This window comes from Xyrauchen texanus, chromosome 38 (genome assembly GCF_025860055.1).
Source record: "Xyrauchen texanus isolate HMW12.3.18 chromosome 38, RBS_HiC_50CHRs, whole genome shotgun sequence".
Lineage (NCBI taxonomy): Eukaryota > Metazoa > Chordata > Actinopteri > Cypriniformes > Catostomidae > Xyrauchen > Xyrauchen texanus.
Genome location: NC_068313.1, coordinates 19,959,904 through 20,031,992, shown reverse-complemented (window position 1 = coordinate 20,031,992; position 72,089 = coordinate 19,959,904). Strand labels below are relative to the sequence as shown.

At 38.4% G+C, this 72,089-nt stretch overlaps 3 protein-coding genes across 8 annotated transcripts in view; all 3 read right to left on the bottom strand.

The window, feature by feature from the left end:
* The window catches only part of arhgef12a (Rho guanine nucleotide exchange factor (GEF) 12a), a 96,511-nt gene extending 81,214 nt beyond the window's left edge, over positions 1-15,297 (bottom strand). For 2 of the 4 annotated variants that reach the window (XM_052109863.1, XM_052109860.1), the window contains exons 1-2: positions 14,695-15,296; positions 14,062-14,206 (exon numbers count right to left, since the gene is read on the bottom strand). In XM_052109863.1, coding sequence (XP_051965823.1) covers positions 14,062-14,093 — 32 coding nt within the window. In that variant the 5' untranslated portion in view covers positions 14,094-14,206; positions 14,695-15,296. Of the gene's footprint in view, positions 1-14,061; positions 14,207-14,694 lie in introns of all 4 variants that reach the window. The other 2 variants (XM_052109861.1, XM_052109864.1) reach the window with 2 other exon arrangements.
* Positions 15,298-18,771: 3,474 nt separating this feature from the next.
* tlcd5a (TLC domain containing 5a) lies at positions 18,772-23,859 on the bottom strand. 3 transcript variants are annotated; one of them, XM_052110381.1, is made up of 3 exons: positions 23,607-23,859; positions 20,549-20,759; positions 18,772-19,966 (listed from the first exon to the last, which is right to left on the bottom strand). In XM_052110381.1, exons 2-3 carry the CDS (start codon positions 20,742-20,744, stop codon positions 19,434-19,436), a joined length of 729 nt encoding a protein of 242 aa, XP_051966341.1. In that variant the 5' UTR covers positions 20,745-20,759; positions 23,607-23,859; the 3' UTR covers positions 18,772-19,433. The 3 variants fall into 3 exon arrangements, with proteins under 3 accessions (XP_051966341.1, XP_051966343.1, XP_051966342.1); XM_052110383.1 differs by lacking the exon at positions 23,607-23,859 and adding an exon at positions 23,490-23,599; XM_052110382.1 differs by lacking the exon at positions 23,607-23,859 and adding an exon at positions 20,844-20,967.
* Positions 23,860-30,202: 6,343 nt separating this feature from the next.
* Positions 30,203-59,296, bottom strand: oafa (OAF homolog a (Drosophila)). The gene is made up of 4 exons (XM_052110453.1): positions 58,577-59,296; positions 36,765-36,899; positions 31,205-31,385; positions 30,203-30,788 (listed from the first exon to the last, which is right to left on the bottom strand). The coding sequence occupies exons 1-4, from the start codon at positions 58,805-58,807 to the stop codon at positions 30,520-30,522; spliced, it is 816 nt and encodes a 271-aa protein (XP_051966413.1). The 5' UTR covers positions 58,808-59,296; the 3' UTR covers positions 30,203-30,519.
* Positions 59,297-72,089: the final 12,793 nt, after the last annotated feature.

Here is a 72,089-nt window from a genome sequence, read left to right as displayed (position 1 = left end):
CATCTGGGCATTCAGATTAAAAGTTTAAAACTTGTGCATTAGTATCAGTTGTCATTACAGATAGGACGGAGGACTAATCTAAGCGGCTCTAATTGGCCATTGCCATTTCATTGCTCAACGGACATGTTAGTGATTGGTTAGAATAATCAACCGCTGCAAAAACATGTTGCAAATAGAAACCATTGATGCAACAGGAGCAGACTTCAATTGAACGTTTTCATGTTTACATAATCATGGGAGCCGTAATCGTGATTAGTTTTTCGATTGTGCAGCCCTAGTGTGTGGTCTCACAAACACTTGTGTCCATTTTTGTCATGTCTGTAACATGTTTATTAACGCTCTAAATAAGGAGGAAAAAAACATGTCTAGACTGAACATTTTCAGATGTCTCAATTATATCTACTGGGGGTCTGTGATTATACATATAAATGGTTCGATATACTGCAAAAGTCACATCCGTAATGCTGGAATTGCCCCGATTCCAGTATTCCAACATACTGTATGTTACTCACATAGTGACTGGTGTACTCGTTTGGTAACACAAGCACATTCATTGCTATATTTTGCATGAGCCTGTGATTTCAGAGTTACATCTATTCATAGACTTTCAGTTGATTTCAAAGCACGGTCGAGGCTTCATGACCGTCAACGGAGATTTTCTGTGCTGCCAGAGAAACCAGCATATCTGTACTACTTGCCCTACTCTGAACTATGATTTTAGTGTAATAAAAAATTGATTTGCAGAGGTTGCCCTTTGATAGTTCTGGAGACTTTGAGTTCTCATTTATATTTATCTAACAACTTTGCCTCAGAGGTTTCTAAAATGCCAAAATAGGCACAAATAACACTATTGTTGAGATGAAGAGTATAGTGCTAAAAACTTTATGTGAATAGCATAGCTTCAATAATTTAGTCCTGGAAGAATTGAATGATAAACGTTTGAGTTCATATTGAAATCTCAGATATTTGCAGACAATTCTTGACATTTGTTTGTCACTTTCACACACATTAGGAGGTTATAACTGCGCATGTCTATTTGGTGCTTTAGTTTCTTCACCAAACTGTATGATCCATATGCGTTATTAAATTAGAAATGAACCGCAAAGCAAATGCTTTCCAAACCGTGGTTGGCGAACCATACAGTTCGGTTTTTACAGAAAACCGTTACACCCCTAGTGCTGATGTAGGGCTTAGACTTTGCATAGTAAATTCTTAACTTGCATCTGTGGATGCAGCGTCGAGTGGTGTTGACTACCAAAGGTTTACTTAAGTAAACCCAAGCCTTATGACCATATATCCACTACAGATGAATGATGTGCTTTAAGACAGTGTTCTCTGAGGGATCAGAGATCATGCTCATTCAGAAGTGGTTTTTGTCTTGCCCGTTATGCACAGACATTTGACCATGTTCTTTGAATCTTTTAACTATATTGTGCACTGTAGAGGGTGAAATGCCCAAATCCTTCCAATTTCTCTTTGGGGAAATTGTTCTCAAAGTGCTGGATTATTTGTTGAAGCATCTGTTCTCTCTGGCAAATTGACAAGTCTCGATTGATACTTGCTCTTGAAGGTCTAGGCTGTTTTTGGAGGCTCCTTATATACTATGATTGCCCTACCTGTTTAACATCTCCTGTTTCACATCGCCTTGTTATTTCAACTCGTAAAATTGTTTTTAGTCTTAAATTGCCCTGTCTTAACTTTTTGGGAGTGTGTTGCAATCATCTGATTTGAAATTACAGTACATTAAACAAAAAACATTCACAAGGTAAAACATCATATAATGTTTGGTTTTCAATTCAGCAAAGGGTGAATATAATTTACAAATCACTACTTCTTGTTTTTTAGCATTTTTCATACTGTCCTAACTTTTTTGGAAATGGGGTTGTATCGGAATTTAAGAATTAGTTTAGCCAATAATAAAAAAAAAAACTAGGCTATTTCTTTTATTTCCTCTCAAGTTGCTCATTTTGAGCAAAAACCCCAGAGGACCATGGGTATAAGAGAGAGGTCAGTGCCTACAGTCTTTAAAGCAGCAGCCAAAATTACAATGAGCACTTTGACAAAACAAATGACTCACCGCGAAGCTTACATGCTCATGTTTACGTCTGTCAACTTCCAGTTACTAGGCGTGTTTCTGAGACTCTCAGCTGCTTCACTCAAGGTAAAGGGGAACATAGGTGTGGTCCTGCCTGTGGTGCAGTGAAAGGCACATTTGTCTTGAGGTGGAGGGGGCAGGGGAGGACAGGGGGGAAAGGGAGGCCGGGGAGTCAGACATTGTTGTGCCTCAGCAGGAGCTTGTGCTTCTTACTGAGACAGATTTGGTGTAGAAAGAGAACCAAAGAGGAGCAGGAGTGGCTGTTGTGTGCATGCCAAAGTGGCAGCAGGGTGTGAGGCCAGCCCACTGCAACTCTTCATTTACACTCCAGTGAGAGCGTCTGTCAGCCAGCATGAAAGCACACAATATCAGAGGCAAGTATGTTAAGAAGATAAATGCTTAAAAGTAAGTCTTAAAGGAACAGTTCAGACAAAAATTAACGTTCTGTCACCATTTTCTTGCCCTCATAAAACTTTCCCAAAATGACTCATTCCTGCTTAAAACATAAAAAGTTGTCAAATAGGGCTGAAGCAATTTGTCAACATTATTGACAATGTCAACAATAAAAAATTGGGTGTGTGAAGGAGAACAGAACCCTTTTGTTGACACCATGATCTAAACCTAGAGTGGACCAACCGGTTTTGTCCTCAATAATTGTTTGAAAATCTGAGATTTTGTTTAGATCGGCATAATCAGGGGCCTGGATAGCTCAGCAAGTATTGACGCTGACTTAGGGCTGGGGCGGTATGGATTTTTTCTAACTGCGGTTGAAAAGCAAGATATTCCCGCGGTATAGCGGTAAACCGCATTAAATACTTTACATTGGATCTGAGAAGTCCCCCCCAACCCCCCGACAGACTTTGGCGCACACATCAGAAGTCGCTTTTGATAGACAGACTTTAAATATTGTCACCTACATCCGAAGAAAAAAAACGAGCACAATTTTAAATAGTCAAATTTTCATCAAGCAGTAATTTGGCATGAACTAATCACTGTATAGATTTCCTTATTTAAGATTATTCTCAGATACATTCGCATTGAAGATGGGTCAGACATGATTTTGACCACTTTATTAAGTTTTGTTTTGTAGAAAGCCTTTCTTTAACTTAAAATTTCGTTTTGTATAAATTGTATCTTAATTTTAATCACTGTTTCATTAACTAATTGCTGGAATTAATAAATAAGAAGCAAATATAGCAGACATATAATCAGCAGCAGGACGTGGAAGCGCCGATGCGATCTCTTGCGTGTGAGCTCTCTCATAAATGAACCGAAACTCGGCGGCTAGGCCTACTGCCTCACAGACATGAGAAATAAATAGAAATCTTAAAATGCATTTTAAACAAAATTCAAAACAAAATGATAAAATTTTAGGCTACAGTAGCCTAGTAGTCAGGTTTGCCGATGTGCGTTACTATTTATTTATTTATTTTTATCCCTGTGCTCAATCGGAAACGGACTTCACTGCTGATATTCTGGGGATACAACATAGCCAATAGGCTATAGCCTACTAGGGACTTTAGCCTTTAAAATATCTTTGCTGCATTGGATCAGTCTCCTTTCTAGAACAGCCAAGAGCTTTCTAGCCTCGCGGCAGCAGCGCTTTGCATCGCTCAGACCTTAAAACAGTCAGCGCCATGGATGCGGTTTTGAAAATTTATCAAAAAGCGTTGGTGCGGAAAGATGAGTTTTGTGATGCGGTTGCGGATTAAATAATAATAGCCCATCCGCAGCATCTCTAATACAAATGGAATGTTATTATGTGTCATGGAACATTGCGCTCCCCAACTCGCGAAAGGTCGGATTTGCTCCATATTTTGATAAGTTTTGTTTAGAAAACCTTGAATCCATGTAGGCTAATATCATTAGACATAATCCATATCATTAGAATCAATGAATCCATGTTATTAGACACAACGAATCCATGTTATTAGACACAACGTGCACACATGTGCAGGCCAATGTTTTTTTTGTTTTTGTTTTTTTGCGGTGACGACGGTGACAAGCTCAGACCCGCGGCTGGAGTCACGTGACCGCGGTATTGCGGTAATGCGGTAACCATCCCAGCCCTACGCTGACTACCACCCCTGGAGTCACGAGTTAGAATCAAGTGTGTGCTAAGTGACTCCAGTCAGGTCTCCTAAGCAACCAAATTGGACCGGCTGCTAGGGAGGGTAGAGTCACATGGGGTAACCTCCTCATGGTCGCTGTACTGTATGGTTCTCGCTCTCGGTGGGGCGTGTGGTGGTTTGTGCGTGGATGACGCGGAGAACAGTGTGGAAGCAACTGAGATTCGTCCTCCGCCATCCGGAGTCACTATGCCACCATAAGGACTTAGAGCGTATTGGGAATTGGCCATTTCAAATTGGGGAGAAAAGGGAAAAAAAAAAAAAGATCTGCATAATCAGAGCATCATCTAAACACCTTCTACGCTAGCTTATTTAACTGCAACTATTAGATCCAAGGTGCATCCCAAACCACAAACTTCTGCACTATATTCATGTTGGTTAGCCAGAAGGGAACTGGCCCCCACTGTGAGCCTGGTTTCTCCCAAAGTTATAAGTAAATCTTAGGAGTTTTGTGTTCCTTGCCACAGTCGCTTTCGGCTTGCTCACAGGGTTTCTAAATACAACAATTATTTAATTTGTTTTAAATACACAATTTACAATCATATTTAATCAAGCATTTATAGATATTACAGTTACAGTTTTTGTTAAAGCATGATTTTCTGTAAAGCTGCTTTGAAACGATGTGTGTTGTAAAAAGCGCAATACAAATAAAAATGATGACTATTCTACATCATTTTGTAGTGCAAGTAGTACGTTTACAATGAAAAAGCAACAAAAAGAAGTGTACTTTAAGTACCCGAATGATGCACTTTTGCCAACCATCAAAATGGAGCGTGGAATGTTGGATACTTCGTGCAATCAGAGCTTGCGGTTTGTTGTAAATAGCGGAAGGGACGGAGTTACCAAGCTGCATTGCTGGTCTGACAAAACATTTGTAAATAATGAAGAAAGTAGCATCTAGTGAAACACCTTGAATATGTAAGTTGAATGCTTTACCAACACACCACGCTGTGTGAATATGTATGTCGTATGAGATACAAGTGTTGAACTGAGGTCTGCTAATGCGCTAAAGCTAGCGTAACACATCACGTGTGCTTGAAACGTCCTTTACGTCAAATTTTAAACAGCGAACGCTTTTGTGTAGTAACAAACCGTTAAGTGTTCCATTTGGGACAATACTACACTTTGAAATTTTATACAATACACAGATAAGTGCATAGTATATTTTGTGAGTTCATAGTGAATGGTGTGTCATTTGGGACACAGATTTAGACTGTAGTTGTATATTAACATATTAAGTAGACACATTTAAACACACCTCCCCCAAATCTCAGTATCCTACTGTGTTGTGAAGAAATCTCATTCTCATTACTGTAATGTGAAAAATATAATTTAATAATATATAATTACAATATTATAATATAATTTAAAAAGTAAAAACAACTACAAGTTTCCATCATGGTAGTATTTGTTCTCAATTATGCTTATTTAAAAATATAAAAATCATGGGTCCACACAAGATGATTTACATTACTGTATTACAGTAATACGATTATTTTTCTGTAATAAAGTGGAGCATTTACATGCACAGCAATAAGCTGATAAAAAATTTTTTTAAACAATGTAAAAAAATATAAAGATATTTGAAATCATCAGGATATGCTTTTGAAAACATAATCTATGTTTCAAAACATAAACAGGCATGTGCAGAGCACTTGCGGACATTGGATAAGCCAGTGAAGGTGTTACAGTACATGCAATGAAATTGTTGTGCCAATAGGCTTTTGCTTCCCATTTAAGCCCTCCTGTCTGCTGTTGATTGATTAAATAGATAGTCCCACCCCCAACCCACACCATTAATTTAGTTAATGTTGTTGTGTCAGGATGGAAAGACTGCTTAAAACAAACAGAAGTGTCTTTATAGCACCAGATAGACACATTAACGTTTGAGAAAATTAACCTATGAATGGCTTACATAGTTGTCTCTGCATATTAATAAGTGATAGGAGAAAGTAACTTAATACCAGTTAATAACAATTCAGCTTAATTGTCATGAAAATGTCACAATACAATTTAGTCTTTCTGCGTTAAAAATAAGCTTTAGTTTCTTAATGCAAAAAAAAAAAAAAAAAAATTATAATTATGTATGTGTATATATATATATATATATATATATATATATATATATACACACAATTTTTTTTTCATTGATTAAAGAGCATTTGAAATGGTGTCATAATCAGACGAGGTGAAAATAGGACAGAGGTTTTAATGAGTAAAACATAGCTTACTAAACTAAAACTTTAAACAAACACAACCAGTTTTATAACATAAAATGAGAGGTAGACACAAAACAGACATCATTATCCTTAACTGACACCTAAATCAACCCAAAAACAAAATGAAAAATTAAAAGAACATTTTCTACAGTGACCATGTCAATTTGTTAAGCTTCTATGACACTTTCGTCTCACATGTCAGCTTGTCTGGCTGGGATGAAAATGCAGTCTGCCAAATTGGAAATCCAACACTATCAGATGAGACACCGTGGAAGCGGATCACATTGAAATTAGTGTGTAAATGTAAGCAAGTTTGTAATACAAACGTGAAAATTTATTATTTTTCAAATGATGCAGGAAACTGCGAAAAAAAAACACAGAGTGCCGAACTAAGGCCTTGTCCACACTAATACGTTTTCGTTTGAAAACACATCGTTTTCTCTCCGTTTTGGCCTTCCGTCCACACTGACACAGCGTTTTGAAAGCAAACTCCAAAGTGGATAAATTTGAAAACACCGTTTTTGCATTGTAGTGTGGACTGTGAAAACGGATGCTTTGGAAAATTGACACATTTTTAGTCATGTGATCTATCCAACCAAAGAAATCAAGATGGCGGCCTGTGTTCTATAGCAGCACTGATTGTGCCTGATATTCACGTTGATAGCATTGTTAAAAAATAAATGTCACTTTGTACAACCTTCACATTGCATTCCTTCAAAGGCGAGGGGAAGTTTACTCGGAATTGGTGTCCGGCGATGGAACACGAGGACAATTGCGTTTCAGACCGCAATGCAGCAGGGATTTTCCGCATGCGCAGTGACACAAAATAAGCATTTTAAAACATTTCAGTGTGGAGGAGCAACTTTTGGAAAACACTTGAAAACATTAGTGTGGACGGAAAGCATTTTGAAATGAAAACACAGTTTTCAAATGTATCCGGATTAATGTAGACATAGAATAAAAGTCAGTTTGCAAAAATGTTGTTATAGTAACTAGGGGCATAACAGTTCTCGGTAAAAAAACAACCGTATGTTTCGCCACCCACGGTTCGGGAAGCATTGGCACCGCGGTCGGTTCACCTCACGTTTAATGACTCATCTGGAGCACAAGTTTTGGTCAAGAAAACATAGCATCAAACAGGCACATTTGCAACCTCCGCTACTGCACCTGAATGGATCTGTAAATGGATGCGCTCCACCTGTGTTTCACGTGGGTCAACTTGATGACATCACTGTTCTTCAAGCGTTGTGTGTAATAGAAAATAAAAAGTGGTGAAAACGAAACACCGATAGAGAAGCCCCTTTCGTTTCTCCTTTCTGGAAACATTTTCTTTTTGCAGTCAATTACAAAACAGGCACTGTTTGCAGACATCGCTAGACAGGAGTGCTGTATACTGGTAATATATGTCAATAATATGTGTGAGGGGGTGTTTATGTATTATTAAAATACTCAAGTAGCACTATCACAACATCCCTTCTCGTATGCATTCTAATAGCAAGGTTATACCTTCTATAGTTATGTACAGCTTACGAATACTGAATATGTTGAGATGAGTTTGAAGTGCACTTTATGTTGATACATGTAGCATGTCAGTGCAGGTATTAAAAGGTAAGTTCACCCAAAAATTAAAAGTATCCCATAATTTAAATTATGGGATAATTTTCATTTTTGGGTGAACTAACCCTTTTAGTTAAAATGTTGATTTAGTAATTAGAGAAACACATTTTTTTTTTTAGTTAAGGACCCTGACAAAAATTAACCATGGGTTTACTATAGTAATACTGTAGTAACCATGACGGCTGACACCATGGTTTTGATACAATTACCATGGTTTTATAACAGTAATACTGTAGTTTCTATATAGTAACTATGATTTTACTATATATTGTAACCATGACAGTAGCCATGTTTATATTGTGGTTTCTTTGATTTTACAACAAATGCCATTGTTAAACTATGTTACTGTTGTAAAACAATGAGTGTTATTTAAGGGTAAACCTGCTGAAGTGTTTACCAAATAAATTCTTCTTTGGATTTGGCAGTAATATATTATATATAATATTTTTTTTTTTAAAAAAGCACATACTGAAACATACCAAAACCCTGACCCTTCAACTGTACAAACCGAACCGTGGGAAATTTGAACCGTTACACCCCTAATAGTAACATTCATTCTATGAGACTAAGTTGCATTTGAATTGACGCAACCCTATAAAATACACATAGTGTCAAAATATAATAAATGAAACAATACTGTTTCAAGTGGTGAGGCTGGTTTCTGCTTATCACAGATGAACAGGAAACCGGTTTCACTGAGAAACACTTCAAGTGTAAAAGAGGAACACAAAGTTACTTGTTACACACAAATGTTGTGTTTTTAAAACATCATAATTCTTGTTAAGATTTCAATAAACAGAACTGTAAAACTGAGCTGTCATTAATACCTAACATTTACTTATAACAATTAAGTCCTATTTAAGCTCTTTTACAAAAATTTGATATTGATCATTTACAATATGTGTGTATCCGATATTAGGCAATGCATAACTACATCTTGTTTTTACCTATTATGATGTTAAAGTCGTTACGTAAAACCAATGAATGCCAAACAAGTGAACGATGAGCAAAAACATTTAAGGCACTACCTTCGATGTGTGGAAAAAACTGTGCATTGCTGTTTTGCACAATCTGACAACGTGTTGCTTCATTGTTCAACATATATATGAGAACAATTTCTCTGTGAAACCATAGGCTCAAACTGTTAACCAATCTGCTCACACTAGATATATTTCTAACCTGCAGCTATCCGGTTGTGTTTTAGATGTGATTTTTCAATTTAAGGGTTAGAATGAACAAGGTCTAGACACAAAGGGACAACATGACTTAAACTGTCATAACCTCAGGATTAAAACACCTCTGCCCCGAGAACAATGTACAACTTAAGGTAACAAAGGCTGCATTAGCCACATGCATTGTACAGTACATCACATCACCTGCAGTGATAACAGATGTGATGAAAACCATGCCAACAGCAATCATCTAAAACTAGGCCTGGGTGGCACAAACTAAGCATGGTTTAATCTTGATTTTGGTATCCTGCTGGATGGACATCAGTGAATGAATGGTAGAACAACAAAAAAGTGCAAGTGAACCTCTCCCTCTGAGTTACCTTTGAATCCTCTCATGTTTCAATACCTGCTATACCTGAAAGCACATCTGTCATCAGAGAGATGGCTAGACTCTTCAATAGACAGACAACCAGTCTGTTATTCCCCGCTGACGTCAGTGGCAAAGACCTGTGAGAGCTGCTTGAATGGCCCAGTCTAGCATTAGAGATCTCGTGAAAACACTCGGTTGAATTCTTTGACTGAAATGATTCTTTTAAAGACATCAAGAGTGAATAGTGTTGAACAAATTGTGGTTATTGCTATTTTTATTTAACTTTACCAAGGCCCATTGGTTTCCACTAATCACAAATTATGAAAAACTTTGAATACAATCAATTGCAAATGACAGTACGATGAAGTGAAACAAGACTTCTCACTCAATTTGTGCCCCGGTCTAAAATCGATAATCAAATAACACGTTACATTGCTCAGCAATGTCATGAGCCAGTCACGAGTAGGCCAGTAATACTGTTACTGATTTCCAGATTTGATTCAATTTTATTCTGATCTTGGTAGATTCCAATTCATCCTACTATTTACACTGATATGTAGACCAAGGGCAAAATGTGTACTTTCTCTTTAAGAATAGCAGCAGTTCAGCAAGCGTGGTGTTGTGGTTGAGCGCATATTAACGATTAACGAGAGTCACACAGCTTCTTTACCACATCCATGTAATGTGTGATAAGATTGAAATGTTTTCTTTTTTGTTGTTTTTGATCAACAACTGACATAAAGAACAGAAAGAGTGTTATTCAATGACAAATGACCTGTGTGGATCTCATCTTTGGACACACATTACAAGGAACATGTCAAACCAAATTTTTACTCTCAACACATAGTGAAAGGATCTCTGTGATAAACTTCTTCACCACCTTAATATTCAATCACTGGCAAGTGAAATCTGAACATTTACCAGCCGTAGCCTAATCACAGATATTTTTAGACACATAGCAAATATTTTGGTTGCATAGATTATGCAAGTGGTTTACTCACATTCTAGAGGGTTGCCGCACAGAGTAAAATATCATTATTGGGATTTTAAGGATCAATATCAGATCATTCAAATGAAGATCACAATTCAGTGGAAAAATCTACATTTTTACCCAGTCCTAGTCACGTGAAATACAAAGGAATTACTCTCTATTAATGTTACAATGATTATAAATTGCCCTTGTTGTGAATTGACAATGCAAATGTTTTAGTTTAGCTAAAGTTTAGTTTAGTTTTTGCCATTAGCATTTGGCTTCTAAAACCAAAGTAGAAACACCTTGGGTCACATTTGAGATAAGAATTGCATAATATGCTTTGAGCAACAGTGTCACCGTATTTCGCAAAGCAAAAGCAAATGTACTCAGCATGTGATTGTTTAGCATGTGAATCCAAGATGGCTGCACAGCTGAACAATATAAACAACATATGAACACTAGTGATTGTCCAGGGCTGCGTTTCCCAAAAGCATCGTAAGCCTAAGTACAGTAGATCATAGAAATCATTGGAGCCAGTGGTCTCTATGCTCAATTAAAGCTTGCAATACTTTTGGGAAATGCAGCCAAGGCTGATTAATAGGCCAATATTTGGCCATTTTGTGAATATCATTGTTCGCTTGGCCGATAAACACAAGTGTTAACTTTCCCTCATATCAGTTCCAAAATATACCAATAAATTTGTCAATGGACAGTAAATAATATCTACTTATGTGTTTTTTTTTTATTATTATTATTATTTGCACTCACCTAAAGGATTATTAGGAACACCTGTTCAATTTTTCATGAATGCAATTATCTAATCAACCAATCACATGGCAGTTGCTTCAATGCATTTAGGGGTGTGGTCCTGGTCAAGACAATCTCCTGAACTCCAAACTGAATGTCAGAATGGGAAAGAAAGGTGATTTAAGCAATTTTGAGCATGGCATGGTTGTTGGTGCCAGACGGGCCGGTCTGAGTATTTCACAATCTGCTCAGTTACTGGGATTTTCACGCACAACCATTTCTAGGGTTTACAAAGAATGGTGTGAAAAGGGAAAAACATCCAGTATGCGGCAGTCCTGTGGGCGAAAATGCCTTGTTGATGCTAGAGGTCAGAGGAGAATGGGCCGACTGATTCAAACTGATAGAAGAGCAACTTTGACTGAAATAACCACTCGTTACAACCGAGGTATGCAGCAAAGCATTTGTGAAGCCACAACACGCACAACCTTGAGGCGGATGGGCTACAACAGCAGAAGACCCCACCGGGTACCACTCATCTCCACTACAAATAGGAAAAAGAGGCTACAATTTGCAAGAGCTCACCAAAATTGGACAGTTGAAAACTGGAAAAATGTTGCCTGGTCTGATGAGTCTCGATTTCTGTTGAGACATTCAGATGGTAGAGTCAGAATTTGGCGTAAACAGAATGAGAACATGGATCCATCATGCCTTGTTACCACTGTGCAGGCTGGTGGTGGTGGTGTAATGGTGTGGGGGATGTTTTCTTGGCACACTTTAGACCCCTTAGTGCCAATTGGGCATCGTTTAAATGCCACGGCCTACCTGAGCATTGTTTCTGACCATGTCCATCCCTTTATGGCCACCATGTACCCATCCTCTGATGGCTACTTCCAGCAGGATAATGCACCATGTCACAAAGCTCAAATCATTTCAAATTGGTTTCTTGAACATGACAATGAGTTCACTGTACTAAAATGGCCCCCACAGTCACCAGATCTCAACCCAATAGAGCATCTTTGGGATGTGGTGGAACGGGAGCTTCCTGCCCTGGATGTGCATCCCACAAATCTCCATCAACTGCAAGATGCTATCCTATCAATCTGGGCCAACATTTCTAAAGAATGCTTTCAGCACCTTGTTGAATCAATGCCACGTAGAATTAAGGCAGTTCTGAAGGCGAAAGGGGGTCAAACACAGTATTAGTATGGTGTTCCTAACAATCCTTTAGGTGAGTTTAAGTGAATTTGAGAAAACATAGTAAAATATATTGGTTTATTTCACTTAAGAACTTTTGTGAAGATCTGATTCGCTACTGTAAAATTGTATTACATACATCTGAATTTGTATCAGCCATCCTCCCTGCTTTACATCAACCATTTAAAAAAAATCAGTCGACCACTGATGTGGACAACAAACAATGACCTAAATCCACATAAAATCCACAAACAGTCCAAAAAAAATATTTTCTTAACAACAAAAATGTATGTAAACAATGCAAAGAAGCACTTGGTACAAACATAGATATACAAGTTATAGATAGATTAACTAGCCAATGGAAACACATTTCTCAAACTGGGAAGCTGTTGAAGAACCAGACAGCTGAGAATCAGACTGAAAGGTATAGTTCACACAAAAATGAAAATTATCTCATTATTTACTCCCCCTCATGTTATTCCATGTGTCCATGACTTACTTTCTTCACCAGAACAGATTTGAAGAAAAACAGAAAATGTTCTTTGCTCAGTAGATTCTTAAAATGCAAGTGAATGGCGATTTCTCTTTTGAAGGTACAAAAATCACAGACAGTCATCATAAATGTCATACATACAACCCCAGCTGTAAAATTTATGTCTTCTAAAGTGATATGATCACTTTTGGTACGAAACAATATCAATATTTAAGTACTTTTTAACTATAAATCAACACTTCAGGAGAGGGTGGAGCCCAATCGGTCTCTCGTGTGATGTATTCACGTTGCCATGGATACAGAGGTAATCTCACATTTTCCCCTCGGTTGAGACATTAAGTATAAGCACACAAATGCACCATTGTGAGTAAAGAAACAGATAAATACAGATCTAAACCAAAACCAACCAAGCTACTGTACAGCGTTCCTCCTCCTCACTTGTAAACAGCTTAAATCTTCCAGCTGTGACGCACATGCATCAGTTCTCACGTGTTTCAAATGCCAATGCGATTACGTCACACGTGTACCGCTGCTGACCAGAAGCATGATTTAGAGTTTAAAAGAGTACTTAAATATTTATCTTTTTCGCACCAAAAATTATTGTGTCAATTTAGAATAAATTAATTTAATGGTGTTTGATGATGCTTATGTTGACTGTCTGTGATTTTTGGACTTTCAACAGAGAAATCGCCATTTACTTGCATTTTAAGGACCTACTGAGCCAAGATATTTTTTTTTATCTTTCTTCATATGTGTCCCAGTGAAGAAACAAAGTCATACATCCTGGGATATCATGAGGGTAAGTAAATAATGAGAGAATTTTCATTTTTGGGAGAACTATCCCTTCAATCAGCATGAACCAATTGCATCTCACACAAATACATACAACACCAAAAACCCAATAAAAGCTGTTTGGGGTTGACATAGGTTACATTTCATAAATAAACAGATAGCTAGGCTTAGATAAGTCTCTACTTAAGCATATAGTAGGACCATCCCAAAAGTCAGTTTGTCCACAAGCTTGTCTTCAAAACAATGAACACATTTCATACCTGTCAGTGACTGTGGACCGTGAGTCGCTCATTGGGCTTCCGTTTTTAGCTTTTATTCGTCCTATATCCGATAGTCATTTTTAGATGCTTGAGAAGCAGCATCAGTTCCTGCATCGGGCTGTTGCATCTGTCATCTGTAGGGTTACTAATAACAAAAGACACGATGTTAGAAAAGTTTCCATTCAGTTATTCGCAACAGCAATGAAATACCAATGTTTCCAGACAGTCATAAAAGAGGCTGTTCTTTTCAAACGTTTCCAAAATTACATAAACGGACGGCTTTATTGTAAGACACACAGAGTGCATTCAACATATTTTCCAGAACCAGCTACCGAAATAAAAACGCCAGTGTGTCTAGATATCCTGAAGTAACACAAAGAACATTTGGATCCTACAGCATTTGTGCTTTTTACCAATAAATACACATCTACTACCAGTCAGTAATAAACAAATATCAAACCTAACAGTAATATTCGCATACTATGCATTTACATTAATAAAAATCACATAACTGTCTTGTTGGATTAAACTGTGTAATGTTTAGTAGTTAAAGAACAAGACAAAAGTTAACTCTCAAGATAACTCTCCCAATGTTTTCATATATTTTCCGTTATAGTGCATCTTCAAATTTACCGTCATCTCCAGCGGCAGCTCCCAGATGATGCCAAGCACTTCCGACAACAACTCCCTCGTCAAAGTTACACTCCTTAGGAAATTAAAACACTTTTGTGACTTCCCTAATGGTGACGGCGTGTGAGTATGTCCGCGGCCAACACAGCAGCAGTGTGAGAGTCCGGACTCAATCCGTACTGCAGACAAGGCCTTTGCTATGCTAAAGCTAACTGCAGCCTATCGTCCACTCAAAAGATGAGACGCGATATATTCGCAACAATAATAAACAACAGCGGGTATCCACGCCAATCGCACAGTAATCCAGGCGGGGTGAGATTCATGCACTCATACACGTGTCACCCTGCGGAGAGTTTCCATGGAGCCCACTTTAACCGTCAAAATAATCAAAAACACGCAATAAAGTTCGCGTAGGTCATCCATAAGCCTTTTCGCGGACAGAAAACGACGAGTTACTATGAAAGCGAGGGTCCACGTACGTCAAAATCCAGTGTGGAGGTTGTACGTTCCGGTCCATGAAACTGTGGAAAGTTGAGATGTACCGGACCGCTGCCGCGTCTACATTGGGACTGTTTCAAAACCTAGTGAACTGCCTACCTAGACTTGCATTTCCGAGTTAGTTGAACACACGCGCGCACTCAACTGAGATGACTCGTGACGTGCTCAGAAACGCTGACTAGGTGGGGAGCTCACTAGGCTTTGAGCCACTTCCCATGTTTAAGTTAAACGTTGTTAAGATTTACGGAGGGCACAGAGCCGTATTTCCAGAATGGGATATACAATATTAGGGGGATGATTGTGAGTGTGTGTGTGTTTATCACTTTGTGGGGACCAAAAAGGATAGTAAAACCCGAAATGTTTTGACCTTGTGGGGACATTTTGTCGGTCCCATGAGGAAAACAGCTTATAAATCATACTAAATTATGTTTTTTGAAAATGTAAAAATACAGAACTTTTTCTGTGAGGGTTAAAGGTGTAAGGGTAGGGTTAGGGAATATAATATATAGTTTGTACAATATAAAAACCATGATGTCTATGGAAAGTCCCCATAAAACATGGAAACACAGCGTGTGTGTGTTTGGCTAATGTTGATGTGTTTTAAAACAGCTTGTAATGTGTGAACATTGTTTTATTTCTTGAATAATCGTTTTTTTTTTTTTTTTTATTAGGGTGTAGGCCTAGCTTATATTTTGTTTGTCTTAGATTCAGTATTTATATATTTTTGACAGTTTGAATTTATATACTGTCAAAAACATCGTGAAACCATAGTAATTCGGATAAGAGATACATTTAGTATTGTTGCTTTCTAGATATTGTTATATATTTTTTTATGTGAGGATCTCTGAATGAAATACAGTTTAAGCTGAGTACGAAATTAACCGTTATGTTCGTTCGCCTCATCGTGGACGTTTAAAAAACTGCAACTTACTTGTTGGACCTCTCACATCTGTTGCATTTTGCTGTCCAAATTTCCCTGTTTTTATAAAGAATGTTTTGGAGTGGATTAAAACTTGCTTGAACTAGAATGTAAACACATCTGGAATTATCAAAATGACAGTTATCATGGTAAACAAAGACAAGGAGTATATTATAAATTGCATAACTATATTGGCTAAATTCTTTGCACACACACAGCTATTTATTTATTTATTTTTAGAATAGCACTAAACTGTTTAGTTCATTAGAAAGCATTGGAATGACATAACTTTGGTTTATAAATAATAATAATAATAAACCAATTTATTTACATATGCATATATTTTACGTTATCATTGATGTCTGTTCTGCTTAGTTGAAATGTTTGTCGTAATGTTTTGGTGCATTGTTTAATAGATATTTGAAATACAGTATTTGCAATATACTGTATATAAACAGTGTAATGTACACTGACACACACACACACACACACACACACACACACACACACACACACACACACACACTGCTAAGCCATTTAAACCACTGACATGTGAAGTGAATAACATTTATTAACTCGTTACAATGGCACTTGTCAAGGAGTGGGATATATTATCTGACTGGGTCAGAGCCTCTCCAAAACGGCAAGTCTTGTGGGGTGTTCCCGGTATGCAGTGCTCTAAGGAAGGACAACCGGTGAACCGACGACAGGGTCATGGGCACCCAAGGCTCATTGATGCGCATGGTGAGCGAAGGCTAGCCCGCCTGGACCGATCCAACAAAAAAGCTACTGAAGCACAAATTGCTGAAAAATTTAATGCTGGCAAAGATAGAAAGGTGTCAGAACACATATTGCATCACAGTTTGCTGCGTATGGGACTGTGTAGCTGCAGATATATATATTTGCATCATCCCATACATTGCCACCCACTGGCCAGCCGTTGTAAGTGCAGCAACATTTTCTCATAAACAAGATGAACTACGGAGTGCCAAAAACGCCGGCTAACGCAGGGATATTTTACCAATCCTTCTATAGAAGGAGACCCTCGCAGGTAAATCAAATTTGGTAACATAAAGTAACTACTAATAAGTAATACAGTAGTTAAAGTATTGCATTTATTTTGGGAGGAAATTACAATTAATAATATGTCCACTAAATTGGACATCATGCATTGCTGGCTATATGTTAACTACAATTCATTCTATTACTGCGACTGAGTTGTTCTTGAAAAGACTTCATCTGCAGTAACTTTTTTTGGGCTGTAATCAATTGATTTATAATTTTAGAATGTAATTTGCAGTTTATGTGTCAAAAACAACATTTTGTGCAGATTAGTTCCATTATGTGAGTAACAGTTAATGTCTTTTATATTTTGTAGATCTCAAGTGCAGTTCGAGATAGAAAGGCCTACAAGATAGTGGAGCAATTACCATAATTTCCTCCCAAAATTACTCCTTAGTAGTTACATTATGTTAATGTAATTGATGCAGAATGTGTTTGCGTTGCATTGAGCATTATAAGAAGATGTTAAAATATGTGACACATTAGCTTTAACAGCATAATATATAATTTTGTTCATTGGTTTGCCAAGTCAGTTTCTTATTTCTTCACAACCCAAATGCATGCTGTCCACATACAAAACTCTTTGAAAAATGTGTGTATTAAAAAAATTATGTATTTTATTTTTATATATATATGCCTAAAGATGATTAAAAACAATTGGGAAAAACAAATCCTGACTAAGGTTGTCATAATTAATGCATGAAAGGGATATATATATATATATATATATATATATATATATATATATATATATATATATATATATATATATAAAATATATATATACCACACATGGGCATGTATACACTCACCAGCCACTTTATTTTTTGTGAAACAAATAATTAGTTATATTCTAGATTTTCCCTGATTTGTTGCATCATCTCTTTATGTATGAGAGTATATATTTTAGATATGTTATTTCTAATTGTCTTGAAAATGCTTGAAAACTCTGATTATTTACTCATCCCCATGCCGTCCCAGATGTGCATGTCTTTCTTCTGCTGAATACAAATGAAGATTTTTAGAGGAATATAATAGCTCTGCTGGTTCTCACAATGCAAATGAATGGTGGCCAGAAATCAGAAGGTCCAAAAAGTACATAAAGGCAGCATTGAAGTAATTCATAAGACTCCTGTGGTTAAATCTACATCTTCTGAAGTTATCTTAGGTGTGGGTGAGAAAAAGATTAATATTTAATTAATATTAATGTTTAAGTCATTTTTGTTTAAATTTTTTTGCTATAAATCTCTAAATTTTACCAGCCCCAACCAGTTTGTGTTCAGCAGAAGAAAGTCATACACATCCGGGATGGCATGATGGTGAGTAAATGATCCGAGAATAATTTATTTTTGGGTAAACCATCCCTTTAAGCGTTAATATTACACTACTAGTTATAGTAGTAGTGTTCTGGCACAATTAATATTATCCTTGCAACTTATGCCATTATTTACAGTGAGGAAACACACTCCTTCAGTCAGAAACTAACATTTTCACACATTAAGACAATCTATTTGGCAGTTAACATACGAAAAAGGACTTCAACACACCCTAAAATACATTAATGACGAAAAAGAACTGATTTATTGTAATAATGATGACGATGTTTATTGATTTCATCCAGTGGTGTGGTCAGATCACCATGACAGCGGATTAACTGATGCAAACAGGCCCCAAAAGCCTTCACTCAACAATTTCAAAACGAGTACAAAACAGATATTTTGTTATTCTCTCTGGATTTGTTTTGCCATTCGAGCCATTAATCTTCCACAAATTATTTAGCAATCTTACACACAACATTTAGTAGTGTTTCTTGGTAATTTCTGAATTTTTCAAATTAACACTAAAAATTAATGAAAAAGAATGTACTAGCAACATTAATAGTAACAATTCATTTATCACAAGTAATACACCTGTTTACAAAAATATCAAATATTACTGAGCAGTTTAAACACTTTAAACCTCATGAGTACAAATATATCGCTTTAAATTTGACTGTAAGATTTTTGTCAATATTCATTCATAATGGCAAATAATAAAACATTGAAAACTATTAAGGGCTTTAATACAGCACAGATGCTTTCCCATGTGTATATTGAATGTTTAAATTTAAAAACCATAAATCAACTTTTTATTGGTTGATATTGTTTAAAAAATATGTAAACATCAAAACATTAGCTGTAGCACTGTATTAGCTGGTATGTTCTCATTAAACACTTAATGAGGCCGGGAATGAGGCCGATCAGCTGGTTGCATATGAGATCTTTCAGTCTCTCTTCACATCCTGCCTGTTGACACCTGCCATTCTCTGTTGATCCATCCAGAGCTTGTATTTTGACTGGGATTTGCGGTATACGAAACGGGCAATGTCAGCCATAAACACCCAGGATAGGATGTACATGGCCACACCACCACATTTAATGATGAACTTGGGTCTCGGAGAGATCAGCTCACAGTACAACATGCTGCCACCAACAAATATCCGCATGAACACAAACAACAGCACAAACAGAACATCCACCACATCTCCAAGGAAGCTGTCATAGCGGCCAGAGTGTTTCAAGAACCAACGAGTCTGGAGGAGGGGGTTAGTGATCTCACTACCAAACAGCACTGCGCAGGACTCGATACCCGACTCGCCCAGCCATAGTGTTAGCATTATACCCAAGATGCTCATGGTGTGATGGGCAAGCATCACCAGGCCTTCTGTACGGAAGTACACACACCAGACCATGTCAAAGATGAAGTAACCGAGACTGACCACCATGGCAGTGATCTGCATGGGTGTGTTCTTTGTACCTGCAAATGATGTACATACAGTGAACAAACACTTTAAAGGGATAGTTCACTCAAAAGTGAAACTTCTGTCATCACTTCCTAACCCTTGTGTTGTTCCAAACCCATATGACTTTCTACTTTGGAACACAAAAATACATGTTAGGCAGTATGCTAGTCACCATCAGTGTTAATTTTCACACAGTTGAGTCATAACTTCTGTCTTTTGGTGAAAACATCCTTTCAATTTATTCAATATATCATCGTATCATTTTCTTTGATGTACAAAATCCTAAAAATATTTATCAAACTGTAGCAGACCAAACTTTAACAAAATCTTGAAATATTTTTTAAAGATTTATAAACTAAGTCACCATTCACTTTCACTGCACCATTTTTCCCTTACAGTAAAAGTACATAGTGACAAAGGTTGTCATGCTGCCTAACATATCCTTTTGTGTTCCACAGAAGAAAGAAAGTCATATGGGTTTGGAACAACATAAAGTTGATGAAATGAGGACAGGAGTTTAACATTTTGGGTGAACTCTTTAACATTCAACATACATGTTATTCATTATGCATAATAATTTTTTTTAAAACTCTTGCCTGGGTAGGTGAATGCCCATGGTCCATCTATGTATCCAATATAAGCAGTTATACAGACTGCAAGGATGCCATGGAATAGTGTAACTAGACGACAGTTCCATTCATAGCTGCAAGAGCCATTAGTGTAACACAGCAAAGCATACAGAGCGACCCACCCAGCTAAGCACGCTCCGACTGCCAACACCAACGGTGACATCTTTATTCTGTAAACCTAATAAAACACAATCAGTTGTCAATGTAGATAACACTTCACCAATTTAGAAATACTACAGCAGTCATACATAACAGTACTCACCACAACACTTTAGCAACTGTGTTTCAAAATTGTACTTTTGCAAGAACTAAAATTGCTTTCCTTTGATTCTGTTTAAGAATAACCACTAAAACCACTCAAGTGTGTCTGGAGGGGTAGCAATGGATTTCACATTAACAGTTGAGAAATATTAGAGTCAGGGTGTGTCAAAACTAGACCAAAAGTTACTGTGGCAACCTTATCCACAGCTCTTATTCCTAAATGCAAACACATATTGTCACCCTCACGCATGGACCATTTGAACTAACCATGTCAATATTAGGCTATTTTATCAATCCTCGGGTAACTGATGTGGTATTGTGAAAGAGTGAAGCAGGAATAATTCATAAAAATTAAGTAATTTTCAAATGTAACTTTAAGTAGTGACATCAGTGTCCTAAATAAATAATTCTAGTATAATTATACTTGATAATTATACTGGCAGTTTGACCTCATAATAACTGAGACACTACAATGAATTAGGGCTGCCCCCAAATAGTTAACCAAATGTTAGTCAATGAGAAGAATCTTGGTCAACCAAGTTTTGATTGGTTGGTCGCAGAAAACAAAATAACTCCACAGGAATCCGACAAAAACGCTGGTTGGACGCTAGGTGGTACTATGGGGTAATTTTTGTTAAGCAGGGTTAGGCCTACACAATAAAGCAACACACCTTGATTTCAAACTTTGAACTTTATGTGTGTTGTTCAGTTTAAATTTGTTTTGTTCCCTCCTTCACGACACACAACACATTGCAATATCCAATTACATTGGCTACCCCCTATTCTTGCTTTAGTGATTTTGCTGTAAATGACCTCAGACATCTCAGTTCAGGAGGTGCTTTGAGTTCAGTTCGCTTTATTTCCACAGAGCAGTTCATTGTGAACGCATCTCTGCTGCCTATAGCCTACATCTGTGATTAAAACTAATCTAAAACACATTCACCTCAAACCATGATTTATATTTCAGTGATTATTATCATCAATATAATTTTATTTTTGCATTTATAATTGTTTTTCTGTCTTTATTTGTGTACGTAATTTTCCACCTGCAAGTTTAGACGGATACTTGCCTGACAGTTAATGGAAAGGTGGTTCCTTATATATATATATATATATTTTTTTTTTTTGATCACTTCATTAATTTAATTGCTTTTTTGTTTTCGTTTGGCATGCAGTTTGAATTTAAAAATGTATTTGATTTAAGTTTTTCATTTTTTAAATAAATGAACTTAATTTTCAATGCACTCATATACGATACTGATACGATACAAAAAAACATTCAGAAGACAGAAACAAAGAAAGTGTGAGAACATTTTACATGCGTGTGTTCCACGAGACTGCACGCCTCCGTACAAACGCGTGTCAGACATGCGCATAGATGGTTTTCTGTCATCTGTTCTTAATATAATAAAGCGTTTCTTCAAGCGCGTGTCAATTAATTTGATAATAATAATAGCCTAATAATAATAATGTAATACATTAATAGGAAAACGAACCAAATATCGTTTTGATATGGTCAAAGGCATAGGCTATTGGCGATCACTCTGACCATCGTCGATCTCAGAGATCATCGTCTGTCGGCACAACACTAATGTGCATTTCTCTCTATAAATTTACAAAATGTTCAGACAGTCTCCTTGCTGGTTTTTCCGACACATTCGGTATCATTACCGCTGTTGCGGGTGTCGCTGCGGCTCGCTTCGTGCATGCGCTTGTAAAATTGATATAGTATTACGGTTTAGTATTTCTCTGTAATGTAGAACAGTATTAGTAATGTTACTTAAGTAATTAAATGAATATCATAAATGTGCGACAACTAGTCGACTAACGGCTTAAACTAACGACTACTAGTCGACTAATGGCTTAAACTAACGACAACTAGCCGACTAATGGCTTAAACTAACGACAACTAGACGACTAATGGCTTAAACTATCGACAACTAGATCGACTAATGGCTTAAACTAACGACAACTAGTGGACTAATGGCTTAAACTAACGACAACTAGTCGACTAATGGCTTAAACTAACGACTACTAGTCGACTAATGGCTTAAACTAACGACAACTAGACGACTAATGGCTTAAACTAACGACAACTAGTCAACTAATGGCTTAAACTAACGACTACTAGCCGACTAATGGCTTAAACTAACGACAACTAGTCGACTAATGGCTTAAACTAACGACTACTAGTCGACTAATGGCTTAAACTAACGACAACTATACGACTAATGGCTTAAACTAACGACAACTAGTCGACTAATGGCTTAAACTAACGACTACTAGCCGACTAATGGCTTAAACTAACGACAACTAGACGACTAATGGCTTAAACTAACGACAACGAGTCGACTAATGGCTTAAACTAACGACTACTAGTCGACTAGTAAAATCTTTGGTTGGGGGCAGCCCTACCGTGAATATCTGTAATGATGAGTAAAAACAGCGAGGTAAATTACAAATATAAAGTTACACACAAATATAATGAAGCTACACTAACACAATTCAGAACCGTGCACTGACGGAAACTCTCTTAAGTAGCATCCTGGCGCGTTTATGTTAAGTGCAGTTTTAGGGAAACGTACTCAAAAAAGAAACAGAGGAAAAAAAGGGAGTATAAAACAGATGGAATAAACAGGATACAGACCTCAACTAATCTGGTTGAAGATTAGGCTCATCTTAATATCACACGTCATTAAACTAATACAAGCAGGCTAAATCTACTATCCGCGAAACATAAAAGCATCCCCATTGAAATGTTCACCTCAATAACATGTTCATAGGCCGAACAGTTATTCAGTGCTCAGCATGGATGCTCTTGTCCTCCGTGACTCCAGTCTCAGCAGCCTCTCATCATGCGCATCATGTGCAGAAGACCAGCAGCGGACCTCGCGTGAGGCCTTGAGGGATCTCGGTGTTCGGCTCCGGCATCGTCTTGGAGATGTGACGCAAATCACCACACAAACAAAAGCCACATTTCAGCCGCTCGCTCAGTCCTTCAGTTACTGCTCAACAGTGAGGATGACAACAAAGAGAAAGACAAATTCTGACAGGATGGCGACATCTGCTGGTACGGACCGCAAAAGAAAGGCTTCTCTTTACAATGACAATGGTTACCATAGCAACTACCGCCAAATTACAAGCGTTACTGCAGTAATGGTTACAATCGTAAAATCCTAATATATTAAAATGGGACCTCCTTCAAACAATGTAAGATGCTTTCAAAAAAGAGAAGCTTCCCTAACAGCAGATTACAATAGTTACCATAGTAACCGCCAAAAATATAACAGTACACTGGTGGGAAAGATTGTGTGTTGGATTTACTTAAAATATATATATATATATATATATATATATATATATATATATATATATATATATATATATATATTCATGCTTTTTACGTAAATTTAACTTAAGGTTATTTTATATAAGCACAACTAGAAAACCTTAGTTAGATCTACACAAATGTATCAGTTCATTCAACTTTATTTACTTGTCATACAATGTCACACAAATAAGTTTTAGCAACTAATAGCACATTGTTTTAAATGAACATTTGTATCACTGTTTCTACTCAATTTACTTGACTCAGAGAGAAAAAAAAACTGAGGTCAGGCATTAAACATGATTCCCAAACCAAATGCATTGCTACACATCAACTACACATATTCACAAGCGCAAGGAAAAATGACCACTAACTGAACACTAATCAGCCTTATGGTGGCTTTTCACTAAATGTCTATCTACAGTAAAACAACATCAGTAATACTAAAAATAGCTAAAATCTCTATGAATGCTTAATAACAGCTAATGCCCCAATAAGTTCCTTATGACCAAACAAACATGCTTAAATGATTCAAGCGCTAGGGTTTTTAGGTGGGTATGGGTATTCCCCTCATCCTTAAATGTGTAGATTTATAAGCAAAATAAGTCATGATTATTAATTTATTTTATGTAACAAGTTCTCTTTAAAAATTATATTTTGTGCTGTACACATTTGTAAAAAATTAAGTAAAGCTAAAAAATGTATAAATATTTAAATTTATGAGTAGAAGTATTTATTATTAGATATTATGGTTGAGCCAACATTTTTTTTTTCGAGTGTACAGTTATTGGAACTAATATAAAATGTAATCTGTTAATTAGATTCTAATAGTGCTGTGGAAAAGTATTTGCCCCCATCCTGATTTCTTCTGTTTTTGTGTATTTTCCATAATAAATTGTTTTAGATCTTCAAAATATATATCATAACAAAGGCAAAATGAGAAAACACAAAATACAGCTTTCAATAATTTTTTTTTAAGTGAAGCAAAAATGTTATCCAACACCTATATCACCCATGTGAAAAACGAACTGCCCCCTTAAACTTAATAGCTGGTTGTGCCAACTTTAGCAGCAACAACTGTAATCAAACACTTCTGATAACTGGAGATCAGTCACAATGCTGTGGCGGAAATTTGGCCTCTTCTTTGCAGAACTGCTTTAGTTCAGCCACATTTGAAATTTAATTTAATTGAGATTAATCCAGTTGGGCTTGAGGGACTGATGACTGGGCGTTCTCCTTTAGGATTTTCTGTTAAGAGAGCAGAATTCATGTTTCCCTCAATTATTGCAAGTTGCCCTGGCACTGAAGCAGCAAAGCATCCCCACACCTTCACACTACCACCACCATGCTTGACCGTAGGTATGATGTTTTTTGTGGAATTCGGTGTTTGATTTCATCAGATGTAATGGGACACTTTCAAAACATCAGTCCACAGAACATAATCCCAAAAACTTTGAGGATCATCAAGGTGTGTTTTGGCAAAATTCAGACAAGCCTTAATGTTGTTCTGGGTTAGCAGTGGTTTTCGCCTCGACACTCTTCCATGGCTGTCATTTTTGGCCAGTGTTGTTCTGACAGTGGAGTCAAAACAGTGACCTTTATTGATGCAAGAGAGGCTTGCAGTTCCTTGGATGTTGTTGTTGCTTTTTTGTTACTTTCTAGACTAGTCGTCGCTGTGCTCTTGGAGGAATTTTGGAAGGTTGGCCACTTCTGAAAAGACTCACTGTGCCAAGTTTTCTCCATTTGGAGATAATGGCTCTCACTGTACTGTTCCTTGGAGTCCCAGAGCCTTTGAAATAGAGACCGTTTTAGCCAACTTTATGCTGCTGAAAAAGTTATATTTAGGTCTTGATTTGATTGAACAGGTCTGGCTGTAATCAGGCCTGGGTGTGTCTAGTTCAGCTGAACCCCATTATGAATACAGTTTCATAGATTAGGGGATTTAGTAATTAAGGGGCAAATACTTTTTCTCACAGGCCCAGTTGGTATTGGATACATATTTTGCTTCAATAAATACAATTTTCATTTTAAAACTATATTTTGTGTTTACTCAGATTGCCTATGTTTTATGTTAGATTTAGTTTTAATTTATTTTGACTAAGTATGAGATATACAGAAAAAAACTGAAGGAATCAGGATGGGGCAAATACTTTCCCACTGCACTGTATATTCTGTTAGATGGAATCTTATTTATTAATAGGCCTATAGGACCTTTTCATGGCTTACCAGTTTTATTGTAAAAACATTACAGAATTATTATTATTTGGATTTCATTGAAGACTTTAAACCCAAAAATAGGTGTCCTTTTTTTTTTAATTTGTCAGTGAAAAAATAAAAAAGTGGATATTTGGATAACGCTCCAGATTGTTTTATTAAAAACACAATAATTTTGCATCATATAATTCTTATCAATATTATAAAATGTTATATTATATCATGCTTAAAAAATTTTTGACTAAAGAAAATAATTTACACATACTTTGAAGACAGATTCAGGTATTGAAATCTGATTATATATTTGTTGTAAATGACATTAAAATTATTATTATTGCCAACGTGTTGAAACACTCATTCTTTGAAAACAAAAATACTTTTGCTTTTATAGCAGTAAAAAAGACAGGTTATTACACTTTACTGAAGGAGCTTTTATTTAAAATTACTTCATCTTATGCTCATATTCATTTTAATAGGAAAATAGTTTCATACTTTATTTATAACAGTTTTATCCTTAGAAAGATTCAGTAAACACTGCATAACCAAAGGCACTTATATTCCAGACAATTGCTGTTGGTTGGGGTGGTTTCAGTTGAGAGGTTAGGGGGAGGTGTAATTTCAAACAACACTTTAACTTAATATAACACTTGAAACAAAAATTAAATAAATCAGTTAGATCATTTTAGTACCATGAACTACAACCATGTAAAATGGGGTATGTTAAATGTGAACATTCTTGTAGTGACAGATGCAAGTCATGTTGAAGGTAAAAGTAGAGAACAGTTGAAAATTATAAACACAGTTTCTAGTCATGATAATGCTCAGTCACTTAATTTGGTCCTGTTTAATGGAAGCAATTTCTGAAGCTGAGAAATCATTAAAGACATTTAATACCACACAAAATGAGAGTTCCTGCACACGCACGCACAGCAAAAGTCTTAGGCACATAAGATGTTTCATCACAAAAGTATTTGTCTTAAGACGGTAATATATATCTTCAGCTTTAGTGTGAAATATAAATGTTAGGCTCCCAAACATTATTTTGCAAATAGAAAAGATTAGAAGAACAGGGAGCCCTGCAACAGATGTCATGGCCCCCACAATAGTGGTCACACTGAATATTGATTTAGCTATTATGTTTACCAGACTTTGTATGACAATAAGTGATAAATGAAAACTATGTCATTATTTTTGAAGACATCCTCACTATGCAAAATGTTTCACAACTGGCGCGCGTGCACACACACACACACACACACACACACACACACACACACACACACACACACACACACACACACACACACACACACACACACACACACACACACACACACACACACACACACAGCCTGAGTGACAGTAGTGTTGCATAACCAGAAGATGGCAATGTTGGGTGCACAACAGCAAAGATCTAGGCAGGAATTTTGTCATTAGAGGATATCTATTCTCCTGTGTAAATTTCTTTATATTTTCTCATCTCTTTATCTATAACACATTTTCTTTTTTCCTGTCTAGTTCCTTTTCCTAACTTTGCTATTTCCAACTGTAGTGTACAATGCTACTTATCCATACTGTACCTCAAACTGTGAACCTTTTTTAAACAATGACAAATTACAAAACAGAGCTCATGTTAATTACACTGGTTCTTAAATTATACTGTTATGATATCACATGGTGGAGGCACAATTACAAGTCCGTCCAAAAATGAACACTCATACAAACACGTGCACAGTCGTAAGAATCTCAAAATGTTGCCAGCATTAAGACTTGAGATTAAATAATTCACATGACTGAATCTTGAAATCTGTACATGCACAAATCAAAGCATGTGCCCACAATAAACTTAATACAGTGCCCTGAATCTAGCACAGTCAGAACATACTATCAGCATACAAGGGAATGAGCATGGAAACAAAAATATACAATAAAAGGTATTTTATCTGAACATATGCTCTGTGCTTAAGTGTCAATCATTTCCCATTGCAAAATAAATAATACCAGTTACTGAATGGAAAAATAAGAAAATTGGCACCCCGACATGATCTAGGTAATTTTCAAGATTGCATCTTGTTATATACTGACTAATTCACAGGTTGCTCATACTAAACTCACTTGGGTCTGCATTTCAAGAATTACTTTTTCTTTTTATACTTGTTCCACTGTGTTGGTAAGAACAAGAATATCTTTAAACACTACCGACAAGCTTAGATGTCAAGGCGATCAAAAGACGTACTGCCATACTGACAGTTCCCAATAGTCAAACGACCTGGTAAACTATTCAATATATACAGTGGGTACGGAAAGTATTCAGACCCCCTTACATTTTTCACTCTTTGTTATATTGCAGCCATTTGCTAAAATCATTTAAGTTCATTTTTTTTCCTCATTATTGTACACACAGCACCCCATATTGACAGAAAAACACAGAATTGTTGACATTTTTGCACAAAAGAAAAACTGAAATATCACATGGTCCTAAGTATTCAGACCCTTTGCTGTGACACTCATATATTTAACTCAGGTGCTGTCAATTTCTTCTGATCATCCTTGAGATGGTTCTACACCTTCAATTGAGTCCAGCTGTGTTTGATTATACTGACTGGACTTGATTAGGAAAGCCACACACCTGTCTATATAAGACCTTACAGCTCACAGTGCATGTCAGAGCAAATGAGAATCATGAGGTCAAAGGAACTGCCTGAAGAGCTCAGAGACAGAATTGTGGCAAGGCACAGATCTGGCCAAGGTTACAAAAATTTCTGCTGCCCTTAAGGTTCATAAGAGCACAGTGGCCTCCATAATCCTTAAATGGAAGACGTTTGGGATGACCAAACTCTTCCTAGAGCTGGCCGTCCGGCCAAACTAAGCTATCGGGGGAGAAGAGCCTTGGTGAGAGAGGTAAAGAAGAACCCAAAGATCACTGTGGATGAACTCCAGAGATGCAGTCGGGAGATGGGAGAAAGTTGTAGTAAGTCAACCATCACTGCAGCCATCCACCAGTCGAGGCTTTATGGCAGAGTGGCCCGACGGAAGCCTCTCCTCAGTGCAAGACACATGAAAGCCCGCATGGACTCCAAGATGGTGATAAATAAGATTCTCTGGTCTGATGAGACCAAGATAGAACTTTTTGGCCTTAATTCGAAGTGGTATGTGTGGAGAAAACCAGGCACTGCACCTGTCCAATAGTCTCAACAGTGAAGCATGGTGGTGACAGCATCATAATGTGGGGGTGTTTTTCAGCTGCAGGGACAGGACGACTGGTTGCAATCGAGGGAAAAGATGAATGCGGCCAAGTACAGGGATATCCTGGACGAAAACCTTCTCCAGAGTGCTCTGGACCTCAGACTGGGCCGAAGGTTCACCTTCCAACAAGACAATGACCCTAAGCACACCGCTAAAATAACGAAGGAGTGGCTTCACAACAACTCCGTGACTGTTCTTGAATGGCCCAGCCAGAGCCCTGACTTAAACCCAATTGAGCATCTCTGGAGAGACCTGAAAATGGCTGTCCACCAACATTTATCATCCAACCTGACAGAACTGGAGAGGATCTGCAAGGAGGAATGGCAGAGGATACCCAAATCCAGATGTGAAAAACTTGTTGCATCTTTTCCAAAAAGACTCATGGCTGTATTAGATCAAAAGGGTGCTTCTACTAAATACTGAACAAAGGGTCTGAATACTTAGGACCATGTGATATTTCAGTTTTTCTTTTTTAATAAATGTGAAAAAATGTCAACAATTCTGTGTTTTTCTGTCAATATGGGGTGCTGTGTGTACAATAATGAGGAAAAAAAATTAACTTAAAGGATTTTAGCAAATGGCTGCAATATAACAAAGATTGAAAAATTTAAGGGGGTCTGAATACGTTCCGTACCCACTGTATATAAAAGATCACCGTGCTGCTCTAATGCTGTAATGACATCTCTGCTGTTAATCACGGTTCTGTCCATCCTCTTTCCACCCATCTATTTGGAAAAGCCAAACATAATTTCAGTGTCACACTCCTCTGTGTAGAAACTCGACTTGTCGGAAGGCTTGGAGGTGAACAATCTAAGTAACTAATGTGTAAAGGTCACATTAAATAAATTCTTCTACAAGCGTAGTCTTAAAAAGATCCAGGCATGTTGCTCTAGGTCTCTTCCTCCCATAGGCACAGTTGTTTGTGGGGTACATAGTACGTAAACTGGTAGCCCTTGCTGCAGCTTTTAATGCCACATTTATAGGGGCTTCCCCGACCAGAGACATCCCTGTTCCGACAGTATTTGAGCAGGCAGGGGTACCACTCCAGTCTGAGGTTGTAGCTACAGGAGCAAGGCTGCCACAGGTCCTTCACAGTCCCACAGCTCTGCAGGCCTGGCAACTCCACTGGTTGGGGCTCAAACATGGAGCTCTCCATGCCTGCACAGAGAAGAATCGAAAAATGATATGCTGTAGTTAACGATCATTATGCTTAAAGCTATGTTGGTCAGTCAAGCATTACAAATGCAGATGTGTTTCATTTGCAACACTAATGCAACATCTGTACAAGGTTGGAAAACATTCAATTAGCTTTTCAGATGGAGATACAGATGGAATGGATATTACTCCCCAAATTTCCACATTCAACCCTAACCCTAAGTGTTACAGAAGTCTTTTAGATCAAACAGTTAGATTTTATTTTAGCCATACCTCTAATGATAGTTAAAGATGATATTTCAGGTAGAGAAATGATCAAGCTAACTCAATCCTTAAAATGGGAATTACTATGTCATTAATATATTTAAGCCTGTCAGGTTTGGTAGGAAGTAAATAAGGGACGCTGTAAGCATGCTTGCCTCTGTCCAGCCAGTGTTTGACATCAGCCTCGCGCGTGTACACGGCCTCGCGGGCGACGCTGCACATGTTGTGGATGTGGGCGCTGAGCTGCCATGTCCGTGTCAAGTTGACCGCTATGTTCATGCTCAGCATCTCCGTGCTTTTTTTCTCTTCTGCTGTGCGGATGGCTTGGGGATTTTTCTGCAAGGTGAGTTGGATAAAAAAAAAGGAAGCTTTTAGTTTTAGTAGCAGCATTGTTCTTTGAAGCAGGATGTTTTCAGTCTTTTGTCACACCTTTCATTCATATTCACACATTCAAGACCTTGCCTGCTCTCCCAGGACTGATCATCAAATGCCTTTACAGCCTTGTTCCTCCGAGATCTCCCTTTAAAAACTAAAAATCATACCCTACGCAACACTTAGCTAAAAATGGCGTTAACCCATGATTTCAACTCCTACCAACATCTACACCACTCCTCGACACTTCTGAGCCTCACACCCAGCATTTGCTAACTTTTCTGCATGCCATTCCGTCTCGCACGCAGTCAAGTGCTCCGACATTAAAATTATACTCTTTTGACTGCAAGCTCAATGAATGCTTTAAAAGCATGTGCACTATGATTGCTTTGTATACTCGTTAATACAGTCAACAGCAGGCCCATGTGTGAACAATGCACAAAGATGGAGACTTTATACGTGTCTAGAACTAAGCTGCACACAGACGGTGCATACTGTGCTGATGGTCACTTTGTGCATGTAGCAAACCAAAGTATATTTTGGCCTTCACTCACAACCTTTCCACATTAATGAGTAGTACAAGACGGAATCTGCTTGCACAAAAATCCAAAGAAATGTCTGCAGATAAAAAAAAAAAAAAAAAAAAGGTCTGCAGATTTCCACAGAATTGCGAAATCTGTTTTACATAAAATTTCTACATATCCCCAACCATTTGCATGTTTGTTTATTAAATATTTTGGCAAATTTGATGATGCCTTTAGCTACCAATAAGAGTTTAGTACTGTCAGCTCCATTTAACCAAAGTTCCTTTCATTCAGTCAGTCCACTTGGTGGCCATCTTGGGAATGCTCCTGGCCAGCTCTTTTCTATGGATACAAGCGACATACATGTACAGCTCCTATCAACTTCAATGGGGAAAGATTAAAATCCCCAATATGGTTTGTCACGATTATGCTGAAATAAAAAATAAAAAAATCTGACAACAATTGTCTAATTAATTGTGCTTCTTTAGCTCAGAATACTGAAGGAGAAAAAAAAGCAACTTCCAGGCTGGTCCAGCTAATGCACACTCACATTTTTTATTTAACTGACATAGGGTTGAAATGATTAGTCAACGTTTTTGACAACAAAGAAATTTCTAAAATGATTTTGTTGTTGAATAGTCGTTTGATCTCACTTAACATAACATGGCACCATATGAGGCACTAATGATGGCGCGTGAGAGGAGCAAACCCAAGAGAGGAAGAATACTCAGCTCACAATCCAGATGCAATCCAAACTTTCCAAACAGCTTCAAGTGATGTAGATCACAAAGTATGAGGGAATTATAATACAAAATAAGTAAATACCGAGGCATTGTCGTCGTGAAATAAAGCAGAGATGGAGATGGAATTCCGCTGAAAAAAAACTTGCATGTCAGAGCGTAAAAAAACGAAACACCCCGGCGTTATTTCTTTAATGTATCATTTGTGGGTCATGTAAATATGCAAAAACTCTAAAACTGGCATTTCTCTGTACGGTCAGTGCCACTTCTATGAGTCGCATGAAAGAGACTCAATCTAAGGGGGAGAGATTGAAACTGCACCCGGCTGATGCATACTCTGGTGCAGGGATGCCCGTCTCACGCAAGAGGGTTTGCTGTACCTAGATTATAGTGTGATGGCTCACGGCGTATTGCATCATAATAGGTCACTGCGTGTTTCTTATCATAAAGAAAATCAATAATACACAGCTCAGTTATGAAGAGAGTTTCTTTGTAGTGAGTTAAAGATGGATTAAAGTGAACAAAGGTAAGAGGGTATTCTTAACCAATACACTGCAACAGAATATGTTTTTGATTTGTGTTTTTTGGCTTGTTTTCCAATATAAATATCTAAAACTCCTTTAAAACAACTTACATTAACTTTAGGATCTATACTGCAGAAGAAATTGTTATCGGAGAATGTTGAAAATAATATTAAAAATACAAATATATTAAAATATCTAAAAATCCTTTAAAAATTATGCAAGTGCTTTTTATTGTCATTCAACCATATACAGTTAGTACAGTACACAGTGAAACGAGACCACGTTCCTCCAGGACCATGGTGCTACATAAAACAACATAAGACAAACACAGAACCACATGAGACTACACAGACAAAATAACATACCTATATAAAGTGCACTTGCAAACGTGTGAAAAAAGTACGGGACAGTACAATAAATTACTAAAAATTACCAGGACAATAGGCACAGTGAGAGACGGTGAGAGACAGTGAGATACGGTGAGATACAGTGCAACACCAACCAGTGAACAGTCGTGCAAAAAGATGACAGTTTCAAAAAATGCCAAATTTAAACATAACATACTATGAGATAGTGTTCTATGCACATAACAGTTATTGGAGGTAGCAGCCAGGTATAAAATGACAATAAATAAAGTGCAACTCAGGACACATGTTTGTGTGTGTGTGTGTGTGTGTGTGTGTGTGTGTGTCAGTCCAGTCAATGAGTCTGATGGCTTGGGGGGAAGAAGCTGTTACACAGTATGGCCGTGAGGGCCCGAATGCTTCGGTATCTCTTGCCAGACGGCAGGAGGGTGAAGAGTTTGTGTGAGGGGTGTGTGGGGTCTGCGTATGCAGTGTTTTTGATGGAGGGAAGAGAGACCCCGATGATCTTCTCAGCAGTCCTCACTATCCTCTGCAGGGCTTTGTGGTCCAAAACGGTGCAAGTCCCAAACCAGGCAGTGATGCAGATGCTCAGGATGCTCTCAATAGTCCCTCTATAGAATGTAGTGAGGATGGGGGTTGGGAGATGTGCTTTCCTCAGCCTTCAAAGAAAGTAGAGACGCTGCTGGGCTTTCTTGGTAATAGAGCTGGTGTTGAGGGACCAGGTGAGGTTCTCCACCAGGTGAACACCAAGGAATTTGGTGCTCTTGACAATCTCTACAGAGGAGCCGTCAATGTTCAGCGGAGAGCGGTCACCCTGTGCTCTCCTAAAATCAACAACCATCTCTTTTGTTTTGCCCACATTCAGAGACAGGTTGTTGGCTCTACACCAGTCCGTTAACCGCTGCACCTCCTCCCTGTATGCTGACTGGCGTCGTCTGTTGAACGGTTTGGACGATACGCGAACTGCAGTGGGTCTTGTGAGGGGGAAAGCTGGGTCTTAACGTGCCTCATGACGAGCCTCTCGAAGCACTTCGTGATGATGGGTGTGAATGCGACCGGATGGTAGTCGTTGAGGCAGGACAGGTGGCCTTGAAGCACGTTAGAATGCCGGCGCTGCTCAGAGAGATGTTGAAGATGTCGGTAAGAACATCTGCCAGCTGGTCTGCACATCCTCTGACCACTCTGCCAGGAATGTTGTCTGATCCAGCAGCCTTCCGTGGGTTGACTCTACATAGAGTTTTCCTCACATCAGCCATGGTAAGACAGAGCACCTGGTCGTTGGGAGGAGGGGTGGTCTTCCTCGCCACCACATCATTCTGTGCTTCAAACCTAGCGTAGAAGTCGTTCAGCGCATCTGGAAGGGAGGCATCTTTGTCACAGGCAACTGATGTTGTCCTGTAGTTGGTGATGGCCTGGATGCCCTGCCGCGTATCGCCGTTGTCCTGGAAGAGACTGTGGATTCTCCGGGCGTGTGCGCGCTTTGCCTCTCCTGGGACAGTTTTGCCCTCGCTGTTCTTTGGGCAGCCTTGTCACCTGCTCTGAAGGCGGTTCTCGAGTCCTCAGCAGCGCACGAACCTACGCAGTCATCCACGGCTTCTGGTTGGAGCGTGTGGTGATGGTCTTGGAGAAGGTGACATCATCAATGCACTTGCTGATGTAGCTGGTCACTGATGCTGTTTATTCCTCCAAGTTGATAGAGTCATCATATATTGCAGCTTTCCTGAACATGTGCCAGTCAGTACACTCAAAACAGTCCTGAAGAGCAGAGATGGCTCCTGCTGGCCAGGTTTTCACCTGCTTCTGGAGCGGTTTTGTGCGTCTGATGAGCGGTCTGTATGCTGGAATTAGCATAACAGAGATGTGGTCTGAGTAGCCGAGGTGGGGGCGGGGCTCCGCCCGGTACACGCCTGGGATGTTTGTGTAAACAAGATCAAGCGTTTTCGCCCCTCTCGTTGCAAAGTCCACATACTGATGGAATTTAGAGAGCACTGTCTTGAGATTTTCATGACTGAAATCTCCGGCGACAATAAACAGTCCATGAGGGTGAACGCTCTGCAGTTCGCTCAAAGCCCCATACAGTTCACAGAGTGCTTTGTTAGCGTTAGTGCTGGGGGGAATGTAAACTTCGGTTATAATAACAGTGGTGAATTCCCGTGGTAAATAAAAAGGTCTGCATCTAACAGTCACAAGCTCCACCAGCGATGAGCAGTAACTAGAGACTAGCATAGAGTTATTGCACCATTCCGCGTTGATGTAAACACACAAGCCGCCACCACCATGAGTCTTACCACAAAGAGCAGCATTTCTGTCGGCACAAAACGAGACGAGCCCGTCTAGCTGAATGGTGGCTTCCAGAACTCTGTCGCTGAGCCACGTCTCCTTGAAAAAGACGCGACATTATCTAAGCCCACGCTGCGTAGTCTGCTGGAGTTGGATGTAGTCCAGTTTATTGTCCAGGGAGCAAACATTTGAGAGCAGGATAGACGGGAGAGCCGGCCGGCTAGGGTTTGTTTTAAGCCTAGCATGGACCCCCGCCCTCTTGCTGTGCTTTCGCTTCCTCGCACACCGCTTACGATAGCCACGGATAAGTGCAATGGAATGTGGCAGCTCGGTAGAGAGAGAGCCACACACAGCTGCAGTGTGCGCGTTTGTGTTCTGTGTCCTTTTGTTTAAGTTTTCATTAAACCATTATTTTGATATTTCAAATCGGCTTTCCCATGAAGCTAGAAACCTTGTTACGGTCCTCTTTATTGTTAGTTAGCACGTTTAATGCAACCTTTTAACTCGAGGCACATGCTGAATATTCAGTTAAGAGCTAATGATTAATTGCATTAATCACCCCAAAAAGTAGAATAATCATTCTAATAATCATTAGATTAGTCGATTGTCAAAATGGTCGTTAGTTGCAGACCTAATCTGCCAGGTGATGCCCCTATCAAAAAGGTGATTGGCTCTTTTACCCATTCCGCTGGACTTCCTTTTCTATAATTCCAATTTCTCCCATTAATTTTCATACAAGTGGTCCATCTCAGCTAAACCGTTTCTGATTTAACTCATTTTACTATGTTTAAATCCCTTTCACAGAATTCTGCAGATCTTCCCACAAAATCTGCCGATTCCATCTGGGCCTGAATAACTCCTCCCAGGCCTGTCAGCAGCCTCTGAGGGGAACGGAGTGAAACAGACTGACCTGTCGGAGTTTGGCCATGGACTCGCTGGGGATGATCTCATTGTGGTTGAGGCGTGTGATGAAGCACAGCGCCTGGTACTGGTTCTGACCTCTCTCCAGCTCTCCCAGGATAAGCGCCCGAAAAATCTTCACATCCTGTGAAAAAGACATGTACATTTATGTATTTTTATCCAAAATTATTTAAAGTACATTAAAGGTATACATTTTATCAGTAGGCCTTTGTACGTTAACTGGGAGTAAAACCCATGACATTGGGGCTGCTAGCCTCATGCTCAACCAGTTAAGCTACAGGAATGCCATCCTAATTATACCACACCTTCATTATATAATTTACTTATAACTAAAAATACTAATATGTCTTGATGTTGGCTATGTGTGTGGCTTCAACAACCTCTGCATTTATTATTTTTACTAATTCAACTCTTGTTTTTTTTAGCTATTCTAATTTAGCCCCTGACCTTCATGCTTACAGTCAGATCCCCATCACAAGATTTGTATTGCATCTTATCCCAGAACAACAGAAAGTCACCATATATTTCAACACATCATTGGGTTGCTGTTAGCAACCAAACCAGAGCTCTGGCAGCACCTCTATGCCTATAAAGACTTCCATGTAAAGGCATTTAGGAAAACCCACAAGAGAAGAGCAAGGCCACAGACGTGTCAGCCCATTTATCAGCAACTCCTTGCTCTGGCATCCCTATGGCTCTGCCAGATGAACGAACGAAACAAACACACACACTTCTCCTTACTCTCTCCTCCTCTTAGTTATATATATATAAAACTCTTACACCAACCCCTATGCCTAAACCTAACCTACAAAAATAAACCATGGCTTTACTACAGTAACCATAGTATAAAAATGGTCATAGTCATGGTTACTACAATTTTACTATAGTAAAACTATGATTAATTTCTGTTAGGGCTTCACCCTAACCATAATCAAAGGCGCGATACAATTTAGAAATGACAATGTAGAAATGACAATGTAGAGCCGCAGAAAAAGCCATCCTCCCTGGGCCTCGGACCAGGATGGAAACATGTGCAAATGACAGACCTTGCCCCTTACCCGGATTAACCTATTTTTTTAACCCAGCAACACTGAGGAAATCAACCTTTTAGTTTTTATTTATTCTAAGTAGTAGTATTAAAGGAAATATTAAGAGTGGAGACATGAAACAGGATGGGCATAAGAGTGGGATAATAGGTGGACCTCAGGTCACTCACACACAAAAGTATATTCGTACCGTCATTACTCTCTGCACCAATACAAATGATGCATTTTGTCATAAATTTCTATGTGTGACACGGAGGAGGCCGTGGCCGGGCCGTGACAATGCACACCAGGTGCGGAATTGTCGTAATCAGCTGGGAGGGGGATAAAGATGAGCCGGGAGTACCAGTTCAAGTGAGAGAGAGAGACACACATACATGGCCGCAGAGTGTGTGAGTTTATGTTTCTTTAAGTTCTCTTATGTCATTAAAGTTATGTTAACTGTTCTGCTTGTTCCCTCCGCCTCCTTGCCCATCCTTTACCCAATTACATTGGTGCGTAAACCCAGGAATGAGGATGGATGCTCTACTGCATAGTCCTCACTGCTGCCATCCTGACAGGTGAGCATCCACAGCCATCTGCCTGGGGAAGGTGGAGTCGCTGCTGGTCACCGAGAGACGGAGGAACAGCTGCCATCCGCCAGAGGTTGGAGGAGTGGCTGAGGACCAGGCGACAGCGTGACCAGGGACCGGCAAGCCAGTTTTCTATCTCTCTCTCTCTCTCTGTTGCTCCACCTTGCTCTTTCCCTCTCCTCTTCTATTCCAGGGCTCCAGAAAGGCGGGGAAGACCTGATGGCAGGCACTGCCAGAAGGTCAACACCCCCCAGCCAGACTACAAAGGATGAAACTTTATGTTAAAAAGCTATTCCTCATTTCCTAAAAGGAAGAAAAACATAAAATCGAAATACCTCACAAGAATCAATACATGAAAAAAGCTGATCTTGAATTTCTTGAAATCTTGAGTGGGAAGCAGCAGGAACTTATTGAGGCGAAATTAAATTGATAGAGGAGGCAGACCTGGTGGAATTACGGCTCGGGTGACAGAACAATCAGCAAACACAAGAGGGAGGGATTGAGCAGGCAGCTGTTATTTTAAGCTGCGACACTATAAGGACCTCCCAGTCGGCAGACAGGCGGATTGGTTTAAGAAACGGAGAGAGAAGGGGGTGTTGGTGGGGGGAACTGCTCTAGGCACTCTGGTTAATTACAGGGAAGTTTTGACATCACTTCTTTGCAACCACCTTGCTGAAAGCAGGGATAAACCCAGGAGTGAAGCAAATGGATTACAATTCTCCCTGTGCAAGCTGACAATACACAGAAAATGCATTCACACCTGCTAACATGTGACAATCGCACCATAGTTTACAAAGGTTGAGCTGATATCGGTAGCTCAATCACTGATTTCCCTTTACAACCTGCCCTTTATCTTCAAAGGGCAGGTTGTAATTGCTTGACAATTTCCTCTTTCCTTATCTGGAGTGTGTAACTTTTTCATTTTACCACAATGCTGAGTGTCTCTGGGATCCTGTTACAATTGTCTGGTTGACCCCTTTCCATGTAGGAACATGTCTAAGACAGATTGGTGTGTAAACACTTAAATCAGGCAGCTCCGCAGTTAATCTCTCTGATTCTTCATTCTTTCAAAAATAGTAAACACAGGTTACAACATACCCACTGTGTTCCAAACCTTGAGCAGCTCCACCAAAATAGACCAAAAATGACCAGATTAGAGACTGGTCAAATTGTGGCGCCAAGAGACAGTATTGAAGAAATATATGCCATCTCTGAGAGCAATACAAACATTAGCTTCTGTTCCTGGTCTGGCATCCTGCACCGGGATCATGGTGTGTTTGTTTGGAATATGCTGACATCTCACTGGGTGCTACAGCAGCGGCACAAACCCAAAGCTTGGCACTGCTCACACAGTCAGTTCCAAATGCTGCTTATTATACCATAAAATTTCCCATCATAGATGAATGAAGTAGATGAGAGGTTATCACTGCTGTACCTCCAAGCTCAACCTGTTTCACAGGTTAGACGAATGGCCATAAGAAAGTTGTTTACATGGATAACAGAAAGCTGCTCATTAGGAGGCGATATGCATGAAGAATGTGAATCTGTTTCTCTCCCACACTTGTATAGCTTCCAAAGATATGGTAGGGCCACACAATTAATCTGAAAACTTTACGATTACGGCTCTCACGATTATGTAATCGTGAAAACTGACGATTACAGCATTCAAGTCTACTCCTGTTGCGTTAATGGTTTCCATTTAGAATGTGTTATTTCAGTGGTTGAGTTTCTAACCAATCCCAGACGTGTGCGTTGAGAAATGAAACTGCAATGGCCAGAGATGCAGTGGGTCTACAGTACAGTCCTATCTGTAATGCCAACCAATCCTTATGTGCAAGTTTTGAATAGTCTGACATCCAGATACTTGCTTTACAGTCTATTTAATCTCAGTTTGCGATGGCACACAAAAATTAGTGCTGAAGAACATCACCTGACACGCGAAAAGAAGCTGTAGAACAAAGATGTGCAATTTTGAATTATTTTAAATTCATTAAATGTTGCCCGTTTTATTTATCATAGGTAAACAACACACAAACGAGCAACAAGACAAAACTAAAATTATCCCTGACCGTTATCATCAAGGTACAGAAAGGTTCTAAAAAAGTGATTTATAGTGTTGTTTAAACAGCTATATTTATTATGAGAGCAGAACAGGAGAGTTTGTATATTGGTGCATTCCTTGATTTTTGTGTGCAACTTAAAAATAAAAAAAAAATAACAGTTGTATTGATGTATTAAGGAAGCTACAAAGTTGCTATATGACCCACAACTGCTGTTGGTAGATTGAAATTTTAACAAATCACACAAAAAAAATAAAAAAAATAAAATCGCAAACAGGCTGATCTTAATTTCCAACGTGCAACCGCTGTGACAGATTTGAGGCCAAATATGATTTAACAATGATCTTATGCGAACAAGATCACCATACTGGATTTTAAATGCAGTAAGGAAGTTCAACCTAAATTGGCTGTTCAGTTTGACCATTGAATATGTCAAATATTATAATTTACTGGATGTGGGACAATAATTTAAAGCAATAAAGACACGTATTGCATGTCTGATGGTAGTTTTTGATTTTTATGCCACATTTTTCAGGCTTTGGGAGTGTGTTAAATGTGTGAGGATGTGTATACTTCAGTACAGGCATACTGACTGAAGTTAATACTGTTTTTCTTTTTTTTTTCAATAGTTCAGAAAGAACCTACAAATATAGTTATTTGACATATATAAACATAGATATACCTTTATAATAACTTTAAGTAAAATTAACAAATATTGTTACAGTATTTAATGCTTAAAAAAAAGCCCATAACCACCTGATGCTCTGAAGAAACTGCAAGCACAGTTTCCTGCTTAGTGACACCACAGTAATTTAATCTATTTATCGTCATTAATAAACATGATTACAATACCCAGGGCAATACTCAACAATTATGATTTGTGTCATAATCGTGCAGCCCTAAGATATGGAATAAACCACTGGAATCATATGGATTATTTTTATGATTAATTTGTGTGCTTTTGGAGCTTCAGAATCTTGGTACCCATTCACTTGCATTGTGAGGACCAACAGAGCTGAGATATTCTTGTAAACATCTTCACTTGTGTTCAGCAGAAGAAAGAAAGTACTCAACTGGGATGGCATGAGGGTGAGTAAATGATAAGAGAATTTTCATTTTTGGGTGAACCATTCCTTTAACCATGGTAAAATCACTGTAAAACTGTGGATCTGGATTTGTGATTTATATAAGATTAGCTCAAGTCACATTTCTTTGTGCCTCTTAAAAATAAAATGTTAATAAATGTGTTAATTGAAAATAAGCGAGAACAATGGACTGTGACAAAAGTTTTGTTTTGTAAATTCTGTCACGCTTAACACTACCATGGAGTGGCATTGATGAATGATTTTAAAAACAATGCAAATTAAATGTGCCACATTAAAGATGTTTGATTTGTGTTTAAGTGCTCTTTCTGCTTTCTTTTGCAATAATTGGCATGAAATATACCTTCAGTGGAATTGCTTAAGATGCATGTTTGGAATATAATGCCTATGTTGTCATTTTTAAATCTTAGTGCTGTCCAACACATCTCAAAGAGGCAGCCAACAGAAAAGTGAGTTACATATAAGGAGAAAACAACACATTGGACGGAACACTGTAGACCTACTTGCACAGGAAGCGTGCACAGGAACGCATTAGTAGTGTAAATTGTAACAGGCTGCATACATTACATATAAACACTTGGATGCATTACCATATCCAAAATGTGGGTTAACTACTGATTGATCTCTTATAGAGGAAAGTTGTTTGATGAAGGCATACAACTCACATCATCCTCAACAACATTTTCCCAAAAGGCCTAAAACTCTACACAAGTAAGTGAACACAAAGGCTTCTAGAATGCTATTCATAATGCAACACACAAGCGGTCTTGGTTCGGGAAGTATTTTTCCCATTAATTTTTCCCATAGGGATTTCATAAAATCTTAAATACAAGATATCCAAGCAATTAATCAAACAGTTAACATTTGTTTAAACATTTAATCAACATTATAAACTTGGATTTGAAGCAGACAAATATTTGAAAATTGGGCAGAAAGAGAACGGTACAAGAGCGTGTATGTCTTTCATGAGGGAATGAACTACAATTCCATGAAGAATGGCGAATTATGTAACTGAACTAAAAACGATACAAAAAATATCTAACAATTATTTACATTTGTAGAATAGAAAACAATATATTTCAATTTCATTGCATTCAGATAATATTTGAGAGTGTAGGGGAGACCAACTTGGTTGTGTAATTTGCAGTGTGACTTTTGCATGAAGGTTTTAAATGATAAATCTCACATTAAAGTCAAACAAAAATTATCAAACGGTCACTGCCTGTATATGCGCTCTGCCTGTGTTGGTATATGATTCCATGTCATGTACGTGGAGTTGCACTGCTGAATTTAAATAGCCTCTTTGGGGTGCCTTGATTTTTAAATGGTTTAAAATCAAATGACATTGAACTTGTCTAATTATTGTACTTAAGTCTGCACACCAAAGGGAAAAAAGAAAACGTATCCGTTTATCAAGCATTGAAACTTTGCTTTGTTAAAATAAACTCGGAATCATGAAACCCAATGCAGGTGTTTCAAGATACATTTTTAAAAAATAAAGTTATTTTTAACTTTACTCAGTGATCCCACAATGTTGTTTTATTTACACGTAATAAAAAATAAATATATATATAGATGATAAAGTCCTAATATTTTGAGAATAAAGTAAAAATTATTAGAAGAAATAATTTCAGTTCAGTTCTGCCCACAAATCAGATTGAGGACTCAAAACTTTGACATTGTTGTCCATAAGCCATTTTGCCACAACTTTGGAGGTATGCTTAGGATCATTGTCTATTTGGAAGACCCATATTGAGCTTTAACTTTCTGGCTGATGTCTTGAGATGTTGCTTCAATATATCCACATAAATGGCATCATGAGGAAGGAAAATTATTTCGTGAAGGGGCACCAGTCCCTCCTGCAGTAAAGCACCCCACAACATGATGCTGCTACCAACATGCTTCACGGTTCGGATGGTGTTTTTCAGCTTGCAAGCCTCACCCTTTTTCCTCCAAATATAACGATGGACATTGTGGCCAAAAAGTTCAAATTTTGTTTCATCAGACCAGAGGAAATTTCTCCAAAGTCAAATCTTTGTTCCCATGTTCACTTGCAAACTGTATTCTGGCTTTTTTATGGCAGTTCTGAAGCATTAGCTTCTTCCTTGCTGATATAGGACTTGTTTTACTGTGGATACAGATACTTGTCTACCTGTTTCCTCCAGCATCTTCACAAGGTAATTTGCTGTTGTTCTGGGATTGATTTGCACTTTTCACATCAAACTATATTTGAGACAGAATGCATCTCCTTCCTGAGCAGTATGATGGCTGCGTGGCCCATGGTGTTTATACTTGTGTACTGTTGTTGGTACAGATGAACGTAATACCTTCAGGCATTTGAAAATTGCTCCCAAGGATGAACCAGACTTGTGGAGGTCCACAATTATTTTCTGAGATCTTTTCTTTTGATTTTCCCATGATGTCAGTTAAAGAGCCACTGAGTTTGAAGGTAGGCCTTAAAATATTTCCACAGGTGCACCTCCAATTCAGTACACATCCTATCAGAATCTAATTGGCTAATTGTCTAAAGACTTGACATCATTTTCTGGAATTATCCAAACTGCTTAAATGCACAGTTAACCAAGTAAACAATTGTTGGAAACATTTCTCATTTCAAGCACAAAGTAGACATCCTAAACGACTTGCCAAAACTATAGCTTGCTAATATTAAATCTGTGGAGTGGTTAAAAAATTTGTTTAATGAAGTGTATGTAAAATTCTGACTTCAAATGTATATAATTCATAGCAATTCCAATTATTTTTCGCTTCACTTGAGTGTGAGCCTATATCTCGTGCCTCCCTTGACAGTCATCCACATGTTGAAAAATCATGTACTAATGCACACCTCTTTCAGGAACAGAGAGCTCACAAAAACTTCCCACAAATTCAGATCTGTTGCACAGCCAAGTTATCTCCCTGGTTAGTGGTGTTGTATGTAAAGACCCAGACGCTCCACTTTGCTATTGTCCACCACATCCATTTCCTTTTGATTTATTCTCAAAATATTATGACTTAAAATACTTTGATTTTATTGTTAGCATTAGTTTTTGCACAATGAACAATGAGACGACAAGTTGTACATTTTGCTTTGACCCGCAATTTCAATTTAAAACGTGTTTGATCCATTTATTATGCACCTGACGTTTGCACAAATAAAGTTCTAAACAGGTGTCAGTGTTGTCTTGAAAGCCTGCTGCGTGCACGATGTGAGCAACACAATACAAACTTCCCTTGCTTAACCCACAAGTACTGGGAAAGGTAAACATGTAGAGATATTAATCTTTATGAAAATATTTAAGTATCTTCAACATACTAAATGAACATTCTCAACATGTTTTAAGGCATAAAATGCATACACTGAATATGCAAATAACAAAACTGGAGAAAAATTTCTTCTATATTACACATTACACATCAGGAAAACCTCTGACAAGTAAGCCTATGGAATTTCATTATCCAAAGTCAGGCAAAATGGCCTTTAGACAAAAAGTGTGTAAAACTATTGTTGGTTTTTTTAGTGTTTGTAAACAGTGCTTCACTTGTTTTTGAGTATTAATTATTGCTAAATTGCAGCAGAATTTATTTACGGTGTACGGAAGTTGCGTTTGTTTCCGGCGCTTGTCACCTTGCGCAACCCTTAGTTTGACCACGTGACTAGCTTTGTTGTGCAAAGTAGCATTAAGGCGTGTCCTGCTTTTTTCCACTGTATGGCTTGTTAAAATCATGTATATATTTGACTGAATGCTGACGCAGAAGCAGAAGTGGTAGCCCTCATGTAAAGCCCTCCTCGTGTGAAGACCTTTTTGTGTAAAGACCAGAGAATCTTCCTGTGCGAGTCCACCAAGCAAGGACACTCTGGAACTGCCAGCCTGCTGTGAACAAAGTAGACTTCATTCCAGCCTTTGCCACACAGTCCACCCTCAGCATCCTGGCACTGACGGAGACATGGATACGTCCAGAGGATACAGCAACACCTGCTGCTAACTCCAACAACAACTTCTCTCACACCTCTCCACATACGTAGGGGTGGGGCAACAGGTTTGTTAATTCATAACAACCAGACTTTTTCACCACAATCTTCACTATGCAACATACATCTTTTGAATTCCATGCCATAACTACAATGCAACCCACAAAAATACATGTTGTTGTCATCTATCACCCTCCAGGTCAGCTGACAAATTGTCTTGAGGAGCTGGATGTCCTGCTGTCCTCCTTGCCAGAGGATGGTAGGCCACTTGTGGTTCTTGGCGAATTCAACATACACCAGGACAAGCCCCAGGCCACTGAACTGAATACTCCTCTGGCCTCATTTGATTTGGAAAGACTACACACCACAGCAACTCACAGATCGGGCAACCAGCTGGACCTCATATTTACATGTAACTGTACCAACACAAATATTCTTGTTACACATTTACATGTCTCTGATCACTACTTTGTTCAATTAAACATGACTCTCCCATCTACATTAAAACAGACTCCACCTTTGGTTTCCTTTTGCTGTAACCTCAGTTCTCCTTCACCCTCTCGCCTTTCCACTGCAGTCTCTACATCTCTTCCCACAATAAATGCATTTTCCACACCACAGACACACTAAGCTCTACTTTAACAACCTGTCTAGACAACATCTGTCCTCTCTCCTCTAGGCCAGCATGTACTACACCACCCAGCCCCTGGCTGTCTGACATCCTTCGCGAACATCGGACTGACCTCAGGGCAGATGAGAGGAGATGGCGTAAATCTAAAGATCCAGCAGATCTAAGAAAATATCAGCTTCTGCTTGCAACTTTTTCAGATGACGTTAAATCTGCAAAAACCTGATATTACCAGAACAAGATCAACAGCCCCACAGACACTCGCAGCTTGTTTAGAACATTCAACACACTTCTCTGCCCTCCCCCTCCACCACCTGACACATCACTGACAGCAGATATCTTCACCACATTTTTTACAAATAAGGTTACAACCATCAGCAATACATTCTCAGCACCACACCCGGTCAAACACCTGTCTCTTGTATGCAACTCTTCTGTCTCTATGTTCTCTACTCTGACTGACACTGAGGTCTCTAAACTCCTCCTCTTCAACCACACCACCACCTGTTCCCTTGACCCCATTCCTTCTCACCTTCTCCAGGCCATCTCTCCGTCCATCCAACCTGGACTCACAGACATAATTAACACGTCTCTACTTACAGGCACTTTCCCCAATACATTTAAGCAGGCTCGAGTAACCCCCGCTGCTTTAGAAACCTGAACTTAACACCACACAAATAAAACACTACAGACCAGTCTCTCTCATCCCATTCATGGCAAAAACACTTGAAAGGGCAGTTTTCAATCAAATCTCTCACAGAACAAGCTGCTGAATGACAATCAGTCAGGCTTTAAAAGTGGAAAGTTGGAGTTGAGTTGTGAAAAAAGTGGAGTTGCTGAGACAGGCAAAAGCTGAATCCAGATCATCCGTCCTGATTCTGCTGGACCTTTATGCAGCCTTTGACATGGTCAACCATCAGATCCTACTCTCCACCCTCTCCTCACTGGGCAACGAAGGAACTGTGTTTAACAGTGACTGGTATAACTATTATCTCTCAGGTAGGTCCTTCAAGGTTGCCTGGAGAGTTGAGGTAGCCAACCCACATCAGTTACTTACTGGGGTACCTCAGGGATCAGTGCTTGGGCCACTTCTCTAAATCACAACATCACTGGGACCCATCATTCAGTCACATGGGTTCTCTTAACCACTGCTACGCTGATGACACGCAACTCTCCTTTCTAGCCCAATGACACCAATGTGACTGCTCAAATCACTGCCTGCCTGGCAGAAATCTCGGTCTGGATGAAGGAACACCACCTGCAAATCAACCCAGCCAAGGCCGAACTCCTTGTCTTTCCAGCCAACCCTGCTGTTGAACACAACATCATGGTACAGCTGGGTACAACTACAGTATCACCTTTCAAAACTATCAGAAATCTAGGGGTAACCATCGATAACAATCTAAACTTTACAGTCCACATCTCAAAGACTGCAAGATCATGTAGATTTACACTCTACAATATCAGGAAGATAAGACCCTTCCTCTCGGAACATGCCACACAACTGCTTGTTCAGTCACTTGTCATAACTAGACTGGACTACTGAAACCCTCTTATTGCAGGCCTCCCTGCATGTGCACTTAGACTTCTGCAAATGATCCAGAATGCAGCAGCACGTCTGATCTTTTATGAACCAAAGAGAGCACGTTACACCACTCTTTGTCTCTCTCCACTGGCTGCCAGTTGATGCAGGTATCAAATTCAAGGCTCTGATGCTGGCATACAAAACAGTCACTGGGTTTGCTCCAGCACACCTAAAATCATTTCTGCAGAGCTACGTTCCCACCAGAAGCCTGCGGTCGGCTAAGGAACGTCGCCGGACTTTCAGTTTCATCATACCACGTTGGTGGAATGACCTTCCCAACTCCATCAGTGAAGCTGACTCACTCTTGGTCTTCAAAAAATTACTTAAAACACATCTTTTCCATGAACACTTAACCAGTCACTAAAATGTTTTTTTATTAAGTTTATTTATTAAACTTTAATCTGGTTTGAATACTATTCTGATGCAAGTGAAACATTGTAGTATGGCACTTTTCGTACCACTGTCTCCTTAAGATGATTGACTTATGTTTTCCTCTGCTTTGGATAAAAGCGTCTGCCAAATGAATAAAATGTAAATGTAAAAAGGTCTTGGAATGAGCAAAGAGTTGGTCGCTAGGCAGAGTTGGTAGCTAAACTAGCTGAGTTTGGTTGCTAGCTTGCGAAACTAGCTGAGCTATCTCTAACTTTATAAATGCAGAAGTGTCGTTTCTATAAATTAATAATTAGCTAGCTGACATAATTGGTGTAAGGTGAAACTGACGTTTGAAACTCATTAAGTTTACTTGCAACAACAACTCAAAACAATCCAAACTATAGTCCTTTTAAGTCACTAGGTAATTAGCACACTGCAGCCATAGTTAATGCCAACTGTTTCTATAGTGTCCTAAACTAGCGCTAGCGAATTAAATTATTAATTTCATAACCAAAAGATCGATTCATTGTTATCATACACCATCAAAGGCGTCGTTTGGAAGGCTGCGTCCTCCGGAGGTCGCATTTGTGAGCCGTATATGTCATCGAGGCTCAATTAAAGACATGCAAATAATTGCCCCAAACATAAATATGTATTGTGGTGATAACATCTTAAAGTTTTCAATTAAAATAAAAAATTATATTCAGAGGGCACAATTATTGATTTAAGTTTTAAACAAACCTATCAATTCGCTTCAGAAGACATTAATCGATTGACTGGAGTTGTGTGGATTACTTTTATGCTGCCTAAATATGCCTTTTGGACGTCAAACTTTGGTAGTCATTTCCTGGCATTGTATGGACACACTAAGTTGAAATGTGGTTATACTAATCCTCATTTCAGTTCTGCTAAAGAACGAAATACATACACATCTGAGATGGCTTAAAGGTGAGAAAATCATGAGAGAATTTTCATTTCGTGTGCACTAATCCTTTGTAAGAGTACAGTGACAAAATCTGAAACAAATACACATTATTAGCTAAAATAAGGAACTGAGAGTAAATACAGTTGTACTCTATTACTGAAAACTTATGTTTATGTCTTTCTTGTCACAGTTATTTCAGTTTTAAGATTGTGCTGTAATACTTTGGTAAGCTACAATGTAATCAGTTCTGCAAATATCTGTCAGATAATGTGTTTTCAGATGTTTATTTGTTTGTCTGTATGTACAATTTGATAGACCTACCTCTTTTAAGCTGCTTGAAAGAGCCATCTTGAATGTATGCAACATTATTTTTCTGTCAAGTGTTTTTGCTCTATAATCTAAGGTGAAGTATTGTCCACAAATATTATTCTGTTGTGCAAGTGATTAATAAAGTGTATGTTAAAGCGAGATATTATGCTTCATGGATTGCATTTATTTTCCCCAATTATATTTGACATATTATTTACATTGGGGCAATGAGAAATAAACAATTCAGTCAATTGTAAAAATAAAATTAGACCTCTAAAAGTCTAAACTTGTTGCATTAACATTTTTCAGTTGGCAAAATTAAAATTCTTTGAGTTGAATATTCTCTGCTGCAGCAACAGTCTTTTAACTTTGGCTTAATCAGACTAAAAGACTGTTGATGCAACAGAATATTCAACTCAAATAATTTGTATTGTGCCAGCTGAAAATTTTTAGTGGTCTAAATCTTTTTACAGTGTACCTGCAATTAAACGTCTTCTGTCAGTGTGTGTACTTTGCTCCCTGTGTAATTTGATATGTTGGTAAAAAACATCAGGCTTTCAATGAGTATTTAGGTTAATTTATCATGGGTCGCAAAATCTACATTAGGCAAGCCATTCTATTAGTTAGGCTATTGTATTGCTATTGGAAGTTCCATTCATAATGTTTCCCCCTTTATCCAGTATAAAATTTCACAAAGAGTAAAACAGGTTACACTATAGCAACCCTAATCAAACTTTTCATCAAATTTTCAAGCCGAGTCAGATTGCAGGTATGCAAGCTTTTAAATTTTACTTGTGAATCATGTCCCACAAAGAAATAAATCATTTTCAAGACTTAAACTAAACACCCAGTGCAGTTAAAGGTAACTAGGAGTAGAATTCAAAATGAATACAAACAAATAAGGCATTCAAACATGATCTAAGATAGAAGGATCAGGCATGCAGGATGTTTATGGAAAAAGTAGTCTGGGTTGGAATTACGAAAAACCTATTGTCTAGAATTTCACTTAAACTGGATTATGGCTCCTTCTGTGATGGCAGAGATGTATTAATTGGTTTTCTAAGAAGGCCAGTGAAAAGGCACAGGTGCATGCCAGCATTTAACCTTTCGCTCTAATGAACAGCAACCACAGACAAAAGAGCAGCAGAAAAACCCAAGTCTGGGAGAAATGCCTGGGTTGTGGATAAATTCTTAGAGGAATGTGAGGTCTTTCACACCTGCCCCACTAGTAAGCCCCTAAATAAATCAATGTGCATAGAACTGAGGCAACCTGTTTTGGTAATTTCTTGAAGTAGATTTCATCTGAATATGACACCAAAAACCAAAGAGCATGGCAAAAATAGAGCCACTTGGCCAAATGGTAACAAAAGACCATCTCTTCCATTGGGCTGCATGCATGTGACCTTTGACTTATGTGGCTAACTTGAGCTGCACTGCAGGATGGCAGAGACATGTTTTCCCTGCTACAGCGGTCTTACTGTGATTCAAACTCACTGGAGTTCTGATGATATACACTATTCAACTGAAGATCAAATGAACGAGGCAGCAATGCGCAACATAACTCCTTCCACAACAATTTAAAATCTAACAAAACAACTTGATTTGGCACAAAGACTCAGTAACTTTGTATTCAAAAGCAAATCAAGATCTTAATGCTATTTCTATAGATCTGTTTGCCAATAATTCAACACGGCTTATCAAGCCAAAAGTATTGCACAAGAAACAGCGAGAGACATCAGAGCGTGGGAGAGGAACAGACAAGACCCATACTCACCAGGGAGGATTCATACAATTCCTGTGAATGAAAGAGGGAAGTATATTTCATTTCCAGGAACATACGCATCATTAAGAAAAGGGGTGGGGGGAACCCTAGGTTGTACAATATATTTCACAGGGAAGTTGGGCCCAGCAAGAACTGATGTAACCCAAGGCTTGATTCATAAAGTAATGAATCAAACAGTTCAAAGGTTATGTATTCTCTTATGGCTGTTAATTCATGCAGCATTTAAAGGATTTTATGGAAACAGCAGGCCTAAATACGTTTGCTATCTATCATACAGGATTCACTATGCAAACTAAATCTATATATAGAGATAGAATTCATTCTGAAGAGTAAAAATTATCTTTTTAAAATCTATATATTCCCTTTTTCTTTGAAAAACAGTGATTGAGGAAAAGAACGAGAAGAGTGTTGTGATTGAAAGTATGAGAAAACTGGGGCACATTTCTTAATGCTCCACATATTTTACCACTGTCAGTCTGTCACTGTTGGAATGTACGTACAATGGATCAGCTGAGTTGAACAGTTCAAAGAACTTTGCATAACCGTGTCTGCTGCTCTCTCTGCAGGAAACAAGAGGCCTCATCATGGCAGTGTTTAAAGGGTCAACATCTGCCTTATTCTGGGTTGAATACAGACATCAGCCATTAGACAAAATGACTGCCGAGATGTCCTGCTTGTACCCAAAACAATGAAAAATGTAAGCAAATATTTTGCAAATCCAGAATTTACAAGTGATTTTGTCAAGTGTGTTATTCCACCACTAGCATAACCAAACATAATTGCTAAAATAATGACAAACACTCCCCTCATTTGACAAATGGATTGTCCCTCCCCAAACTCACATCATTGGTTGAGCCAATGTTGCTTTATTGGGCTGCTTATACAAACAAAGCAATGCCATATAGCATTTCAACCTATGAATGGCTTACTTAGTTCCCTCTGCATATTAAGTTAGGATCTATAACCAGGGTTGGGAATAGAGAATTGGTTTATTTTTCAAAACTAGTTTTCAGACTATGAACAAGCCCGAAATACACAAACTTATTTTGGGACTTTTATTTACAATGCTCTATATTTTTGTATTTACCAGATTAAGCATTGTATAGCCTATATATTCACCAGATTAAGAATATTGTATAAGCTGTATTTCACCAGACCAGGTTTTTTTATTTTTTATTATTATTCTCAAGATATGAAGTTGAATACACAATATATGTGTTGACAGCCACATTACCAACTAGTCACATTTGTCTTTTCATGTCCTTGCTTCAATTTAGAACACTTGATTATCGAATCAAAATAACCAAATTTGCACTGAAGTGAGGATAAAAATATGGATGAAAAAATAAATATATTGGCAATTGTAGCATATATTTTTGCAGACAACCAATACCAGTCCACTCTGATACATACAGTACATAAAAAAAAAAGAACAAATCAAAACATTAAATGGTCTGTGTAAACACCTGTTGCCTGAATGTTTTCACACAATATATTAAAGGATCTTATCATTTGTTGACTGAGTGCTGTGGGCATTTAATACAATAAGAAATGCATTTCTTATATCCAAATATTAATTTCACAGAAGTACTAAAAGAATCGTTAATGGAATCGTTAAGGAACCAGAACTGTTAACATTAATTGTAATCAGAACAGTTAAATTCCTTGGGATTCCCATCCCTATAAAAGACACTGAATAAAAATACAGACATCATCTTTTAATCCAGCGTGCACTGCAATGCAATATTGCTATTGTAGCAGTCCTGCAATTTCTGTCTGAAAGGATTAGTTCACCCAAAAATGAAAATTCTCTCATCATTTACTCACACTTATGCCATCCCAGATATGTATGACTTTCTTCTTCAGAACACAAATTAATAATTATAAAAAAAATATTTAAGCTCCAAAAAGCACTTAGAGCCAACATAAAATAATCCATAAGACTCCAGTGGATTAAATTATGTGTTATGAAGCGAAACTCTAGGCGTATGTAAGAAATAGATCTATATCAATTTTCTTTTACTAAATAGTCACGAGGGTCGAGGTCAAGCTCACATGAAAACTGATGCATGAAATATGAAAAAAAAATAAGTAGAAAAACAGAGTAGCATAGAAATCCATACATAGATGCCTCAATCGGCTGGTTTAGATACTTCAACTGTGGCGCCATCTTGGAACGGTGAACAAGGAGATATGTTCGAATGCAAGCGAGTGAGTGGAGGAGATACCGGAGAACAAACTCCTTGACCGCAGCATAAACTTCTTTTGTGTGGAAAAGGAGTTGTGTTTCATAGAAACAGCTGCTAATAAGGGATTTACAAATGAATATCTATGCAGGAGGCTTTCACACGAGAGGCAGTTTGAACTCCCTCAACAAGCTGGATGGAAGCTAACATTTTTAGTAAAAAGGTTTTAAATATGAATCTATTTCTTACAAACACCTATCTTTTCACTTCAGAAGACTTAATGAATTAGACCACTAGAATCATATGGATTATTTTTATGTTGTTATATGTAATTTTTGGAGCTTCAAAAATTTGGCACCCATCCACATGCATTTCATAAACCTACAGAGTTGAAATATTGTTAAAAAAAAAATCTTCATACGTGTTCTGCTAAAGAAAGACAGTCATACACATCTGGGATGGCATGAGGGTAAATTATTAGAGAATGTAAATTTTTGGGTGAACTATCCCTTTAATTCTTGTATAGCAATGTGAAACTAGTCTACACAATGGGTGTGTTCTTTCATTCTCATTGGCATTAATGTTTTAAAAGTCTTATGTCATAATTCTTCACGAGAGAGGTTGGTCAGGTGTTTATTTAAGGTCACATCCAGCTCATATGACTCAGTGGGCCATTTCTAAAACAGGTTGGACTGCTCGGGTACAGGTTCACACACCTGGATGCCATCCAGACACATTGAGAGGAAATCGTGAAACCTGGACATAAAGGACAGACAAGTTTCCACATGTGACATAACGACACGCGATTGAAAGAGAAATGTGGCTTCAATGCCATTATGCTCATATGAGTCACAAAAAAAAACTTTTAGCCACAAGAAACAATAAGCTTTGCCCTCAAGTTGAATGTTTCCTAGCTCAAACTAGCGAGGTGATAACATTTAAAAGTAAAGAGGAGGGCTGGCCCACTGCCAAGCAAGTCACAGATATCCCAATAGGGAGATTAAAGCTGACAACTTTGCTCTTCAGTTGGCAGCAGACATGAACTGAGATTGATTTGTCTTCTCAACTGCATATGTTGCCCATGGGCAGAGGCAGAGTGCTGAGAAACACAATACAACTTGAAAAACAAGAGTATGGTTTGAGAAGAGCTTGAGTTAGAGATGAAAGATTCACGCATGGATCACACATTGCACACATCTTTTCCCCCCCATACACATGGTGCTGGTTTTTGATGTGTCACCATTATTCATGCAGCCCAGAAGCGGAGTTGAGCAGGCCAACTGCTTAAAGAACCTCACACAGCCCACTCTTGAAGTGCTGTCTATTATTCAGAAAGCCTGGTTTGTACATTATGAAAATGCGTGCTGAAAAAACCCACAACCATGACCAGTGAAGTTTTTCCTTGTAGATATGCAGGCACAATATTTCCATCTCATCTTCTTTCGATCCAAAATGGAACCCAGCTGTGACAAATCAACAAATATGGGTAAAAGGTTTCTGATGCTTTCAAAACAATCTACACATATGGGGCGGCTATGGCTCAGGTGGTAGAGCGGGTTGTCCACTAATCGCAGGGTTGGTGGTTCGATTCCCGGCCCACACGACTCCACGTGCCTTGGGCAAGACACTGAACACCAAGTTGCTCCCAATTGCAGGCTCTGCTGTCATTGGTGTGTGAATGTGTGCATGAATGGGTGAATGAGACGCAGTGTAAAGCACTTTGAATAACACCAAGGTTAAAACGGTGCTATATATGTGCAGATCATTTATCATATAAGTTTATAAACATCTGCCGATTTACAAAAATCACCCTCTTATGATGCTCATTTCCTGTTTAATATCAAGCCAGCTGGACAAAGTTCTGTCCTCTGCAATACTGCTGTGCCATCTTCACCCACTGTTCTGTAGTTAAAGCACTTGTGGAAATATAAGTAATATTGCAATGAAGGAAGAATTATTTAAAAAATTATTAACAATGAACCTTGGATGAATCAGATCTCAATTAGGGCTGGGAGATATGTCTTAAATTATATCTCAACACTGTTCAGCTTATTGACGATATTCAATATATATCGCAATAATTATGTATTTGCTTTAAAAAATTTAATCAGAGGAACCATTGTAGCGAAGTAGATTCAATATTTTAAAGATATTAAATAAAAATCTATTTAAAAAAATAATTAGTTATTTTTAAAATAAAACACAAGGGAGAATGAAATTCAATCATTTTCACTGATATGCACTTTATATGTACATTTTTATTTAAGTGATGCATAGTAGCTTAATAAAAAGTAGACCCTGACCGATATGGGATTTTTTGAGACTGATACCGATTTTAGAGGGGGAAATTCACAGATTACTGATATGGTGGCCGATATAGTTAACAAAATTAAATGAAAATGAATGAGAACAGACCTTCTCTATGTAGATTGTGCACCGATATGACTATGCAAATGTACTCAGAAGGCTGCTTTCTTAAACAAATATTTTTATCAAAGATTATTTGACATTATTATTATTATTATTATTATTATTATTATTATTATACATTGTCAACAAATTCTAGAAATGAACACTGAAAAAATAAAGAATAAATAAAAATACAATAAATAGCTTAATAAACATCAGTGCAGTATGTTCAGTATCAGACAGTTGCTGACCATTTAAATAAAAAACGTATTACAATTATAGCTAAATAAAAATCAGTATTACTTAGTATCAGTCAAATACTGACTATTTTTATTCTACCATTCAATTAGGGGCAGGTTGTAAAAAAAGAAGCATTTACACCTACCGAGTCAAGAGATAAACGGTGTCAGCAGTGTTACACCATATTTTGCAATACAAGTTCAGGGGAAACTTACAACGGTGGAAAACCAGACTATTTAATATTGCATTTTGTAAACCCAATGACTGGAATTGTTCAGTTGAAGGGGGTACCAAACTGCAAATCCTGAACAAAACAGTTTGGTGAATACATGTTTACACATTAGCTTCCACTCAACTGACAAGAATGTAGCTACATGTTTAGCTAGTTAGCTATAAGCTCGTTGTCACGGAGAGTAAAAGATAGATGTTGTTTATTTTCCAGAATTGCATCTCACCAACTAGGTAACAACGTAGAGTGAAATCAACATTCAACAGACACAATCCACCACCACACCGTTGTCTGAGTTGCAAAAAGATGCTCTGCTTACCTTTTCAATCTGCTACATTATTGACTGCACTGACAAACTCTTGCTGGCAAACATATGTAATAAACAGGAGTGACTTGGTTGTCAGGGACAGGGTTAATGTTATATTAGTTATATTGAAAAGGGCAAATGATGGTGTCTTTGTTTATTAACTTTCCAGCATGTATTCCACAAATTAGTTGGCAACTTAAGGTGAAGACACCACTTAACTCCACATCGCTTAACTCCGCAGTGTCTGCAGAACCACGTCACCAGAACCACCATCACCTCAGCTCAGCATTGTTTTCTGCATTATATGTGTATATGCAAGAATGCTTGATCCTGTATTACTTTGATTTCACAATGAACGTAAACTGATCTGAGATCGCCGCCATGCGCAGGCACACAGATCAGCGAGTCACCGGTTTTGAATCACACACAGACCGTGTTATTTTCTGTCTTCAAATCACAGCCTTTTGTGGAATAACAATCACATATGACCAACTTTCCATTTTGATTAGTCTACTGATGCGCTCTTTATGAAACTTAATGGCCAATTTAAAGCACATTAAAGTCAATGCAATATTCACAAAATTGGTCAATTTTACATCGTCAGCAAAATAATCTTGATTATATCGTTAATATCCTATATATCACCCAGCCCTAATGCCAAGGTCTGCAATTTAGACCCACAGTAAACTGAAAGCTCAGCTTGTGATGAGAGGAATTCAAATGATCTAAAACAAATAAATTAAAGGAACAGTTCACCAAAAAGTTATTATTCTCTCGTCATTTACTCGTCTTGTCATATTTTGGCCTGTTCTCACCCAAAATCGATTTAATTGCTTCAGAACACATGGACTAAACCACTGCAGTCTTATGGAATACCTTTATGTTATACTTTTTGGAATTTGAAAATTTGGTCTCCCTTCACTTTCATTGCATGGACAAACAGACATCATATCTCCATTAAAAAATGTGTTTGTGTTCCACGTAACACAGAAAGTCACACAAATTTGAGACGATAAAAGAGTGAGTAAATAATGAGATAATTATAATTTTTGGGTGAACTATTCCTTTTAAGTTATGTTCTGCCAAATCAGATATTACATGTCTGTTTAAAGGAGGCTCAAAAGACTGAAAAAAGCAAAGAAAAGATTAGCACTTCACACCCAATTGGTTCCTTTAGCAATTGGTTAGACTGATGCCGGCATAACCATCCTTCATTCACTAATGTTCCTAAAGTATGTCTAAATTCTGTCTACTTCCATGCCTGTTAAAGCCTTTGCATAGCAGCATGCAGTAAAACCAAGAAGGCAGCTGGAAGTCATTGTTTATTCAACTTTCCATAAATCCCTGAAATATGGGGAAACTTAGATGAGAAACACATGTGAGAGGAATGGATACCGGCCAGCCAGTGGAACTGATAAAAAGAGGAAAATTTCAAGCCTTCCCATACAAAATCTGAACCCCCTACACTGACCACGTCTGTCCAGGATCAGGGGACACGAGGGCAGAGGGGTGCTGACATGACTGAATCAAAGCTGATGTGAACTCAGGGATAAGGGCAGTGACAGTGGCACTGCTAATCCTGATGGTATGATCACCAGTAAGAGAATCTGACCTAAGGTCAAAAGTTCATCACTGATTGTGGCCATTAGCAGGGGCTGGTTTCAAATAGTATTACTGAGGAAAATCAACCACTTCTCAAATGAAGAGCCAACTTCTCAAATCTGATCACCAATATATGTCAAATAAGATCTGGATAAGAGATAGAAAGATAGCAAAATTATCTAAAAATATGGGTTATGTCAAAATTACATAGGAACACACATTCTGACCAAATGTTTACTTTGAATTGCTTTGGATAAAAGTAAATGTGAGTTAATGTGTCCAAAGGTAATTGTCATATAAATGTATCCACAATTAATTCACCTAGCATAAATGAAATAATGTACTTGAACTGTATGGAGAGAGATAAAACAATATATTGCATGTCAGCACACTTCTATGGCATTAAACTGCAATCAGATTAACTGACTACGTAAATAAGTAAATTAATCAAGCATAGGCACAGTTGCCTTTAATTTACCTGTCTGAAATCAGCCACAAAAGTTATGAGAGTACCATCTCCTTGTTTAAACTCCAGAGTGATGGAGTCTTTCTCACCGTCCGCTTCCAGAACTTCATCTGTGATTTGTCCATCGGACAAACGAACCTTCACCTTCAGCTCTGATCCAGACCCAAGAGTAATTGACAACGTGAGCACCCAAACCAAAACCGTTAACCGAACTGATCCCGATGAAATCCGCCTCGCCAACATTCCAGATTATCCTAACACTCTGAGCTCAGAAGGAGAACGCACTGGAATAACAGTCCAGTGGTTATAAAGTAGCGTTGATGCGGTCCGACTCATTCCACAACACTCAGATAGACTCAGCTATCCCCCCCTCTAATATCACTGCGTGTCCGCATTTGAAACTTACTCCGTATTTTTTGGAAGCTGGAAAAACAAATTAATTCATAAAGTGTTTCAAAAAAAGGTCTAGAAACAATTCACGTTTGGTAAATAAACATAAGAAAAGCCGCGTCGCACATACGATCAATCTGGTGTTTTCACTCGTCTCGCGCCTCTCATTGAGCGAACTTTGATTTGTGAGCTCGCGCAGATTCGTGCTCAAGACATTGACGCTCGTGCTCATTCAGGACACTGCGCTTCACGCTGACTTCAATTTTAGTTTCTGTTTTTATTCTCAGGAGTTTTTTTTTTTTCCTCTGTCGCCTAGTATTGCGGATTCGTCACTTCCTTCATTATCCAAAGTGCAGCAGTCCTACAGCCTCCCAGTCCCAAAGTTTAGATAGCAGCACTCGAAAACTCTTAAAGGCACAGCGCCCTCTCAAACAACCGTCCAATAGGAGCCTGCGTAGTGGGTAAAGCGCTCCATTCACTCTCATTAGTTATGGGAAGATCGAATCATTTTACTGACTTGGATCTTTGAGTCTCGTTCAGCAAAACGAACAAATCTTTATTCAAGTCATTTCGTTCCTTTGAGCACAATTAAATTAAAATGTAAAAAATGTCAATAGCCAAATTCCCCAAAACACATCTACTTACTCAAACTTTGATTATAGTCCCAGTAAGGAAAAAATATATATTGCAGCTAAGGACAACTTATGAGAAACAGAAAGATTAGTTCACCTCTGACATATTCTTGTAGGTCTTGTACGCTATCGTATACAGCTGTCACGTGACAAAAGAACGAACGACTTGGACAAGAAGACTCAAGGGGTGAAATAATAATTTCTGTTTCCTGTGAGAGCAATGCATAGTGTATACGGCTGTCACATGACAAAAGAACAAACAACTTGGACAAGAAGACTCAAAGGGTGAAATAATAATTTCTGTTTCCTGTGAGAGCAATGCATAGTGTATACGGCTGTCACATGACAAAAGAACGAACGTCTCAGACCAAAAGATCCGAAAGGTGAACTAATCATTTTAGTTTCCTGTACAGTGCCTTTGCGGTTTTCACATAACAAACGAATGGTTACGCAAAGCACATGCGCGGCCAACACAAAATGAACGAATCACTCTCTGAGACTACTCGTTCTTCGGAGTCACAAAAAAGATTCATTCAAAATGAACGAATCATTCATGAACACCCTATCAGTAACTCTCATTCAAACGCATCTGAATGCAGCAGAGCAGAAACTTAAGCTCATGCAAAAAAAAAATTAGTACAGTGCTGTACCAAAGTTCAAGCTTAGGGAACTCTGAACCGTGAATTTGTGTGACAAGAGGAAGCGCGACCAATAGGAGACCGAAACGTCACACGCTAACATCTTGGCTCAATTCAAAAGATACATATTTTAAAGCTGCAAGATTTGTTGTTGCAGAAAAGTGAGTTGATAATAAATGTAAATTTTTTTATATATAATATTATTTGTTATTTATTTACACCAGAAGCTGTCCTGTGTGACATCATATCCTGGTTTGTTGCGTTGTCCGAAATTTTTTTTGAGCTCAAAGCCTAGTGTGACCGGTGCCCCTTAAGACAACAGATACATTTCTAGCGTTTACATTGCATTATAGCGTCTTAATTAACAAAGCAGAAGATATGCTGATATTGCAATAAAAAAATATAGAAAACATTGAGAAACTCCAAAATCACACATTCTATTTAAATATTGATCTGCTATACTTAATTTTTTTTTTTTAACATAAGTGTAGCAAGACAAAAATATAATGTGGGGAGCTTTGTGTTTAATTTTAGCATATGCAGAATAAATAGTTGTTTGCCAAGTTTTTCTAAAAAGTAATAGAGCTGTTCAGCCATGATGTCAATTTGCAGGCAAACCCAGAAGGCTATTGGTACGACTGGTGTGTGTTTTTAGCACCAATGCAACACACTGAAGAGCAAAGCCATGCATTAGGTGTGAAATTAATGCTTTTTCTATCTATTTTATCAAACTAATGCAGCCACAAGTAATAATGGGAAATGTAGTTTTGTTGAAAAAGCTTGTTGCTGCATAATAAATTATTTTCTTCATTAGCAGTACAAATTTTTTTTTTTTTTAAATTAAACTGCACAGTCAAAATCCTCATGTAAAACTACATTATTATCAATAGCAATTTGATTCCACCATGATTCATAAGTAAATACACCCCCATCTCGAAAAGTCAGAGCTCAAAGATTTTCCAGAGTTTTCCATTGGTAATTACAACTTGTGCACTTAACTCGTAAATATGAGTCTGACGTAACTTGAACATACCATAATTCACCATGGGTTCCCTCAGAAAGTTCTTATGATTTTTTAGAATAAGTATTTTTAAATCACTAGTAAAATAAGATTTGTGGTAAAAAAATTATTTGATGAGACTTCCCCGTTTTGTTTTAGAACATAAATTATATAAATCACAAAGAACATAAATTGTGTCTTTTAAAAATCCATGTGGCTAACCCATTGCTAAACAAGGACTGCAACAGTCATCCATTTCATAAAGCATGTGGCTCCTATGCTTATGGTAGTTGTAGTTCTTTATTAGCATTGTTATAGCAACATGCATATTTATGTTGTTATAGCAACATGTTATTTAATGCATTTTTAAATAACACAGTTGCTTCAAAATTAAAGTTTGAGTTATGACTGTTTGTCGTTTATCTTCTAGAACAAAATGTGAAAGTCTCTTCAAGTAATTTGAACCACAGGCCTAATTTTACATTTATCAACTAAAACTACCATTATAAAAGCCCATAGGAAATTCCAGAGGGCAATGGGCCTGGGTCTACGGGGGTGCTTGAGGGTGCTTGCTAAGCACCCTCAAACGAATCTTAGAGCACCCTCAATTGTAGGCAGGGCAAATTACTGCCTGTGGGTCAATTTATCATCAACGTTTTTTACTAGATCTTTAATTTATATGGCTTTGGGGTCTCTAGAATATCCACAAGCTTTCACAGTTTTTCTTGACTGCATAAACACATTTCTTGAAATTATGCCTCCTTTTCTCGAAACTCTAAACACAAATCCACAACTTCTCACCCAATTCCCCCAATTCGTATTTTCAGGTCAAAAAGAAGCTCTCCTCTCAAAACCATTCAATCTTGCTGAAAAAACAAACTTTGCCCTCATTGCCCCATTGACTTGACACATAAGCCCTCAAAAACACACACACTACAACATGAGATAAATTCAAAACAATACTACAAAATCCAGTAATAAGTTATGTTGCTTGTGGTTCTCCCCCTCAAAAAACGTTTCACATGATGAACACAACAAAAGACACATCAAATGTATATATTTGCAAATGTTTATGTACTTAATGTACTGTAGAGTACAATACACCAAACAACAACAATATTATTCTGCCCCAGCATCCCTCATAGTCATACCATGGACAAGGACATGGTCAACTAGAGTGGCACTCGGAGTTCATACAAGACTGCTTGTCTCCTTGCCCTTGCCCTTCCCCTTCCTCATCGTACTCCTCCTCCACCGCCCCTTCCTCTTCCTTGTCGTCGTCCTCCACCTCCTGCTCCTCCTCCACCTCCTGTCCCTACTCCACCTCCTCCACTTCCTCCTCCTCCTCTCCCTACTCCTCCTCCTCCACCTCCTACTCTTCCTCTTCCTTCACCTCTTAGTCCACCCCCTACTGCTCTTCCTCCTCCTCCTCCTCCTCCTCCTCTCCAGTGTTCTCAACCTCTTCCTTCATGCCTCTCTGGATCCATTCTTCGAAAACTGAATGAACTGACTCTGGCCCTTTTATCTATCTATTGAATGTTCTGATTTGTGTGTGATCAATTTTGACACTTATTGTTTCCACCTGGGTAACTGTGTGCTAATTGAGCTCAAGCTGTGCTGACATGAGTGAACAATATTGAATGCTAGTGCTTTCTAAATGGCCACATGGTGTAGGCAATGAGAAATGAAGGAAATTGTGTATAGAGTTTTGCAGTGACAGTTCAACAAATCTGAGTCATGTGAAAACTGATAAAGTTTAGGGAAATGGGTGTGCTTTTTGATAAATGGCATTATGGTTTAGACATTTTTGCAAAAAAACCTGGTTATAGTGTTTAAGCAATCGAGAAAAACTGTAATATGCTCAGGGTTTCCAGATAATAGATGCAACACCCCAATCAGAGATTTCTACATACACAAATAGGAAATATTTAGATTTATGTCATACTTAAGTTATGCAAACATGTGAGTGCCTGCTCTCTCCTCTTCGGAAAAAACCTTAAGTGCTCAATAGTGCAATATTCTGCTCAAAGAAAAGTGTGATGCAGTCACTCCATGTCCATTCGTGAGGTTGCGTGTGCTGTTTAGTGTCAAGTCTGCGAGCAAACCTTTTCAGTGATGATCTTTAGTAAAATCACAATAGATCTTTGCATCATTCACACACGGAGGGGACACTCGAGCAAAACCAAGTGAGAGAGGAAAATGTTTTTTCTTTGTGTTATTTGTGAAATGCTAAAGTCCCTCACACCTGTATGTGAATGTTACTCTGGCAGTAATCGTTTATCAGTGTCATGCAGCCTGTTTAATTCAGTTGTGTGCTGAATGGGATGCCAAACATTGACAAGACTCACATCATGACCATGAGCGTGTAAACAGGTTGATAATGTTCTGAGAATAAAACAAGTAAACAGGTCTACTATGTGGCCAACATTAATATAAGCTTAGATTCTACAATTTCTGAAGATTTTATTTTGCTATTAAAACAGACTCCTGATGTAGTGTTAAACTGAATACTAAATTACTACTGAATTGCATTATAGTAAAATAAACAATTAATACTTATACTAAATATTAATTCAGTTTTACTAACACATGTTAGAAATGTAGCAAAACGTCAAACAATTGCAGAATGGTCCCATCAGTGTGTATAAACTTGTGTATCGTTCATTGAGTGCATGAGTTACTTCTGGGCTTAAAAGATAAAACTATGTAGAATTGTATCTTCTCTCTTCCATATTCTACTTAATGGTTGATTTTTCCCTTGCACAATAATTGCACAACTCTGCTCAATTGAATATAAAAGTCTAATTGCTGCATCAAAACTTATAAACGTGTATGATTGGCCAAATTAGTATGTGCTAATCTGCATGCACAGCGTTTTGCTGTCATTTTCAGCGACAGATCATGTGAAAAAACCAAGCAATAGATGTTTTGTACATAAAAAACTGTTATTTACATTGTTTAGTAGCATTTAAACATGATTAAATATATTTTTAAAATGTGTAATTCCGATACATCTCCACTTATATAGATCACTATTTTCAGAAGCACCCTCTGTGATTTTGTTCTGGAACCAGGCCTGGAGGGAAACCTTGGCTTGAAAATGCTAATTATCTTCTGGGTTTTTTAAACTACAACCTGAACAATAGACTCAAAAGCCCTGCTAAAAAACTAATAAAACCTGACTAAGATGGTTGGCAGGATCTTAGCTGGTTCAGGCTGGTTTAAGCTGATCTTAGCTGGTTGAAGTTGGTCGCCAAGCTGGTCCAGTTGGTTTAAGCTGCATAACCAGCCAAAATATGCCCAAAACCACCAGCATTGTTGACCAAGCTTAGTGACTAGGTAAGACCAGCCAACTAGTTTAGACTGATTTTCAATGTGTGTGTGTGTGTGTTTTTTATTTTTTTAGTATGGATCTCTTTATGACATTTAGGCATATGAGTTACTAAAATACTCATAAAATACTAAAAGATTATGATGTAATAAATTTCAAATGGTTAGGGCGAAACTGTAAACAAGTTATTTTGAGGGCTTCATGAACTTGCGTAGTCTTCATGATTTTTTCTTTAAAGCCTTTTATTGCATCCCAAGAAATCCCAAAAAATCAATAATTCATCTGTTTTGATTGCCATCAAGACACCAAAATAAGGACTGGGGACAGGGTTCTTTTCAATCCATGAAAGATTTATAACTTTCATTAGGACCTTAAGGAGAGCTCTAACTAAACTAAAGTAATGAGTTCCACACACTGGCCTTGGAAATGTTAATGGTGATAGAAGTGGCACGTTGCAAAGTGAATTGCCCCTTGAGGCGAAGATACTCCATATGGGCCTCATCAGAGCTCTTACCTCCAGGTGAGACTTGGTAGCCCAAGTAAGTGACCTTAGTTAAATAGAAAGATTTTTTTTCTTGCTTTTTAGACTAGTGTTTACTTTTTTAGCAAGAAAATTATGGATGTCTATGATCTTTCCATGTTTTGTACAAAGTGCCATTTGGCGTCCTGCGGGAAGGTTAGTTAGAGTGTGTTAACATAGTTAATCTTTAACCATACATTTAATAATTTCGCCATCAGACACACAACACACATACATATTGTACACACACATACATATTGCACACACACACACACACACACACACACACACACACACACACACACACACACACACACACACACACACACACACACACGTAGTGTTTCCATGTTTTATGGGGACTTTCCATAGACATAATGGTTTTTATACTGTACAAACTTTATATTCTATCCCCTAAACCTAACCCTACCCCTAAACCTAACCCTCACAGAAAACTTTCTGCATTTTTACATTTTCAAAAAACATAATTTAGTATGATTTCTAAGCTGTTTTCCTCATGGGGACCGACAAAATGTCCCCACAAGGTCAAAAATTTCAGGTTTTACTATCCTTATCGGGATATTTGGTCCCCACAAAGTGATAAATACACGCTCACACACACGCACGCATGCACACACACACACACACACACACACACACACACACACACACACACACACACACACACACACACACACACACACACACACCATAGTGTCTACTTTAGCTACTCAAATGCATCTAGAGGTATAAAAGTGCTGAGTTATTGGTCTGTGATTAAACAAAGAGTGGGCATATGACACCTGTTGTTCACTGGGTAAATGCACCACTAGCAATTAAATACAATTTGTCTGGTTAGAACTTTGGATTTGGATTGTGCAAATGCTTAGAACATAAAAAGACCAATGTTTGTGTCTGACCTAAGCCATATCCCAATCACAATTTCCTGTCGACATTCTTCTCTCCCATAAATAAAGCCAAAAATTAGCAATTATAAACTTATTATAAAAATTTTTAAAAAGTTGAACTAATTTGTTTTATTATTGTATCTACTCATATTGGTGGAGGTTTATTTTACAGTATTACATGACTGATCATATTACAGTAAGACTCACCAAGGAAAAGTTCCAACATACTGTCCCATATATGGTAGGTGTGACATTATGAACAAAGACTGATTCATACTTGTCCATGTTGACATTGCTGAACTATTTTATCCTTTAAGGAAAAAGCAGTTCTAAAACACTGCCAACAGTTTATGACCTCGATGAGTTATATGGAGTCACAGTCTTGTAATGTATACTTTAAGGGTTCTCACGTAGCTTTTAAACATTGCATGACTTTCATTCTTGTTTAAACTGTTTTACAAGTCATGCATGCGATTTTGTACCTACTCCTTAATCCTGATGGCGTTGCGTGCTAGGCGTTTGGTGTGTGTGATCGTGAGAGTGTGGTTTGTTGTCTCAATACGTAGTACAATGACAGAAATACGGTGAGTGGGACATGCTCCAACGAGTCCTTGAACTGTTTTTGTTCCATTGTAATCGGTATCTATGCCACCTTAGGATCATCATTCCCCACTGTGGGCTTTCCTCCCTATTCAAAGATTTAGAGCTCACACTTACCGCATACAGTATGTAATAAGAGCTTATGGAGGCGCAGCTCACATAAAGAGGTGGCAAACAGGTAACTCTTTACATAAAGAAATCTTGTGTGCTTTCACCCAGACTGTCTCTTAGCAAATACACTCTGTCTAATGAGACTGTAAAGATGCCTGCAGGTGCATCCGTTTAAACTGAATTCCTCTAAACACTCTCCCTGAGGTGTTTAAATGAAATAATAACTTGGACAACAATATCAAAATAAAGCATTCTGCTTCTTATTTCCTCTTCTTTCTATGGGGCGACAAAGCAATGTTTGTCTTACTTAAGAAAATGTCCTGAGAAAGTTTCTTTTACTTGATGCTAGGCAACTGTGTATTTGTGTGGCATTTGAGTTAAACAGAGCTTGAGTCTAAAGATCCCTAATGCAGTATTTCCTCTGTTTAGGGAGTGTGTTAAAATGGCCGTTGACACAGAGGATTTATGCCACAATGAGATTTTTTGTGCCAGTTCAGGAAGGTTTAAGATTAGCCAGGGCCATACAGGAAGCTAGTGTAATTAGCTTTCATTACTTTTCTTTCAATTGACAAGAATTTACATAAATACTCAATATACATTATGATGTGTGCTATGTCTGCTAAATGTTACAGTGCTTGACCTTTATGAATTTTATAAGTAACTCTGTTACTGTTAGTTCTGTTAATCAGAAGGTCGCTGGTTCGATCCCCACGGCCACCACCATTGTGTAAATATGATAACTACAGTTGATGTCAGAAGTTTACATACACCTTAGCCAAATACATTTAAACACAGTTTTTCACAATTCCTGATATTTAATCGTAGAAAACCTTCCTTGTCTTAGGTCAGTTAGGATAACTACTTTATTTTAAGAATGTGAAATGTCAGAATAATAGTAGAGAGAATGATTTATTTCAGCTTTTATTTCTTACATCACATTCCTAGTGGGTCAGACGTTTACATAAACTTTGTTAGTATTTGGCAGCATTGCCTTTAAATTGTTTAACTTGGGTCAAACATTTTGGTTAGCCTTCTACAAGATTCTCACAATAAGTTGCTGGAATTTTTGCCCATTCCTCCAGACAGAACCGGTGTAACTGAGTCAGGTTTTTAGGCCTCCTTGCTCGCACATGCTTTTTCAGTTCTGAAATTGAGGTCAGGGCTTTGTGATGGCCACTCCAATACCTTGACTTTGTTGTCCATAAGCCATTTTGCCACAACTTTGGAGGTATGCTTTGGGTCATTGTCCATTTGGAAGACCCATTTGAGACCAAGTTTTACCTTCATGGCTGATGTCTTGAGAAGTTGCTTCAACATATCCACACAATTTCCTTCCTCATTATGCCATCTATTTTGTCAAGTGCACCAGTCCCTCCAGCAACAGAGCACCCCATCCCATGCTTCACGGTTGGGATGGTGTTGTTCGGCTTGCAAGCCTCACCCTTTTTCCTCCAAATATAATGATAGTCATCATAGCCAAAAAGTTCAATTTTAGTTTCGTCAGACCAGAGGACATTTCTTCAGAAAGTAAGATCTTTGTCCCCATGTGCACTTGCAAACTGTAATCTGGCTTTTTTATGGCGGTTTTGGAGCATTAGCTTCTTCCTTGCTGAGCAATGTCGATATAGGACTCGTTTTACTGTGGATATAGATACTTGTCTACCTGTTTCCTCCAGCATCTTCACAAGGTTCTTTTCTGTTGTTCTGGGATTGATTTTTTGTACTTTTCACACCAAAATATGTTAATCTTTTGGAGACAGTATGTGTCTCCTTCCACAGGAAAAATTACTTATGTCATGCACAAAGTAGATGTCCTAAACGACTTGTCAAAACTATAGTTTGCTAATATGAAATCTGTGGAGTGGATACAACATTTTTTTAATGACTTAGTGTGTGTAAACTTCTGACATAAATTGTATTATTATAATAGCATTTTCAAAGCCATTTTCTGAAGACATATATAAAGGCGAGAGACAATATCTACATTGTTTGAGGAAAAAGCTACATGATCACACAGGTAATCAACATGCATTCTGTCAAATTCATGACCAGAGGCATCACAAATTCAAAAGTGTATTCCTTCCACCTTTTCCTGTGGTGCTACTGAAAGCATCTTATGTGAGCATCTCTGAGTCATGGGTTCTGGTCCTAAGGTGATCAAGAAGTAATCGTGTTCACCCTTAGCCCTTTTCCACTGAAATTGCAATGGTTCTCGTGCTGAGCCTGTGTTCCTGCTGGTTCACGGCTGGGGCAATCTGAAGTCTATTGTAAACCGGCCATGCTTTCCCACTGACCTGATAGCCGAATGGGTTACTGTCTACTATATGGTAGTTTCACTTGACTACCTCAAACATAAACAAACATGGCAAATCACAGTGTGTTTGTATACAGCTTTTACTCTTGTATTAGAGGACATATTTAAACATATGGATTAATGCAATCCATCATTATTTAATTGCTCAACAAGATTGTCAGAGATGACATCTACGCTAAAGTACGACAGGTAATGTAATTACATTATATTGTATGAACTATGGCTTAACTTGCTAAGTTCTGTAAACTGTTACAGTGGAATAATTATTAAAATTGGTTTGGCAGATGGTTGTATTTGGATTTTTGTCATGGCATATATTACTGACTCAGAATCCCACTGTTTTACTTAACAGATAGCCGCAACCTTCTAAAGCTAGTGAGTAGCTGGTCAAAAATCCCTTTACAGAACAAAACAATGCACAAAATAAGATGACAACAGTGTAAGAAAAGCTAAGAAAGTTGTCATATATAACAACTTACTGAGATCAGCAGCAGAGGAGACTGGTGATTCATTGTTTATCATAAATGTTACTGGCTGAATTCAATGCCCCGGTTAGTTAGCAGGCTGGTCTGTGTCCAGTCCAAAACATTGTTGCTCTGTGCACTGTCACTTTTGATTATGTCCTTCTTATGTTCCCTGTACTCCCTTTCGTCGTGTTACCTGAATGCTTTTGATATCTGATAATTTTGTGTGTTTTTTATTTGTTATAGAGCAAAGAAGTACTCCTTGCTGCAGAGGGTAACTACTGTATGGGAAATCTTTACCATGGTGATGAAACATTATCCAGCCTTCCGTCCCCTGACATAATCAGTTCCTGCGTAGAGACCAGCAAGCTTTTAGGCCCGGTGCGGAACCAGGTTTTCAGCCCTAGCACTGCCTTTTCTGTGACCAGGCACGGATTTGGAAAGCAGAGGTCCCTGGGCACAAAATCTTGGAACTCGTGGCCCAAACTCACACAGCATCTTAATTTTTAGAAACAGTAAAAGGAAGCTGTGGGGTTTTCTTTAACCACTTTCTCCAACTCCATTTCTTGTGATGTTAACTGTGATAGCAAAGGAGATCTATAAATATCTATAAAACAAAAGACAAAATGTAAACTATCACAAAACAGAATCAACAGAATATATTGCAATAAAGCAGATTAAAATCTATGAAAATACAGCCTAATAACATAACTAAGAATAACTATAGTCATGTCTGTACAGCCTGTCAAAATCAAACTAGCTTCCCACAGTGACCACAATTTTATCTAAAGAGCAGACTTATATGAAATATTACTCGGTCTCAAGCGGAGTCTGAGACTGTGGTGGTGGGGGGGCACATGGACATGTACGTATGAATCTGTCACTCCAGCCGGGCTGTGGTTCTCTGTCTTGTCATGCTAGTGCTGATGCTCAGGTTCATCTGAAATAGCAAGGCTGGATGTTGTGCTAAACTCCTCTTCGCTAGCATCACCGCAGGCGCCGCCATGCTCTTTATTCGAGCCGACTTTTGAAAAAAGTGGAGATGGTTGGAATATTTCTCCAAATTTAATCCTCTCTGCTATTCTTTACCTGCTATTCTGTGATAGGAGATGGTGCTTGTCATTGAATTCTGAAACTCTCTGAAACAACATGCTACCTTGTGTGATCATGCTGTTTCAGCAGCAGAACTTCTAATCTTCTGTCACTGAATTAAAAGTTAGTACATCCATTTGAATGTTTAAAGTCACAAATCTGAATCAAAATTACAAGCGAAGGCACAGGATTGTATTGAAAGTTTGGCCTTCGTAATGTGGGAATTCCTTCACAGACCGAACAAACTATAACATGCTGGTGAAAAGTAGTCAAATGAATCCTTAAAAATGTTATCTTTGTATTGGACTGTAAAACCAATCAGTGTGATAATCTCTGTGTGATTCACACAATATTCACACACTAAAGGATGCACCTTCTCACATATTTGCTCATTTGTTTGTCACGAACCCCGCTCCTCTGCCCCATCTCCGCTTCCTCGAGCACGCACCCATACACTCCGCGAGCATGCTCGCTTCCCGCTTCCTCGCTCCGCCCCCTTGAGCTCGTACGCTCTGTTTCCTCCCTCACGAGCTCACACGCTCGTTCTGCTATTACGAGCTCTCGCTCGTAAACTCTCTCCCCTCTCTGACTCATGCTCTCGTCTCACTCGCTGCAGCCTGAACATTATGACCACCTGCACTCACGCGCTTCTCAATCACCCCTTTATTATGTACACCTGCACTCGTCCCATCACCTAGTTATTCGTTTCACCTGCACCGCTCGTTTGTTCCCCTATATATATCACAACCCTTTCGTTTCACTCGGGTTGGTTATTGTATGTATTTAGTTCCCCGTATCGTTGCCCTGCTAGTCTCGTCTAGTTTTGACCTCCCTACTGTTTTACCTCTTAGCTTGCCAACTTGTTCCCCTGTCTCCGTTCCCACTTGTCCCTAGTTGTTAACTGTTTTCCCGTCCTCGACCCTCTTGTTATTGTTATCTTGATTCCCCGGCTTTTGACCTCACGCTTCCCACGACTACTCTTCATTGGATTTGCCCCCTTGTTTGTACGTTTGTCTGGACTGCTTTTTTATTTAATAAAGCGGTTTTCAACCAACATTGTGACTGTCTCATCTTGTGTGTGTGTGACCGGGTTACAGAATAACCAACCTCACCGTAGACAGTCACAATGCGTCACGCGGATGTTTCGCGCAGCTCACTAGAGCGGAGAGGCACGTCACATTCGGCGCAAGGAGCTACAGTTTGGAGGCAGGACCAAGCGCTCACGGCCCAGGGGCAGCAGGTATGTGCGTTGTCTGATTTATGTCACACTGTTTCACCTGTGTCTGCCCCTGAGCCCGTTTATGCCTCCAGCGCATTTCTGAGCGCCGTGAGCCTTCAACCCCCTGAGAGGTTTGACGGCTCTTCGGACGCTGACCAAGGGGTTTTTCTGCGAGGCAGCGGTTGTGTAACCCATAACCCCGCCCTCGGCATTATGGACCCAGCGGCCCAACTCGTGGGTTTGCGTCAGGGAGCCAAACCGTGGAGGCTTATATTATGGATTTTTGTGTCCTGGCATACCAGGTGA

Bases quoted from the DNA above. Each gene is read 5' to 3' on its own strand.
- tlcd5a (XM_052110381.1), bottom strand. From the start codon at position 20,744: ATGTCACCGTTGGTGTTGGCAGTCGGAGCGTGCTTAGCTGGGTGGGTC. The intron at 19,967-20,548 runs GCAAGAGTTTTA...CATCATTTGCAG, and splicing joins ATGGGCATTCACCTACCCAG to GTACAAAGAACACACCCATG.
- oafa (XM_052110453.1), bottom strand. From the start codon at position 58,807: ATGTTGGCGAGGCGGATTTCATCGGGATCAGTTCGGTTAACGGTTTTG. The intron at 36,900-58,576 runs GTAAATTAAAGG...TCTTTTTCACAG, and splicing joins TTGTGGCTGATTTCAGACAG to GATGTGAAGATTTTTCGGGC. The intron at 30,789-31,204 runs GCAAGCATGCTT...TTCTCTGTGCAG, and splicing joins CAAACACTGGCTGGACAGAG to GCATGGAGAGCTCCATGTTT.